The sequence below is a fragment of the Perognathus longimembris genome, unplaced genomic scaffold (genome assembly GCF_023159225.1).
Source record: "Perognathus longimembris pacificus isolate PPM17 unplaced genomic scaffold, ASM2315922v1 HiC_scaffold_5936, whole genome shotgun sequence".
NCBI classification, from domain to species: Eukaryota; Metazoa; Chordata; class Mammalia; order Rodentia; family Heteromyidae; genus Perognathus; species Perognathus longimembris.
This window is the reverse complement of record NW_025961418.1, coordinates 1-56,697: the sequence shown is the minus strand read 5'-3', so window position 1 is coordinate 56,697 and position 56,697 is coordinate 1. Positions and strand designations below refer to the sequence as shown.

General features: G+C 40.9%; 3 long non-coding RNA genes across 3 annotated transcripts; 2 read left to right on the top strand and 1 right to left on the bottom strand.

Moving 5' to 3' along the window:
- Positions 1-25,793: 25,793 nt before the first annotated feature.
- On the top strand, positions 25,794-27,121 carry LOC125345613. The gene is made up of 2 exons (XR_007209763.1): positions 25,794-25,828; positions 26,966-27,121. It is a non-coding gene; the product is annotated as an uncharacterized LOC125345613 (long non-coding RNA).
- Positions 27,122-28,826: 1,705 nt separating this feature from the next.
- LOC125345611 lies at positions 28,827-29,653 on the bottom strand. The gene is made up of 3 exons (XR_007209761.1): positions 29,583-29,653; positions 29,184-29,331; positions 28,827-29,015 (listed from the first exon to the last, which is right to left on the bottom strand). It is a non-coding gene; the product is annotated as an uncharacterized LOC125345611 (long non-coding RNA).
- On the top strand, positions 29,162-30,328 carry LOC125345612. The gene is made up of 2 exons (XR_007209762.1): positions 29,162-29,272; positions 29,522-30,328. It is a non-coding gene; the product is annotated as an uncharacterized LOC125345612 (long non-coding RNA).
- Positions 30,329-56,697: the final 26,369 nt, after the last annotated feature.

Here is a 56,697-nt window from a genome sequence, read left to right as displayed (position 1 = left end):
GGATCAAGGGCAGAGCCCAAGTATTGAGTTCAAACTACAGGAAAACCAAGAGACAAACTGAAGCAAATCTGCACTCGATGTAGACAGAATGTAAGATTTTTATCAGCTGCAAAATTTACAATGCATCTTTGTCTTATTTAGGTACATTTTCCTCAATCTGAATCTACTTTTCCATTTTAAATCTGGGACCTCAATGAAGTTCATAAAATGGAATGTAAAACTAAGTGAGAAACTAAAAGCAACTCACCTGAGATGCATCCATTCTGTGTTCCTCTTGGCAAAGAACAGAAGATTCTGGATCAAGGCTGTGAAAAAAGGCAATGAGGTAGTCAAAGGAACTATTGGGAATTTGCCCCATATTTTCCTGCTCTATGCTGCTTAGAAACTGCAACCTACTCTGCCAAACCATCTATAACCACCTGCGTGTGTATTTTGCCTTTATAAACCCCAGATTAGGGCTGGGACTGTGGCTTAGCGGTTGACTGCGCGCCTTGCATGCATGTCAGCACCACATAAACAGAAACAGCCAGAAATGGAGCTGGGGCTCCAGTGGTAGAGTGCTAGCCTTAAGCAAAAAGGAAGTCAGGGACAGTGCTCAGCCTTGGAACCCAAGCCCCAGGATTGGCAAAAAAAAAAAAAAAAAAAAAAAAAAGAAGAAAAAGAAAAAGAAAAAAGCCAAGAAACAGCTTGTGGACTGTTCAGGGTCACAGTGTTAGCTCCCCAGTCTGACCAGTGTTCCTTGCCGGTCAGCTTCTGCGCTTGTAAAAATGCTTGTTCGTATTCTGGACTCACTTTTGCTGGGACCCTGTAACATATTTGGGTGGGGGTTAGTCCCTCCGACCTTCTCCACATAACAGGGACAAAATGAGTAACCCTAGCTAAACCTTCAGGAAATGTGTTATCTTTCCAAATCAAACAACCTTTGGAAAGGTGCATTGCCTTAAGTTTACTCTTCTTATTTTTCTTCTAAGGCCAAAACACAGTTAGAAAGATTTTCTGAACTGACAGAAAAAAAAAGAGCTAGCATTACCCTTCCTAGGACATTTAGGATGAGTTTGAAAGATCACATTCTAGAAAAGATAGTGGGAAGAGGAGGATCATTAAACTAAAAATAAGACGGTTAGGGTATTATTACATGCATACTTGTAGTTGTGAATCTTACCTTTCCACTCCACACCAGAGCAACATGTCCCATTTAAAATCCAGGCTCTGGCTTATTTCTCAGTCCCCCTCATCTCTCTCCCTAAAGTTGGTCTAAACCTTCTTAACACGAAGTGATTGAGAGTGTTACAGGATCTAGAACCTGTGAATCTTGTGTAAAGTAGAACTGACTCTTGCTTAAGGCAAGGAAACCTAAATAGATAATTTCCTTACCATCCTTTTCACCCTCTACTTTTTGGGCTTGCCAGACTTCACATATCTCGTCCTTCAGCAGGGACATTGCTATCACAGGATGCCCTCCTTCCAACACCAATAGGCTTCATTCTATAAACACACGACCATCACACAGTACTCCAATATACCGTGTGGAATCGTCTCTAGAAAGAAACTGGGTGAAGACAAAGCTGTTTCTGCTATGAAGGCTAACAAGGCACGAGCAGACCAGAAAAACAACACAGGAGCAACCACCCAGAACCCGAAAACACAATTGCAATAGGACAAGCCCCAGGGCCCACGCACACTTCACCGTTTCACTACAACAGTCGCCAAGATAGCTTTCCTTCAGGCAAAGTGAAAGCCATCACCTGGGTATTCGGGAACCTCAGTGCGGGAGTGAGCGCGCACCTCCCTGCTCTCCCGCTCAGGACAACACCCAACCTGCGTGCAGAGCTCTGGCGGCCAGGTTCTGCCTCGGCAGGCGCGCGGGCTGAAGGCGGCGCCCACCCGGGAAGCCCAACTGGAGGAGGGCAGGGAGGGCAGACTCGGTTCCCAAGCCCGGACCGTGCTTCTTACCTGACATCAGCTAGAGATGCGGAGCCCCTCCTGTGGCCTCCACTCTCGGAATGCAAAACTGTAATTCCGAGCATTGTGAGGAGCAAGGCAGAGCGAAACAAACCGGAATTTACCAATAGTGGAAGTGGAAGTGCACGCGCCGAAGGGAAACAACAACAACAACAACAACAACAACAACAAACGCATTTCCGGCGGCTCTATGCTGAAAGAACTACATTTCCCACAATGCGCGGCGCCATCCTAGAGGAAGCGGACCTGTTTCCGGTGTTCGGCCAGTCACAGATCCTTGGTCTTTCGAGTTCGGTGGGAACCTGGATGCTTTGCTCTGCCTGCTGCAGGGTAAGGTGAGTTCCTTCCTGGAAACCCTGCTTTCGGACTATGCTTGGAAAATTACGTCAGTTGGCTTTTTAATTCTTCATTCTAATGAGGTAATTGAAGTAAGTGGCTTTTATTTTCGTGTTTTTTTTTTTTTTTAACAGATGGGTTCTGCTGAATATGTTATGTCTCTTTGGCCTTAAATTTTCGAACATGGCATCCCCCTTCAAACTTTAAAAAATTGTTCTCAGCCACTAAATTGATCACTGGAATTTTACTGCTCTAATGTATCCAGTGGAATAAAATAACATAATTCTTAGATATACAGCTCACTTCTGTGTAAGCTTATATTTCTAAAACCATTGTTTTTCCAGAAACCCTCAATTTCCATCTATGAAATCTTAAGAAGATTTTGCTTAATTATTTGTTTCTCAGACCTGAATTTTGTCTTTCCTTTAAGGGCTTCCTTCCTCCCTCCCTCCACCCTCCCTCTCTCCCCACCCCTCTTTCCCTTTCTCTCACCTTTCTTTTCTTTGCTGTTGATTTTGTGGCTTGAACTCAGAGCATGGCAGTGTCTGCAGTGCTCTACCTGCATTTCCTTTAGTATTTTCTTCACCTAACTAGGTTTCCATACAGGAATTTCTCCTAGCATGGCACATCACCTCCATTGCTCTTCAAGGAGATGGTAGTTTCTGGTGATCAAGATTAATGTGGTTGTAGGTATAGGAGTGCAGTTTAGGGTGGGTCTATGAGGATGTGAGGCTTGAAGCCTTGCCCCAAACCAGTCTGTTTTTGTATTTTTGTGCTGTATGTCCAACCTTGGCTTGAGTTCCTACATTTTCTCTAATCCTAAAAGTTCCTCTCAGTAACTCAAGGTTACATAGCTAAGGGACCTCAGACTTGTCTTCCCAGACCGTCATCTGTCAGAAAATGGAATAAATCCTTTGTCTCCTTTCCTCATATTGTGATTTTTGATGATCGTTTATGTATAATCTTATTGGGACAGATTGGGTGTCCTCGATATTCTGTCCTCCAGGGTATAGGTTCTCCATTCCTCTTTTTGTAGACTTCACCTGTGACTCATGAAAATGGAGCTCCTATGAGCATATTTGGATGTGTGGACTTTAACCTGAGCACCTATAACAATGTAAAGTACCAAAATATAATCTCATTCTGTTAAATTCCTCAGGGGCAAGGAGATATGGATCAGGTTAGAACTGGGGTACTTCCAACACTAGCTGTGTAGTATAATTTTCGCTTTCTTTTGTTCCAGTCCAGGGGATTGAATTTAAAACGTCCATACTGTCCCTGACCTTTTTATCTGTTTGTTTGTTTGTTCTTGTTCAAGGCTAGAGGTCTATCACTTAAAGGACACCTCCAGTTCTGGCATTTTGAGTAGTTTATTGCAGATTTAAATCTCATAGATTTTCCTGTTCAAGCTGCCTTTAATCCCTGATCTTCAGATCTCATTTTCCTGAGTGGCTATAATGTATATACTTTTTATATGTACATTATATACTCAGTCACCTTCACCATTTTCCATACCCCTACTATTGTCTCACATTCCAATAGCAACTGTATTTTTTTGTACTTTCAAGTCTTTGCCTATTCTCATATCTCGATTCTCTCACGACAGGTACCTTTTCCCCTGACTGTCATACTTACTGTCTCTTTGCATATCTGATAATTATTACTGAAAATAGAACATGTAAAGTTATGTAGTGTAGCAGCAGTGGATAGGACTAATTTATTTCTCTGGTTACTTAAATGACTGTTGTTGAAAATTCTGTTTTCCTACAGAGCTGTTGTTCCAAGAGTCCAACCTGAGCATGAACATAGACATTTCTGCTGTGCTGCTATTGCCTTTACCACCCTGAGAAGTTCCACTAATACTAGCTGATTGTTGTCTTATTTCTGAGGGGAAAACCAGAGCCTAGGAAGATGGGAGGTACCTATTCCTACTTTTGGTAGGCACACATCCCTACAATTATAGCTTGGGGGGGGGCGGTGAGATGTGTCTGTGCTTGTTTCCCACTGCTCTGTGAAATTTCTGTCTCTTGGAGAGGGAGAATATAAGTGGTTATTAATGTGCCAAAAATGATGTTCTTTTTACCAAAAAATTCTTGGAAAATCAAAGAAGCTTTGGAAAATCTCAGAAGTTCTTACAAAGTTTTAGTGTTTTCTTCATTTTCTGTATGCTCTTAGGCTATTTCCAGACTATAAATGGATAATGGAGTATGCGCCCTGTGATTTTATAGACCCCACTACCATTAAAAACATATTGCCCATGTTGATTCTTCACACCCCAACTGGGAAGTGTAGGTCTGAGTCACTCAAGGTATGCATCTGAAGAGAACATTCCTCATCATGGAACATCACAAGCCCTAGCAGGTGTATCGGGTGCTTATCTCTTGCTACTTTGAAATAAGCCCCCCAGCCTATTTTTAAAATTTGTTATTCTTCCCTCTAGAATAATTCCTGGTGTTTAGTAGGAGATTTATCCATATTGGTTGATTAAATGTTTGAAAAAAATATTGCTTCAGTGGAAAATTATGGGATCTAGTGGAAACAGAGAGGCAGAACAGCCATTGTGATCCTATGCTAGGACTATCCTAGACTTATACTAATTATTACAAATAAGGGAAGCCAGGGAGCCTATTTTTCTTGGCCAATTGGGCAGTTCAAGGTCAGTTTGCTGGCATCTGACAGGTGATATTTTCTGATTATGAGGGGGTGCCTTAAATGTTATGCCTTCCAGAGGGCACAATCATTATGTCCTTAAATGGCAGAAGGCAGAGGGATAAAAAAGACCCAACTTTCTCTCTCCCACTCTTTTTATAGCAGCATTAAACACTTGCCAAGTGGGACTATATCCCATTTTTAATACAATAGAGATTAACTTTCCATTCCATGTATTTTAAGTGAATATTCATACCAGAGCAGGCAAAATATTTTTTTTCAATTTTATTTTATTATAATGGTGATGTTCAGAGGGGTTACAGTTACATAAGTAAGGTAATGAGTACATATTTTGTCAAATATTATTACCCTCTCCAACATTTTCTCTGTCTCTTCCTTCCCATGACTCCCCTCCCCCCCCAATGTAAAGTATGTTTCCAACATAGAGTCTTCTTTATCTACCACAAGAGATTTGTGATCCCTAGTTACAGTGGTTCATGTTGGCCGGTCTAAAGGGATGAAATGTGAGTAGGATGCAGTGTGAATAATCTTCCCCTTTCTGTGAGTATTAAATCCTTTGTGCTTCTGGGATGTCACAGGATTCCCCCAAGTAACTGCTGTAAAGTCTGATTTCATTCTCAAATATACATAGTATTCTACTAGATGGGTAAAAATGCCACAGAGCAGTGGGGGACAGGCACAGAGGCAGCTCCTTCCCATAGCTGTAATTGCAGGGATGTCTGCCTTCCAAGAGTGGGGACAGCTATCTCTCATCTTCATAGGCTCCCATTTTCCTCTCACAAGCAAGACAACAATCAGCTAGTAGTTAGCAGAATATCTCAATGTGGTGAGGACAATAGAAGAAACAGCTTTTTGGGCAAACCCTGAAGAGCCGTGAGCATGCTCAGGCTTGACCCTTGGGACAGTTCTGAAGAAAAGCAGAATTCTCCACAATAATCTTTAAGTAAGCTGAGAAATAAATCCTGTCCATAGTCTCTACACTATGTCATTTTAAATGTTCTATTTTCATTAAAAATGATCAGATATGTGAAGAGACAGTAAGTGGCAGGAGAAAAGGTTCCTGTTGTAAGAGAATCCAGTTATCAGATTAAATAGATTTTGAAGTTCTAAAACAATAGTAATAATGAAAGGCAGAATATACCATTTCTATTGGAAGGTGAGACCAGTGGTAGAGGTTGGGAAAATGGTGAGAGTGACTAAGTGTAAAATGTATGTTTTTTGTTTGTTGTTTTTTTTTTTTTTTTTTTTTTTTTTTTGCCAGTCCTGGGCCTTGGACTCAGGGCCTGAGCACTGTCCCTGGCTTCTTCCCGCTCAAGGCTAGCACTCTGCCACTTGACCCACAGCGCCGCTTCTGGCCATTTTCTGTATATGTGGTGCTGGGGAATCGAACCTAAGGCCTTGTTTATCCGAGGCAGGCACTCTTGCCACTAGGCTATATCCCCAGCCCAAAATGTATGTTTAATAATTGTAAGCAGCCAGGCACCTGTAGCTCCTGCCTGTAATCCTACCTACTCAGAAAGCTGAGATCTGAGGATCGAGGTTCAAAGCCAGCCCAGGCAGGAAAGTCTGTGAGACGCCTATCTCCAATTAACCACCAGAAAAACCAGAAGTGACACTGTGGCTTAAGTGGTAGAGTGCTAGCATTGAGCTGAAAAGCTACGACTGTGCCCAGGCCCAGATTTCAAGACTCAGGACCGACAAAAAAGTGTAAATATACCCATACACTGGTAGCTCGTGCCTGTAATTCTAGCTTTTCCAGAGGCTGAGATTTGAGGATCAGGGATTAAAGCCAGCTTGGACAGGAAAATCAGTGACACTCTAATCTTTAATAAATTAATCAAATGATGGAAGTGGAGGTGTGGTTCAAGTAAGCAAGCCTTTAGGAAAATAAAAAGTGAAGGACAGTGCCACAATTGAAACAAAAGAAAGAGTATACATTTGTTATATACTCAGGATTTCACAGTGATATTTTCATAAATGTTTATAATATATTCTTTGTAGCATTACTGCCTGTCAACCTCCCTTCATCATATTGTAAAATAGTTTAAACAGGTTTCATTGTTTTATGCTCATACATGCAAATAATCAATTTTGACTGTATTCTCTTTCTGTAAAAGTACTATACAAACATTTATGAAAACAGAACAAGGAAATCTATGGATATTATTTTAAGAAGGAGAGGAGATGAGGCAAAATGGTTGAGTTCAATAAAGTAAATTGCATGCTTGTATTATAATGTCACCATAAAATTCCCCTGTACAACTAATATATATTAATAATAATATGTCTCTAAAAAAGAAGAACTGATAGCCAATATCCTGCATAAGGGTGAGACCACATGTACTTATATCCTAAGATTAGCAACAAGATAAATATGTCTACTCTTACAACTTTTAATGTGCATTTTACCGGAGTGGCTAGCAAGGTCAATTTCACAGCGTAAGCATACGTATCTATGTAGATAGGAATGAGTCTATCTTTATATGTAGCCAACACTATCTTTTTATTTTTGCCATCCTTGGGCTTGAACTCAGGGACTGTGTGTTGTCCCTGACCTTTTCAGTCAAGACTAGAGCTCTACCACATGAGCTACAGCTCTATTTCTGGCTTTTTGGTGGTTAATTAAGGATATGAGTTGCATATGCTTTCCTGTCTGTGGTGGCTTTGAACCTCAATCATCAGATGTCAGCTTCCTAAATAGCAAGGACTGCGGGCAACAGCCACTGTCCCTGAAAGTTGGCATTGTATTTTATTTAGAAAGTCACAAGGATTCACTAAACATAGTTATAACAGAGTTGTAATTAATCCAGTAATGGAGTTCATGAAGTAGCAGCATATAATATTTGTCTTTAAATAGTTGGACTTACACATGCCAGCAATGAACAACTTAAAATAATGTGGAATTAATTCTATTTGCACTAGTATGAAAAATAAAATACTTAGAAATCAACTTATCAGAAGTATAACCTTGAGCAATGAAAATTACACTACACAGCTAGTTTTCGAAGCACCCCAGTTTTAACTTGATCATTATCTTCTTGCCTCTGAGTAATTTACAGAAAGAAATTATTATTTTTTCCTTTATATTATTATAGGTGCTGTGAGGTTGAAGTCTCTGCATCCAAATAGGCCCTACAATCTCCATTTTCCTGAGAAATAGCACTAATCCACACAAAGGTATGGAGAAACCATACCCTGGAGGACTGAATATGAGGCATGAAAGTGTCCCACACAATCCTTCCCAATCATATTATATGTAAAGGATCATCAGAAATCACAATAAACCTTTAAGAGAGAAACATATGATCTCAGGAGAGAGGGAGACAAAACATTTATTGCACAGTCTAATAGATAAGGTCTGGGAAGATCCATCTGAAGTCCCTTAGACATGTAGCCTAGAGTTATGAGAGGAACATTTAGGATCAGAGAAGAGGTAGGAATTCAAAAGTTAGGGTGTGCAGCACAGAAAGGCAAAACCAGACTGGTTTCGCGCAAGTGATTAAGCTTCACAGCAACAAAGACTTGCCCTAAACTTCACTCCTCTACCCCAATCCACATTCACCCTGACCCCCCTAAACCAATACCTCCGTGAAGAGCAATGGAGGGGATGTACCATACTCTTAGAAACCTCTGTAAGGGAACTTTTCACTAGTTAGGTAAAAAATTTATTAAAGGGAAGGCAAGTAGAGCACAGCGAATGCTCACAGATAGTGCCCAAGCTCTGAATTCAAACCACAGGACCAACAGCAGAAAGAAAAGAAGAAAAACTTAAAGGAAAGGCAAAAGAAACAAGTCACCAAAAAAATGGCTTAAGATTTCCTAGATGAAGTTTTGGAGTTTTTCAGATTTTGAAAAATCTAAATTGACACGAGGATTATGCTGCATATCTACCTATCAATCCTGCTATTTTATTCTAGCGTATACATTAGAGTGGTGAAAAATGATCCAGGAATCCCATTTTGTGGCTGCGAATACGTTTTTAAAATGAGAAGGGAAATATTCAAAAATTTAAGGCAGAACAGCGACATAACTTACATTCAGCAGAATGTATCGGTTAATCAAAAATAAAAACCAAAACATTTAAAATTGATTGGTTAAGCCTGTACAGCTGCAGGGTTTTAGATACTGGAAACCACACCTGGGTGGGGGAGTTTTGGCAACTCTAAAACTTGTTTTATTTTTCTGCTGGTCACTCTTATGGGTGTTAAGTGTTTTTCTGAGAACTATCTGCACCAGGGTGTTTTCTGGTCTTTACTGGAAAGTGAGGGGTGGGGGGGGGGGGAGTAGGGCCTACAGTAAGGTCAGGTACAGAATGGGGTCTTAGTACAATATGGAGTTTCCTAGGTCCTTAGCTGCAAAGCGGTTTACAGAAGCAAAATTAGCAGTTAGTAACTACAAAATGGTGGTTACAATTTTTAGTTTCTCAGGAGAACACCATGCAGTATTCAGACAGGACAGAAAGTTTATTACCGAATTGCTGGCCAGTGGCTGAGATGCATGGCTAGAGAGAAGGGGTGACCCCCATCGGGCCCTGCCTTATCTAGGGCAGGAGGGTGTGACCCAGTGGATTAAAATGTGACCTCAGAAAAGGGGGAGGTAACAGCCTGTAGGTCTGCTGGTAACTGGATAGAGACTTAACGAGGTGGGGGCTTCTGCATGTAGCCCTCCCCTTATGGTATTGCACTTGCATTTTGGGGTTGTTTCTCCTAGAGTTATTGTCTGCTTTGCCCCTGCCTTGTTACCCTTCTTAGCGATCTTGGCTTCAGTTCACACGTTTGTTTGTGCACTTCCTTCTGTCTAGAGGCAGTCGTACATGGGATATTGAAGCAGTGAGTGGTGGTTGTGTGTTTTTAGGAATGAAGCCTAGCAATGTTTGAGGGAGGGCACCCTATGAATAGGAATGTCGCAGAGGAAGAAAAGCATGAGAAGGTGAAGATGTTTCTACTTTCTTGCCTTATGCAATAATTGGTTCTACTTTTCAGAGAACAATATTTATGTGGTACTCTTTCCTCCAACACTCTGTTAGAAGGTTCAGGCCAACTTTTAAAAGGGGATGTAGGGTGAGCTGGACTGAAGAATAAGCCATAGCCTAGTTATCACAGGGGACATGAGGCTGTGGTTTGGGGTACGGGGATAACTGTCACAACTGAAAATATCTTGAGGTGCCAGACTTTGAAGTCAGGCCTCATTTTACCACGTGATCCCCATTTTAGAATCGAACCCTGAGCCAATCAGATTTGTACCTGTGTCCTAATCTTGCTTGCTTGAACAACTGATTGTTGTAACCTTGTTCTTTGCCTTTATAGGCCCTGTGTAATCACAACTCAGGGCTCCCTCCTAACCTCCGCTGTGTCGGTGGGTAGGACGAGGCCCGAGTTGCAGCTCGCTTAAATAAAGCCTTGCCTTGCTTTTGCATTTCGGAGAGTCTTGGTGGCCTTCTTGGTGGTGGTCTTGCGACTTGGCACAACATTTGGGGTTTCGTCCAGGATGACCCCAGAGACCCCCGAGACCCCAGACTCCAAAGGTAAGAAAATAGGGCAGTTCATTCTGTGTGTCTGTGTCTGTGTGATTTGTAGTTTTGTTTTCTGTTTAGGCCAGCTGCTTGAACCTGAACCTGTAGGTAGTGAAGGACAAGCCGGAGTGGACATGCTCATATGGGCAGTCCTGAGGAACTTGGGGGACACCTCAAGCCCTCCACAGGGGGCTCAGGCTTCCCACTACCACCCTGAACCTGAAGGACTGGACCGAGAGGCCCTTCTAATGGGTGTCCGTCTAGTCCACTCTATATTTGGGGTTGTCTGGTCCGCTTCTACACAGGAACGGGAGAGAGAGAGCCTCAAGACTGTGTGGTCTGCCCCCTCACAGGGGCAGGAGAGATACAGTGAGACTGTGTGGTCTGCCTCCTCACAGGGGCAGGAGAGACACAGTCAAACCTGTAAGCCGCGGCTCCCTAAGTCTGTCTGTAAGTGTTGTTTGGTCTTTGTGCCTGTGATTATTTTTGTGTGTTTCTTTCTTGCGCTGTGCCTGACTGACAAACGGATGATGGGGAATGTTCCTTCCACTCTCCTGGACTTGACTTTAGCTCACTGGAAAGATGTACAGGTGACAGCCCACAAACAGTCAATCAGTGACAGTGTCCGCAAAAAAGAACTCTAGGGGGACTCCCACCCAGCCTACTTAAGCAGAAAATTATTTGGTGCGCTAAAAATGTTTTACTAAAACTATCAAGCCCTGGAAAATGAGGCTGGAGAATGCTAAAATCATTTGTTAAAAGTTTTTGTCTTGAAATGTACAGCCGATGCTTATTCAGCGTGCTTTAAGATCTTTTGAAAATGTACGTGTGTGTGCATGTCTGAATGTGAACATGTTCAAGACTGCAGTATGATGCAAACTAAGTTTAAGTTTAAAGTCAAAGGGTCATCAAGTTTGGGCATTCCCAAATGCTTTAAAGGATTTCTCAGGGTTCTTTAATTAAAATAAAAAAAATCAGAGCTAAGTGTCAGAAATTTGGATTTAATTCTTGCATTAAGGAAAAATTCAAAGGTGTTCATGCCATGCAGTAACTGGGACTGAAGAAAAAAAAAGAGGCTCTTTTGAAACAAGCAGCCCGTAGGAAAAGGGCAGCACCTGGTATCAGAATGCCTGTGAGCTTCAGTTTTTCTGATGCAGATAAAAGCTAAAATGTTGTGTTAGTGTTAAAAAGGCTTTGGAAATCAAGAATACATTTCTAGATAAGAAATTTGGAAGTAAAATTGTCCTAAATAATTATTGCAAAGTGAGAAAAGGAGAATTATGGCTACCAAAATGTTTAATTGCCATTCCAGCTTCTTTGTAGGTTTTTTGTAACAGTTTCCAGCAGGCCCACAGAGAAGCACAGGTGATTCCTACAAGTTTGTCGAGATCTAATTCTGACCCTTAATAAGTTCCAGGTAAGAGAGCATGCTTAAAAACTACTTCTGTGTGGACCACCTTGTTGCTTCTAATTGGAGTAAAGTGGCCTCTTATAAGACTCACTGATCTGAATCTGTGGTTCGAAGCCAGCCCGGGCAAAGAAAGGTCCCCGTGAGACTTGTCTCTAATCAGCCAGCAGAGTGCTGGGAATGGAGTTGTGTGGAGCTCAAAGTGGTAGGGTGCTAGCCTTGAGCTGGAGAGCTGGGGCTCAGGCCCTGAGTCCAAGTCCAATGGAAAATCACTCCTCCTGAGACAAAAGTGATGGAGCATCCAGAGGCAGTAAGCCACTGCTTGGATGGAAGAGATGGTGTCAGATCCTAGAGTCACTCCTATTTGGCCTTTCAAAAGTTAATCAAAGCCGGGAAGTCCTAGAAGAATAGTTCATAAGCGTGCCTTTCCAATGCCCACGTCTGTCTACTGGGCAGGAACTTGCCAGTCATCTGTGATAGTGGTTAATAAGGGGATGTTTGTCAAATGAGAGGATAGATTAAAATCTCAACCCCCCGCACTTACTCAAAGCTCTGACTGGCAGTAAGAATTTTAAGCTGATACATCTGTTTAGGAAAGAAAGCTTGTAGACCTGAGATTGTGTCCTTATTGAGATCTGTTAAAGGCCTGCAAAGGTAATGTAGGCATTTTTTTAGGTCATCAGAGATCAGTTCCCCAGCAAGTCAGGAAAAAGCTTTTACAAACTAGAATGTTAAAAGGCTACACTGCGGTAGCCCAAAAAGAAATGAAGAAGTATAGTTAAAAGTTAAAATGTTGAATGTAATTTCCAGTTTGGAGTAAAGTTTCTAATGGACATCTGATCCTGCAGTCCCTTGGTAAAGTAGACTAAGTTATAGGTTCCTGGCTAGGTAAGGTCGACGCCCCTGAGTCAGCCTGAAGAAGTTACAGAAGATGGATGGTCTTCACCCATCAACCCCCCTTTAAAACCGAGGGACCAGAGTTGTTTTTGGGAAGCTGAGGGCAGGATAAAGTAGAGGCATGCAAAACAGAGGTACAGAGACTGTACTTGTAAGAAATTGTGACAAGCCCTTTGGTTATTACTTTGGGCCCTATTGGCCCATGCCTTATCTCTATATCATCCCCTAGACATGCAAGCCATTGAAATGGACAGAATGGAGCCATGATTGGCTCCCAAGGTACCATAAAGAAAAAGGGGGAAATGAGGTGCCATACTTTGAAGTCAGGCCCCATTTTACTACGTGAACCCCATTTTAGAATCGAACCCTGAGCCAATCAGATTTGTACCTGTGTCCTAATCTTGCTTGCTTGAACAGCTGATTGTTGTAACCTTGTTCTTTGCCTTTATAAGCCCTGTGTAATCACAGCTCGGGGCTCCCTCCTAACCTCCGCTGTGTCGGTGGGTAGGTCGAGGCCCGAGTTGCAGCTCGCATAAATAAAGCCTTGCCTTGCTTTTGCATTTCGGAGTGTATGAGTCTCGGTGGCATTCTTGGTGGTGGTCTTGCGACTTGGCACAACAGTCTGTCTATGTACTAACCCCTACTCCTCTTGCTAATTTGTTCAGCTTCTTCCCATTATCCTTTCTAGTATATGATCTCTCAAACTTATCCTAAATGTCCCATCAATGGCTGTGCTGATCCTAGCTCTACCATTGGTTCTTCCCGGCAGTTCTAGAGGTGTTGCTCAGGTACCTTTGGTTTTATAAGAAAACTTACAAAGTAAAACTTAAGACAGGTGACCCAATGCAGCAGTGATACTTATAAGACAATATGTTGGAAATAAACTCTACAACTTGGGGTGGGGAGTTGGGAAGGTCTGGAAAGTGGGAGAAAAATGAGGGAGGAGGTAGTAAGTTTGACAAAAATGTAATTGCTACCTTAAATATGTAACTAACACCTCTGAACATCACTGTGACAATAAAATTAAATACAAAAAAACCTTAATATATCTGAAGAGGGGAATGGCAAGCTTGTTAGGGCCCCGCCAGTCAAGAACTTTAACCACCTGGGAATGCTTAACTCTAACTGCCCCTAGAATAACTCAAGCCCTGAGCCAATCAGATTTGTACCCATAATCTTGCTTGCTTGAACACCTGATTGCTGTAACTTTTTTTCTTGCCTTTATAAGCTCTGTGTAATCACAGCTCAAGGCTGCCTCCTAACCTCCGCTGTGTGGGTGGGTAGGACAAGGCCCGAGCTGCGGCCCTGCTTGAGTAAAGTCTTGCTTGCTTTTGCATTTTGGAATGTCTGAGTCTCGGTGGCCTTCTTGGTGGTCATTTCGCGACTTGGCATAACAGTATATTGCCCAAGGTTGTATGATTTCTTGCTGTTACATATCCAGAAGTTTTATACCAAGTTTCCTTTTTTGTCACAATTTGCTCAAAGAAGTATCATTTCACTTAGGAAATACTTCTTGGGAATTGAAGTCAATGAAGCCTAAACATTCCTTTAAAATATCTTATTACAGGTCTGGGAATTTGTTTCAGTGTAGAGTGCTTGCCTAATATGCATGAAGCCCTGGGTTCGATTGCTCAGCATCACAAAAAGAGAAAAAGCTGGAAGTTGCGCTGAGGTGCAAGTGGTAGTGTTGTATATGGGACACCCAGGTGGGCCTTGAACTCACAGTAGTTACTAACACTTGGGCATTTGGGCTATGAGTATTTTGTGTGTGTGTGTGTGTGTGTGTGTGTGTGTGTGTGTGTGTGTGTGTGTGCCAGTCCTGGGCCTTGGACTCAGGGCCTGAGCACTGTACTGTCCCTGGCTTCTTTTTGCTCAAAGCCAGCACTGTGCCACTGAGCCAAAGTGACTCTTCTGGCCACGTTCTATATATGTTGTGCTGGGGAATTGAGCTCAGGGCTTCATGTGTACAAGGCAAGCACTCTTGCCACTAGGCCATATTCCCAGCCCCTTGGCTAGGAGTCATTATTTAGTTATGTACAGCATCTTCTTGCCACTGCCTGGATGGTGCCACACCCTGCCAGGGCCCCATAGTATTGGGCTTTTACAGGTAAATAATCACAGGTACTGCATGCAGGTGTCATGGTGCAAGAATCACATTTACCACATGCAGGTGGTCTGGAAAGTTGGGCAAAGGAAGCTGACAGACATACAGAAGCAGAATTGCTCTTAGACATTACTATTCTAGTAAACTCCATAAACAAAGCAATCGGCAATACAATTCTTGGTTCTGGGTGTAATAGGTCTTGATTAGCCTTAAAACGTTGAAGTGGTCTTCCTCATTCCTCTCTTGTGCCAAGGTCAAGCATCTCCACGTCCAGCTGTTTTGTGCTCCTGTTATTTGGCTTGTGTTTGTCCTTCCCCAGCCCCATTACTTTGTTTAAGCCTGCTGTTTCTAGAGATTCAAAGAAAGGGCTTCCTCAACACCTTTCACTTGTAGGGTGCTAGCCTTGGGCAAAAAGAAGCCTGGGACAGTGCTCAGGCCCTGAGTCCCAGCCCCAGGACTGGCAAAAATAAATAAATAAATAAAACAAAAATGTAGATACATGTTTGTTAGGGCTTCTTTTAAATAGGTGGCAGGTAAAGGAGAATGCCACTGGTGTAGAGGAAGGAGAGGCCTATGGCGGACTTGATGCTTGGCTGGAGAGTAGGAGCACCTCCACCTGACCCAGCCTTATCTAGGGCAGGGGCAGGGGTGTGTGGCCAAGTGGATTAGGATGAGACCTCAAGAGAGTGGGAAATAACTGCCTCTTGGTTACCCAGGTAACCCAGGTAATAGGGTGGAGACTTCACCATGTGAGGGCATCTGTATGAAATACTCCCAGGAGGACATTACAATGTTGATACTATTTTTATTTTATTTTATTACCAGTCATGGGCCTTGGACTCAGGGCCTGAGCACTGTCCCTGGCTTCTTTTTGCTCAAGGCTAGCACTCTGCCACTGAGCCACAGTGTCACTTCTGGCCATTTCTATATATGTGGTGCTGGAGAATTGAACCCAGGGCTTCATGTATACAAGGCAAGCACTCTTGCCACTAGGCCATATTCCCAGCCCCTGATGCTATTTTTATTCCCTGCACTTTCTATGCCCTTTGTGATGTTAAGATGTTGCTAACATGGAGGATATTCTCCAATATATGTTCTTGACAATTTGTAATTTCTCCACTAGCATAATGAGCCTATTTTATATCACTTAAAATGAGAGATACTGCCTAAACATGTATTCCAAAACAATCAATAAAATCATTTAAATACAATTCAATGCCCATTTTTCTGTGCTAGTCCTGGATCTTGAGCTCAAGGCATGGGCACTCACCAAGAGCTGCTTTCCCTCAAGGCTCTACCATTTAAGCCACATCTCCAATCTCCACTTGCAGCTATCTGGGTAATTTCCTGGAGATCAGAATCTCCCAGACTTTCCTGTCCCAGCTGACTCCCATCTGCCAACCTCAGAGCTCAGACTTCTTTATCTACTGGTCCGAATGCAGTTCCCTTTTCTGGTAAGGCTTTCTATGTTTCTGGGAGCAGTGATTTCAAGGAGAGACTCGCCTTCCCTCCTGTAGCTGGGACAGAAAGTTCCCCATTCATCCCTGCACTGGGGCCTGGGACCTAGGGCCCAGCACCTGTAAAAGCTCTCTTCCTCCAGGGTGGCTCAGTGCATTGTGGGGGGATTGTAGTCTCCAGTGAGGGCGAATCTTTTGAGCCTGTGGGTTTTCCGGGGGAGGGCTGAATAGGGGAGGGTCTCTGTGTTGTCTCCTAAGCCTCCCTGCCTACTGCTAATGTTTCCAGTCTGCAGATTCTGATTTCTTTCCGTTTGTCTGGCTGCTGGCCATGCTCTGGAGTACAGATTTGTATTCCTTTAGTCGGAGCCCGGGGCAGGGGCCCAGCTTCTCTTCACTTGGGCACTGTGACCTGAAGGGATCCCAGGGAGGGAAGGTGTCAGGTAAGAAGGTCAGGCCGGGCTTCAGACCTGAGTCTGCCCTCTTGTGCTCCTCCAGTTGGGCTTCCCCAGTGGGCGCTGCCAGAGGCAGAACCTGACCACCTGAGCTCTGCAGGAAGGTTGGGTGTTGTCCAGAGCAGGAGGACCAGGAGGTGCACAGGCACACTCCCCCACTGAGGTTCCACCCACCACACAGGTGACTGGGTTCACTTTGCCCTGCTGGACAGCGAGCATGGCCACAGTAGTAGTGAAACCATGAAGTGCATATGGGCCCTGGGGCTAGTTATGTTGCAGTTGTGTTTTCCAGTTCTGGGTGGTTTTTCTGGTCTGCTCATGCCTTGTTAGCTTTCATATCACTCCTGGTTTTAGTCCACCCATGTTTGTACACAACCTTGTTTCTAGAAACTCTTTTGCATGGGATATTGGAATACTGTGCGAGGGTCATGTAGTTACTGAATGAAGACTACCAGTGTTTAAAGGAGGGCATTTTATGAATAGCAATCTCCCTCCTAAAGAACAGAACCTTGTCAACTTCAGACAAACCCTGAAGATGATGGCAGAAAAGCACAGGAAGGGGAAGATGTTTTTTAGTTTTCCTTGCCTTAAGCAATAATTGGTTCCACTGTCCTGAGCACGAGACTTCATGTGGTACTCTTTCCTTCAACACTCTTAGTCACTTGGTGCTGTTGGAACGTTTAGACCCACTTTTAGGAGGGCGATGAACTGTACTGAGGAATAAGGCAGAGCCTAGTTATTGCAGAGGAAATGAGGCTGTGGTTTGGGGTGGAGGTATAACTGTTGGTTGTAACTGAAAGGATGTCTGTACTAAGACCCTAATCCTATTCTCATTAATTTATTCATTCTCTTCCCATTGTTGGTTTCTAGTATGAGATCTCTCAAACTTATCCTATCTCTAAATGTCTCATCTATGGGTGTGCTGATGCTACTAGCTCTAACACCTTGGTTCTTCCTCGCAGTTCAGGAGGTCTTGGGTCAGGAATCTTTGGCCTTCCAAGAAAAATTGCAAAAGAAAACTTAAGGTACCATATCTTACTTAAGGTTGTATGAGTTGTAGATGTTGCATATATTGAAATGTTAGCTAGTATTACTGTCCAGAATCTGTCCAGCCATCCCAGGGGACCATGAGGAGATATTCACAGATAGGAGAAGAAGGTTTATAAGGAGGTTTATTAATGGGGCCCTATCTCCCATGGGAGAGGGAGCAATACACTGGCTGCACCTTAATTCATGTGGTTGCATATATATCTGGGGCTAAAGGGGCAGTAGGTAGGACTGAGTGGTGGGTGGAGTGGTCCATTATACCTCTGGGGCAGGGAGTCCAGGTATGGGTAGTGCTTGGGGCTAGTGGGAGGGGCTGTGGACCTGAGGTAAGGGAAATGCTAAGTTACTCATTTTGTCAGTCTGCTCAAGTATTATTTCACTTGGCAAATTCCTTTTGGGAATTGAAGTCAATGAAGCATAAACATTGCTTTAAAACATCTTTCTAGAAACTGATCCTATGTTTATCCTCATCACTTCCTATTGATTTTGTGACTTTAAAATGTAGCTAACAGTGCTGGGGATATGGCCTAGTGGCAAGAGTGCTTGCCTCCTATACATGAAGCTCTGGGTTCGATTCCCCAGCACCACATATATAGAAAGTGGCCAGAAGTAGCACTGTGGCTCAAGTGGCAGAGTGCTAACCTTGAGCAAAAGAAGCTAGGAACCAGTGCTCAGGCCCTGATTCCGAGGCCCAGTACTGGCAAAAATAAAAAAAATAAAATAAACTGTACTAGAAGAAGGAGGAGGAGAAGGAAAAGGAGAACAAGAAGAAAAAGAAGAACTAGAACAAGAACAGCAAGAATCAGAAGAACAAGAACCACAAGAACTATCTCTGTATCTTATCTGAGTACATTGGAAACCCTGTATACTGGTATTAGAACTAGGAAACTGAAAGGGAATACCAAAATTGAGAGACACATGGTAAAAATAAAATGTAGCTAACATAAATATTCTCCTTCTTATTTATCTGTACTTGATAAATTACAAATTCTGCACTACAATTATGAGCCTAGTCTACATTACTTAAAATGAGAAAGCCTGCCTACACTGTGTGTGAGGACCCAGAAATCCACGCTGTGAGACCCCAAAAGGATTGAGATGATGGAATGCCTCCTCCAAGAATGCTGAGAGTTTCCTGAAAAGGTCAATCAGTACAGGCTTTATGGAAACTCAGACTCTATCCTGAGTCTGAGATAATTCCATCCTAAACTCTGTGGGAGCCTGAGACTTAGGTTTATGCAAATTGTGAGCTGTTTACTATTTAGTTCTTCCTCCTAGAATAAGAAGGTCACCTGCCACTATATAGAGAACATTGTCACTGGTAAGTTTGTACCTTCCTTGCACAAAAGCAAGAAAAATCTTGGTTAATGGAACCTGGGGATCTGAAGCTAGAGGAAGGCTATAGGTTTCCTGGTACCCCAGACCTCAGTTCCACAGTCACATCTGTGTTATTGTGTTGCTCCTGTTCACAGCGGATTAGGGAGCTTGAGGAGGGTTGCAACTCTGGTGTTCCAGAACAGTTGATGAAATAGATTTTTTTTGGTCAGTTCTGGGACTTGGACTTCTGCCGAGCCAGTCAGCAGCAAAGGGGGAATCCTGATTGAGGGGGCGAGGATTAAAGAAAAAGAAAGATAGATAAGAGAAAAAAGAAGACAAGAGAAAAAAGATGGTGTGCCGGAGGTCTGCATCTCGAGATTGTAACTCAAGACTGCAGCGAGGTATCATGAAGGACGTTGTAGAATTAGCATGTACAGGAAACTCAGTAGGCAATGAAGTCACTCGTATATTATATACTTGACTATTATCAGGAATGCAAATTCTATGATTTATGGATGGCATTACAGTACAGCCTGGAATATAACTGTTGGAGTCAGTTGTAAAACATAAAGGGGTTCCAATGCCAGAAGCTGCAAAGTTTCCCATTTTAACGTGTTGAACAAAAGGATCTGTGGCTGTACTATATGCTGATCTGTTGACACCGGCGAACACCTTAGCTTCTTCCAAAGTCTCAGGGTGCACAATCGGTGGATCTGGCACATAAGCCCAGTGGGTCAGTGCTTGTACCATTCTGATGAGCTTCCACAATCCGAACTCAATGCTCATGTAGCCAGCAGGCATCATTTTCACCCTGTGAAAAAACACAGACATGTCCTCGACCCCATGTCAATACTGGATCGGGCCCGTGCCAAGCACCTGTTAAAGGATCTTTCCACTTAACTTGCTCTCTCTTTTCCCAGAACCACTGTGCTGCAGAGAGGCCATTACAGTCCAAATTTTAAAAAAATTATTACAAATAAAGCATGAGAAAGATTATTAACAGGAGAGAAGGAGTATAACTCCCCCTATTTTAATTTAGAAATTTGGTGTTTTAACAAACCGTTGGCCCAATCAACAATTCCTTGGCCTTGAGGATTATAGGGAATTCTTGTAGAGTGAACAATTTGGTAAGATTTGCAAAAAGTTTGAAAAGCTTGACAAACATATCCTGGACCATTATCAGTTTTAATATGTTTAGGAAGTCCCATAGTAGCAAAGGAGCATAAGGCACGGGAGATACAATGTTTGCTAGCTTCCCCAATAAGAGGAGTAGCCATAATAAAATTAGAGTAGGTGTCTATGGTAACATGGACAAAGCGGAGCCGTCCAAAAGAGGGAATGTGGGTAACATCCATTTGCCAAACATGGTTGGCCACTAAGCCTCAGGGGTTAATGCTATTGGAGGGCACAGGTAGGAAGGTAGTACAATTGGGACACGTTTTTACAATTTGATGAGCCACCTCACGTGTGATATGAAATTGCTAACGTAAGGCACGACTGTTTTGATGGTGGGCAGCATGTGATTGCTTTGCTAAGTCAATTTGAGAGAAAAATTTGAGTAGCCTCGTCCGTAATAGCATTTCCCTCACTTAATGGTAAGAAGAGGCAAAGTGAAGTAATTTGTTGGAGGGACAATGATGTGAAATTATGTCCATAAAATTGTCCCAAGCAATGGCCCAGGAATCACAATGAATATAAAGCCATTCTTGCTGTTGTAAAGTATAGGGTATGTAAATAACCTGTGGATCTCATCCAAGATACTTACAAGATTCCACACGGCACATATGGAACTAAAGTGGCTACCAATTTATAATAGGGAGTTAACACTTTTGAAGGAGTAGCAGGCAAGGAAAGCCATAAAAGAGGTCCCTTCTGCCGGAGGACCGCTGTTGGAGAATGAGGTGTAGTTAAAATATATGCTTCTCAAGGGGCTGAGTAATCAATATAATTTACATGTTGGGAAGAAATGGCATAATTTACTATGCTTAAGGCTTTGGCTGCTTCATTTGTAATTTGTCTGGGAGATGTGGGGTCAGGGTCCCCCTTTAATAGATCAAATAAAGGTTTTATTTCAGCTGTGGATAATTTAAGATAAGGGTGAAGCCACTGAATATCTCCCAGAAAATTTTGAAAACCATGTAAAGTACAAAAAGAGAAGTTTCAATCTGTAACTTTTGACTAGTAAAATAATAAGGACCTCAAATATGACCAACAAATACTTTCCAGAGTTCTGCTGTAACTCTTAGAGAACAGCAGACTGGATGAGGTCCATGTGGCATTAAATAAAATCATATTATTAACCTTACCTTACTGGCACGTGAAAGAGAAAACAAATGAATAACAATGAAAGTGTCAGCTTCGGTGGATCTGAAGTGGCTGTGTCTTCCATCCCAAATTAGCAGGACAGCAGGAGAGATGGCTTGCATCTGGATAAGACTGTAGTAGCATCTCAGATTTCCCTGGATAGGCTGTCACACCTCCTGCTTGTTGCCTGTAAATTTCTACACAGACTGGTTAAAGGCATTTTTAAACAGATTTTAGAAGGCTTGGGCCTTAAACCATCTTCCTAGTCAGAAAATCCACACAGATTGAGGACCAACCAAGTCTGCTCGCTGTAGCATTCAGGACAGTTTGTGAGTCATGGAGGGAGAAGGCACCAGTGCTACCCCAATGCAACACTGTGGTCGCCAAACACAACTCTAATTCTTTTAACTTTGGAATAAGTCTGGGTTGCAACTCTGTCATGATAGGCCTGCTATAAACCCAATTCTAATCTTGGGGCAGGCAGAGCCAGGGTAGTAGCCTTAGACAGCCTGAGACTGTCAAAATCTTCACAGGACTCCTAGATTGCCTGAGCAAACCAGGCAGTTTGGGAGCCAACTGTGGAAGCAGCTTCCTGTAGTCACAGACTGCCATGGTCCACTCAACCTGTATGTTAATTTTGGGTCAGGAATATTTAGGTTAACAGTCACATTTGGGGCTGGGGATATAGCCTAGTGGCAAGAGTGCCTGCCTCCGATACACGAGGCCCTAGGTTCGATTCCCCAGCACCACATATACAGAAAATGGCCAGAAGTGGCGCTGTGGCTCAAGTGGGAGAGTGCTAGCCTTGAGCGGGAAGAAGCCAGGGACAGTGCTCAGGCCCGGAGTCCAAGGCCCAGGACCGGCCAAAAAAAAAAAAGTCACATTTGTGCAGTTGTTCCAAAATGACTCTGGTCCCTTGATCTTAAAGAGTTTATGAGAGCATGGGGAAAAAAAGAAAAATGGAGAAGCAAAATCTTAGTCTATATCATAGGATTGTCAGGATTAGATACACACTTGACTAGAGTCTTTTGGAGTTTTTCTTAGACACATTTGCTTGCACCCAAACATGATCAGTTTGGGTTTAAAACCTGTTTTTTTGTTTTGTTTTTAAGTTTTACCAACACATAGACATACACAGACAGACATACAGATAATGTGCACAAGCTTTGGGGCGCACTTAGAATTCTTTAATTTGCCATGTAAGTTTTCTGGAATTCCAGTGGCAAATGATATTATTTTGCCTATATTCTAGAACCACATGGTTAGATAGTAAACCAAAAAAAATTTTTCCAGTAACCAAAATTTTCACATTTTGAGAAACCAGTTCAGCTCCCATGGAGAGCTGACATGAACACAGACAGCAAGTTCAAAGCAAGACACTTTCATCATCTAGCATTTGAATTGCAAGGCACCTTTGAAATGCAAGGCCACAGGACTCCCAAGTCCCTTCCCAGCCTCCAGGAATTTGGCATGCCTGTCACTTGGGGGATGGGCAGGCTTTCACTCCAACCAATCCTAGTGTCGACCATGTGCTCAACACTAGAGAAAACTTATGATTTAGCCAAACAAGCAGAATTTAACTGAGTCTCCAAACTTAACATCAATAACAAGAATAGAAAACCTTTCTTTGAGTCTTTGAAAGCAGATGTTAAACAAATATTGGTACCTTTGGAAGCTAGCACCAGCCCATCCTATGTTACAGGCAGGCATCAAGAGTTTAGAGGGAGGGGCTGGGGATATGGCCTAGTAGCAAGAGTGCCTGCCTCATATACATGAGGCCCTGGGTTCTATTCCCCAGCACCACATATACAGAAAATGGCCAGAAGTGGTGCTGTGGCTCAAGTGGCAGAGTGCTAGCCTTGAGTAAAAAGAAGCCAGGGACAGTGCTCAGGCCCTGAGTCCAAGCCCCAAAACTGGCAAAAAAAAAAAAAAAAAGAAAAGAGTTTAGAGGGAGGCAGAAAAAGAGACAGAGAGAACTTCATCTGCCTGAGCGCTCATAGAAGTTAGGTAAGTCCTGAAAAATATTCCAAATATGTAAGATTGGGCTCAAACTTGAGCAGCTTTCCTGAAGCAATTTAGACTGTCCCACACTTGATGAGCGACCAGCAGAGGTGAACTACAGATCAGTTGACTCCAAACACCCACAATTGCTGATCCCCTTGACCTAGCCCAGTGGCTTTATGGAAAATCCAAGCTCCAGGCTAATAGTCACTCACCCTGGTTGGGGTTTCAAATCTGTCATTATCGTGGTGGATGGAAGTAGAGTGCTCAGTCAGGAGAAGTTACCTCGGTGGTATTAGCATTTCCCTAGCCTCAGGTCCCTCCCCTCTTTGAGCAGCCTGCACCTAAAAGAGCTGTAAGTCTGCCAGGACTGTCGTCAGGGGCTCACCAGTATCTACCTTTAAAGGAGTTTGTTTTTCTGGGTGAAGCTGTGACAATAGAGCTATAACTGATTTCAACACATTCTCAACATGGGTCAATCTATCTTTAGTAGGCTCATTGCATAATTTTTCCTCAGAGTCTGAGCCATCTGAGTCTTCCTTAATATCTAACCCAGTGGGTTCAGATCTTATTTATTTTCTCAGCTCTTCCAGGGCAGCAGCATGTGCTTCTGGGGCTGGGCAACGCTCATCGGATCCCTGTTCAGTTTTTCTCATTGACTGATTGAATTTAATCTGTTCATGTCTAGTATCTAAACAATCTCTGACTGGTTTCCAAAGAGTAAAAGCATCCAGTGGGGTTTGTTCAGGGCCTTTTGTGTCATAATGTCCCTGAACCCTTTTCCCTACTTTTTGCCGAACTTCTAAGTTAATGGTTCCTTCCTCTGGGAACCAGCGGCATATTTCCTCGATGAAGTGAAAGAAACGTTCCAACTGACTTTGCCCCACTTTCACTCCCCGGGCCTGAAGCGTCCCTTTCAGGACTTTCATGTACAGCATGCAACTGTTACTTTGTCCCATTGTATTTTACTCTTGACTATATTTTTCTGCACTCTCTCCCACTCTCTTTCCCAAGTGATCAGACGTCCTTGCCTTCCTCCCAGGTTTTCAGGACCCTGTTCGGGCACCACTTCTGCTGAGCCAGCCGGCAGCAAAGAGGAAATCCTGATTGAAAGGGAGAGGATTAAAGAAAAAGAAAGATAGATAAGAGAAAAAAAGAAGATGAGACAAAAGTTGGGGTGCCGGAGGTCTGCATCTCGAGATTGTAACTCAAGACTGCAGCGAGGTATCAAGAAGGACGATGTAGAATTAGCATGTACAGGAAACCCAGTAGGCAATGAAGTCACTCATATATTATATACTTGACTATTATTAGGAATGCAAATTCTATGATTTATGAATAGCATTACAGTACAGCCTGGAATACAACTGTTGGAGTCAGTTGTAAAACATAAAGGGGTTCCAATGCCAGAAGCTGCAAAGTCTCCCATTTTAAGGCTATAGGTTTCCTGGTACCCCAGACCTCAGTTCCACAGTCACATCTGTGTTATTGTGTTGCTCCTGGTCACAGCGGATTAGGGAGCTTGAGGAAGGTTGCAACTCTGGTGTTCCAGAACAGTTGATAAAATAGATTTTTTTTTTGCCAGTTCAGGGACTTGTACTCAAGGCCTAAGCACTGTCCCTGGCTTCTTTTTCTCATGGCTAGCACTCTACCTCTAATTTTTATTCAGAAGTTAGAACTGATGAAATAGGTATAAATCCTCACTCCCAACCATTCCTGCATACAGGTAAGAAACCTTATGAGTGTAACAAATGTGGAAAATCCTTCACTCATAAGTCATCACTCATGACACATATGAAAATTCACACCTGAGAGAAACCTTTAAATGTAACCGATGTGAGAAATCCTTCACCCAGAAGTCTCACTCAGCATGCATAAGAGAATGCATACAGGTGAGAAACATTATGAATGAAACAAATGTGGAAAGTCCTTTGTCCAGTACTTGGATCTTAGCACACATAAGAGAATTCACACAGGAGAAAAACCTTATTAATATAACAAATGTGGAAAGTCTTTCACCTGGAAGGCAGACCTTACTGTTCATCAGAGAACACACACAGGTGAGAAACCACATGAATGTAACATGTGGAAAGTCCTTCACTCAGGAGTCAACCTTTCTCAGTCATAAGAGAATTTAAATATGTGTGAAACCTTATAAAGGTAACACATGTGGAAAGTATTTCACCTGGAAGACACAACTCAGTTTGCATCAGAGAACCTACATAGGTGAGAAATGTTATGAAACTGATGTGCCCTGTTTTTTCTTAAAAGGGCACTGTATTCTTAAACCTAAGTTGATTGTAAGGATGGAGCAAGGAACAGGACCATGGAATGGAAAATCCCCAGACAAGAATTTCACATGTAAGTGAGTGCATCTTGCACAGTGATGTTGGAGCCAGAGCCCAATTGGTATGTCCACATTGAGCTGTACTGAGCAATGTTGTTCCTAATTCTCCTGAATTGTGTGTGTGTGTGTTTGTGTGTGTGTGTGTGTGTGTGTCAAAGAACTAGGTGATTCTTTGTCAGAAAGACATGTGAATCAAGAATCCAGGGGCTGGGGATATAGCCTAGTGGCAAGAGTGCCTGCCTCGGATACACGAGGCCCTAGGTTCGATTCCCCAGCACCACATATACAGAAAATGGCCAGAAGCGGCGCTGTGGCTCAAGTGGCAGAGTGCTAGCCTTGAGCGGGAAGAAGCCAGGGACAGTGCTCAGGCCCTGAGTCCAAGCCCAGGACTGGCCAAAAAAAAAAAAAAAAAAAAAAAAGAATCCATGTGGAGATGTACTGAGTTTTGTGTGGGAGTAGAGTTAAAGGTAGCAATTCCCCTTTGTCTTTGTGCAAATCATCCTTTAAAAGGGGGGTGGGCAATGTGCAGGAGATTCCATTTTCTGAGGTAGTAAAAAGGATGCCGGTTCAATTTTCAGGTAAGGACAAAAGCTTGTCAATGGTGATGGGCAGAGTCTGGGATTCAGAGTTAAAGCTTTTAATCTAGAGAAGAGTAATTCTTAGTGAGAAGTTAGAACTGAAGAAATAGGTATAAATCCTCAATCCTAACCATTCCTGCTAAGGTAAAAGGCAAAAGGACCTATAAAACACTCTTATGGTCAATGAATCTAGAAAATGTTCTTATTTTTACAAGGTAACTAACAGTATGAAACTGTAACCTCTCTGTACATCAGTTTGGTAATAAAAATTTTAAAAAAAGAGAGAAAATGTTCTTATTCTTAACTTACTAGTTGAGACGCAAAGCTGCACAAAATATTATTTCAAGAAAATAAAAGAAAACTAACCCTCTATAACCTAACAAAACAATATTAAAAACTGTTACTTTACATTGTAAAATATCAGTAGTGCATGAGGAAAAATGGACATATTTCTCATACATTAATTCCTAATATTGATATTTTAAAATCTATAATAATTAAGATATGAGGAAATGTTCTATCTTTATATTAAGAAATGTTTTTATCTCATTCATGTTTTTTTTATCATTTTAGATGTCCAAAAAATGGATGACATGATTAAGACATGTCAAGAAAGTAAAATGAATGTGTATGTGAAGTAGCAGTCACTAATAGCAACACAGTGGATGAAAGAGTTAGATTATTAACAACTTTTAATTTGAGCTCAAAACATATGCCAGAGCTGATTAGGAATAATGGAAACTACTTAGGAATGAGGACTGAGGAGTTCATTGACTGTGAGAACATGCTATACTACAGTGAGCCTGGTGAGATGCATGCTGCATATAAGCCTGGTGCCTCTCATGTAATTGAACAATCCCTCAGATGTTCCAAGCATTTCCATCAACATTATGAGAGTCCAAATGAACAGCAGTATTTTGAGTATGATTGGAAAGGGATAGTATTAAACTCAGAGACCATACTCTTTAGACATAATTGCATTTGTGTGGAAGAGCTCTCCTATAACAATAATGAATATAGAGAAGGCTATGATAATTCTGCTCTCATTGACCAAGAAATGCTTCTAAGAGTGGGGTGGGGGGAAACACCGGGGTGTACTAAATGTGAGAAACCATTATATGTACTTAAGACCCATAGTTACTACACATGAGAAAATGCACACCATAGTGAAACCGTGTACATGCTATGAATGTAAGAAATATTTCAGTAAGTGTTGAACCTGGGTAACTGCAGTCGAAATCAGGACACGGGGGATGCAAGGCGAGTGAACCAATGCATACTTTATTTCAAGAGGGCCAGGGTTTATATAGGGTTAGAAACCAATATTACAATTACAGGGTAAAAGATCAATACAGCATGACATTTGTCTCAAATACAGAAGTGGAGGAAATTTCCTACTGTGAGGGCAGGAACTTGATACAAATGCCTTTCTAATTACAGGAGGTAGTGACTACAAAGATTATTGATATCAAAACAAGGAACTGTATACAACGGAGGTAGAACTATAATTATCTCCTAGCTACTATCTCCTTAAGGCTAGATAACATCAATCTTGACTTCTCCAAATACTTGTGAAGTAACAGTGAGGAGACTTTCCTGTTTACAGTGAGAATCTAGTGAGGAGACTTTCCTGTTTATAGTGAGAATCTAGTGAGGAGACTTTCCTGTTTACAGAGAGAATCTAACACTAAAGGCAGCTGGTCTAGCAAGTCTCCTAAGGGAGACTTGCTAAGTAGGGGGAAAAAGGAGATTCTCACAACAACTGGTGGCTTCCTTTGGCCCACAAACACCAGAAACTCCTTTCTGGGAATGTGTTCCCAAGGGCCTATTAGTGTGCTAATGAGGCATCAGAGTAACCGTGCCGGGGCTAAATTTTTCCACTGGTTGGAGACTTTAATTCTCCAACAAGTAAGGAAATACACCTTACAAAACATCAGAGCCAATATCGAGTGGAGAAGCCTGATGAGTATAGCAAATTGCAACACCTATCGATCAGATGTCAGATATGGCTTTCCAACCTCAAACTCACAAAGGAGAGAAACCCTATGAATATGATGAATATAAGAAATCTTTCACCAAAAAGTCAGCTCTCTGCATGCATGAGAGTACTCTAATAGGCAAAGCAATTTTATGAAGGTAACAAATATGGAAAGTCTTTTACTTGGAAAGGAAGCCTTACTGTTCATCAGAGAACACACACAGATAGTAAACCTAATGACTGTAACGAATGTGGACAGTCCTTCATTAGTGAGTCAACTTTCAGAAGGTATCAGAGAACACACACAGGAGATAAATCTTAAGAGTGTAACAAATGTAGGAGGTCATTCAAGCAGAACTCACTCCTCAGCAGGCATAAGAGAATTTACACAGGAGAGAAACATTATAAATGTAATAGAAGTCAAGCCTCACTGTTCATCAGATAATACAAAGGTGTGAAACCTTATAACTGTAACCAACGTGAAAAATTTTTCACCCAGAAGTCATTACTCATCATTCATATGAGAATGCATACAGGTAAGAAACCTTATGAATGTAACAAATGTGCAAAGTACTTTGTCTACAACTCAGATCTCAGCACACATAAGAGAATTCAAACAGGAGAAAAACCTTATGAATGTAACATCTGTGGAAAGTCCTTCACTCAACAGTCAGCTCTTCTCAGGCATAAGAGAATACACACTGGTGAGAAACCTTATGAATGTAACCAATGTGGCAAATCTTTCAAGCAGAAGTCATACCTCCACAGTCATAAGAGAATTCACATAGGTGAGAAACCTTATACATGTAATACATGTGGAAAGTCTTTCACCTGGAAGACACAATTCAGTTTGTATCAGAGAACCCACATAGGTGAGAAATGTTATGTAACTGATGTGCAGTGTCTTTCAAGCAGAAATCACACCTCAGTATGTATCAGAGAACACACTCAGGAGAGAAACCTCAAGAATGTGACAGATGTGGGTCCTTGACCCAGAAAGCATCCATCAGTTTGCATCATAGAGTATATAAAGGAGAGAAACCTTGAAAATGTAACAAATGTGGAAAGTCTTTCACCCAGAAGGCATGGCTCAGTGTTCATCATAGAATACATACAGGAGAGAAGCCTTATGAATGTACCAAATGTGGAAGGTCTTTCAAGCAGAAGTCATACCTCAGTTTGCATCAGAGAACACACACACAGGAGATAAACCTTGTGAATGCAGCAGATATGGAAATTGTTTCAGGCAGAAGTGAACCCTCAATATGCATCAGAGAACATACACAGGAGAGAGACCACATGAATGTAGAAAATGTGGAAAATCTTTCATCCGGAAGGCACACCTCAGTGTTCAGAGCATACACAGGAGAGAATTCTAATGAGTGTAACAAGTATGGGAAGCCCTCCAACCAATAGTCACATCTCACTATACATCAGAGAACTAGAAAACTATCAGAGAAAACTAATGAATGTAACTATCATGTTTTAATAAGTCACTCTTCAGTGTGCATCATACAACATACAGAGGAGAAGAACTTTATGAGTATAATAAATGTTAGAAAACATTTCTCAACAGGTATCAGAGACCTGAACACATGACAGAATCTCTAAATTTAAAGAATAGAGGAAGTTTATCAAGCTGTCAACTTTCAGCAAGCATTAGAACATTCAAACGCAAAAGAAACCCAATGGAAGAAAATCCTCTGTCAGAAATTAATTACACAGAAAGTAAATTATACAGAGAAATCCTACATGACAGAGGTAACCTAGGTGTCATTTACACCTGGCTACTCACTGAGCCAACATTTCTTGCCCTGTCATTGTGTTGAATGGGGATGATATACCTGAATATTATCCAAAGGATTTGGACAAAAGGGATGGGCATTACTTCCAGGCTTGACAAATGGAAAGTGAAGTCGTTGATTTGTATCTTTTATAATAAAGAATGGCTTGTCAAAGTAATTTTATATCCTCTTCTCAGAAGTACAATCTCCAGCCCTTTACATCTGGAGTCAAAATGTCCAAGTTGATTTAGGGAGGAGTGGAGGAGGAGGGGAGGCTGGGAGAAAGACTGTCAGGATTTGAGCCAAGCAAATAAGAACATGAATTTATTCACTGCTTCCCTTAAGTCTCTCATTTTATGTATGAACCATATGTCTTTTAACACAAATAACTTAGAATTTCCAGTTCACTTTTGGAATGTGGAACATCTAAGAAAAGATACTATTCTTTGTTCATTACAAAATACACATGGCAGTGAAATCTGTCCTGGCATCTTTTCTTCCCAAGTTTATGGTACAGAGAACATGGATAGGAAACACGTTTGGGGATATATTTTCTTTGTGTGTATAGTCCTACAGCTTGAAATTGAGGTTATACACTGTCCATAAGCTTTCTTTGCTCAAGGCTAATGCTCTGCTACTCAAGCCACAGCTCCACTTTTTGGGAGGGTGGGGTTCTGCTGGTTGAATAAAGACAAGAGTCTGAAGCATTTTTCCTGTCTAACAGGCTTCAGTCCACACTCATGAATCAGCATTTTGGTTAGCCATGATTACGGACTGAGGCCCTGTTGCCTAACTCAGAACTTAACATTTTCTAGGGCTTGAACTCAGGCTGTGGGCATTCTCCTTGAGCTTTATCCTCTCAAGACTAGTGCACTACCACTTGAGCTACAGCTCCAATTCTGGCATTTGGGGTGGTTAGTTGGAGATAATAGTCTCATGCACTTGCCTGACATAGCTGGCTTTGAACTGTGACCCTCAAATCTCAGTCTCTTTAGTAGCTAGGATTACAGGTGTGAGCCTGATTGAAAACATATTTTGTATAGCAAAATCTATAATGAAGAGAAACTAATCCAGACTGGTAATATGGACAAGTAGAAGGATTCATGTTTTTGAGCATGTACAATTGAAACTAAAACAGGGGTTCTCTGCTGATGGATTGGTTCCCAGTATGTATTTGGCATTCTTGGTGCAGTTTGAGTGATGATAACTAGGAAAGAGAAGCATATGAACTGTTGGTTTTGAGTGTATTGTATATAAATTATGTCTTACTGGTTTTTTTCTTAATGTACTAGCATAGCTGATAGTACATTTTTTAGTTTAAATACAATGACTTTATGAGGATTTTCCTCATTACAAGCTGCCATGGCTTTATTTTAGTTTGGTAAGTATGTGAGAAATTGCTTCTTGGATGGTATTGCCTAATCTTGCACATGCCAAGCATTGGGCTTAAACATGGTTATTCAGCTATAGTTTCAGCATCTGCCAACCCTTCATTCCCTGTAGATAGTTTCACCAGAACAATTGTGACATGCTTGTGTTAAAAATAGTTCTGGCAGTACTATAAACAATTAGGAACGTGGAAAGAATGAGGAACAAAAATTAGTTCAAAGACATACAGAAAATCAAACCAAGTACCAGTAATTCATGCCTATAATTCTAGCTACTTGGGAGACTAAGGATCTGGAAAATTATGAGTTATAACCACCTTGGAAAGGCCACCTTTGAAGTCTCCATCTTCAAAATAATCACCCAAATTTCCCTCTTACTCCAACATAGTTACAATCATGTTTTATGTATCTATATATGTAAATATATACACAACTATGAAGTATACAATATATGGTTATATCATATACAATATTCTATATGCATCTAGATACATGTATTCTAGATACATATGTGATATCTATCTACATATGTTTATAAGACAAAAATTATATACAATTTATCTGTTTATATATGCATCTGTAGATAAATGAAAAGGAGAGAGAAAGGTCTTCATTTAAATGCTTGTGCCATATAGTTGGCCTCCTTTCACTGCCCTTCACCATGACTAGTCTCAACCTATCATCTCAGTAGTTTGTACTGGGGGCATCCAAATGCAGTGCTACACCTGGAAAACTGCATCCCTTAGACAATAGCCTCTTGCAGCTTGTCGACCAGGACAAAGGGAAAATTCTCCACAATTGTAGTTATTACTTTCGCACCACGGCCCTCTTATTATCTTTCCTCTTCCATCAGCATCTGCAGCTTTGCACCACTAACTTGTAAGGCAGAAAAAAAAATACAGTAACATCTAGGGGCTCAGAAGTCTGACTTCTGTAAGTTGGTTCAAGGGGGGAGTGGGGGCTTCTCTTCCTTTTCCCTGTAGTCCGGAAACTCTTCCGTCTTCTACCAGCTCTAACTCAAAGTTCATTATTCGCAGATAGATATACTATGCTCATTCACTGAAGCCTATCTGATAAATTAAGTGGGAAGAAAATCCATCATTCATTCCATATTTCTTATCCAGATAGTTTAACTGGGACTCCCAAAAAGCAAGTGGAGGAATTTCTTTATAGAATTATTCTAACTGCTTTGGTATCAATATATCACTTAAAATGTTATAAACCAGACACCCTGAAACCCACGACAATGAAGTCACCAGCACTCATTTGTGCTAGGAGTCTTTTATTTAGCATCTGTTCACTGTTGGGGGTGAGAAAAAATAAAGAAGGAATTGGATGAATTTAAAATGAAATTGCAATTGTACTAACATAGGAAAAAAATTGTAAACATCCCCAGGAATGTTTCGCCTTTGCCTCAGGAAAACACTTGTTTGATAACTAACAAGCTGTTTTTTTTTTTTTTTTTCTGTAACTCTGCTTCTGCTCCCTCCTGATTAATATAGCCAACGTGCCCTCCAGCCTCCTGCCAACTCTAAGGCAATCCCTAGGCAGAAAACCTGTAGCAGAAAGGTTACACATGAAAGTAACTTCTGAATCAGTCATTGGCTAAAACAAAAGGCCTGAGGGCTCAATCTTGTATCGACCTCCCCCTTCTTCCTGTTCCAGCTGTAATGCTTAAAAGTCAATGCTGACCCCCACCCAAGGCCATCCATCCCCTGGGATCCCAGCCTCAGGGGCCGACCTAAGTGTCAGCGCATTCTGGCCCTGCTCAATATTTTTTGCTCTCTCTCTCAGATCTGACTGGTCTCATTGATCATTGACTTCGGGACACCACAAAATTCGCCACCACCGGGATGGTGAAGAACAGGACTGGGCTTCCATAGAGCTGGATTTTAGACAAAACACACATGTACCATATGCATGTGGCCACTTACTACACACAGGTGGTCCGGAAAGTTAGGCAAAGCAAGCAAGCAGACATACAGGACCAGAATTGGCAGTAGATGATTACAAACAGCAAGCCAAATACTCTCTCTTCATTCAATTCTTAGTTCTGGAAGTGACTGCTATTTACCTATTTAACTTCTTAACCTTAAATCGTTCAATTTCTGGAACGTTCCCTAAACTAAAACATGAAAATTGAGTGGCCTTCCCCAATACTTTCTTTTCTAAAGGTCAAGCAGCTATAGGTCAAGCTGCTTTAAGCTCCTGTCATTCTGCTTAAGTTTGACCTTCCCCAGGCTCACTACCTGCTTTTTCTAGAGACTCAAAAAAGAGAGGGTGTTCCCCTCCATCTTTCACTTGGTTTCCACAGTACCATTTCCGTATCAGAAGGCATCAGTTGTAAGCTGTCAGCTGGATGACACTGAAACACCCAAAAGGCCCAAGCATCTATGTGCTCTTGGGATCTAGGCTAGCACTGCTGAAACCCTTAAGCAACCCAACTTACCTTAGGGTGCACACGGCAATGTGGGAAATGTTGTTTCCTTCATGGCACCAATCCTGTGCCAGTGCCTAACTGGGCTCCTTGTGAGATTGCGCCTGTCCACCCACTGAGGTTTTTCCCGTCTGTAAATTCCCGTTCCTCTGTCTTTTTCCAGCTTTGGGGAAGTGCTGTGAAGTATGCATTCGCATTCCCAAGTTTGGAGCCACAGAGGGCCTAGCCTGTGTTCAGTGGGCCATGGGACTGTGACCTGAAGGGATCCCGAAGAGGGAAAGTGTCAGGTAAAAAGCGTGGGCCAGGCTCCGGACCCAAGTCTCCCCTCCCCACGCTCCTCCAGTTGGGTTTCCAGAGTGGGCGCCGCGATCAGACCATGCGCCCTCAGGGGCAGAACCTGGCCACTGGAGCTCTGCATGCAGGGTGGTTGTTTTCCAGAGGGGGAGAGCCGGGGGTGTGTGCGCACACACTCCCCCACTGAGGTTCTGTCAGGCACCCGGGTGATTTCATTCGCTTTGCACTGCGGGACGGAGAGCATGGCAACAGTGGTAGTGAAACTGTGAAGTGCGCGCAGGCCCTGGGGTTTGTCATATTGCAGTTGTGTTTTCAGGGTCTGGGTGGTTGCTCCTGTAATATGGAGGTCAGATCTGGCTAGTGAAAGAAGGCAGAAGCTGACTCCATCTTCACTATCTCCCCGGCACTGGTCTGGTCAGAAGCCCGGGGAAGATTCCCACTCCTTGTAAACAATATCCCCTGTCCTCCGTCCCCCTTCAGCTGGCCAGTTCTTGATAGGCATGCCTCGATTCCTACAGGAAGTGAAGTCCCATCCCCAGATAATGGGAGGTCCTGAACGCCAAGAGACTGTGGAACGCACATGGCCTATAGGTTTCCGAACCCATCTGTCAAGTGTTTGGAACTGGGAGCTTCCTGTGACCCTGCCCCCTGACCTGAGACTATTTAGGAGCAGACTAGCTAGGGTGCCATTACGCCATGCCACATGTTCGAGTCTTGTTCGTCCCCATGGCGTCCCAATTCACCTCTCCATCAGAGCTGAATTGCTTTGTTGGTACATGGAAATCCTCCTGAAGTAAGTCTCTGTGCCACTGTCCTGTTCTGTGTTATATGTTTTTCTGAAACCGAGGACTAGTCCATCCAGGACTTCCCCCAATAAATACATCTTTTTACTTGACACTGTCTCTGAGTGGTGGACTCTTGGAGGGATGGGGGATCGCCCCCTCCCTGGGACACCATTACACTCCTAGAGTTTTTCTGATCTGCTCAGGGCTTATTAGCCTTCATAGCCTGGTTTCAGTTCACCCACATTTGTACACAACCTTGTTTCTAGAGACTGTTTTACATGTACATTGCAGTCCAGTGCAAGGATCATGTAGTTATACAATGAAGCCTATCAGTGTTTAAAGGAGGGCATGTTGTCATAGGAATCTCCTTCCTGAAAGAAGAGACCATATGAAGTCTGACAACTCTTAAAATGCAGAGAAAAGCACAGGAAGGAGATCTATTTAGGTTTCTTTGCCTTAAGCAATAATCGGTTCCATTCTCCACAACACAAGATTCACGCGGTACTGGTTCCTGTAACACTCTCAGACACTTGGTGCTTGAAGGTTTAGAACAACTTTTAGGGCAAGAGATCAGGTGAACTGAATAATAAGCCAGAGTCGGGTTATCAGAGGGGAAATGTGGCTGTGGTTTGGGGGTGGAGGGATAAGATTACATTCACAAGTGAAGGTGTCTATATACTAATACGGTAGCTGTATTTTCATTAATCTTTCAGTCTCCTTTTCCAAATATTATTTCTGTTATATCTCAAACTTATCCTAAATGTCCCATGTATGCTGATGCTGATGCTAGCTCTAACTTGTTAGTTCTCCCTGCCAGTTCAGAAAGTGTTGTAAGGGTTTTTTGGCCTTAGAAGGAAAACAACAAAAGTAAAATTAAGGCAGTATGCCTTTCCCAAGTATTGTATGGTTTGAAGATATAACATTTCCTGAACGTTTAGCTAGGCTTACTCATTTTCTCACAATCTGCTCCAAGTGCTATTGTTTATTCACTTAGCAAATTGATTTTGGGAATGGAAGTCAATGAAGAAAAACATTACTTTAAAATGTCTTGTTTGAAACAAGTCTCCTCTTCTCCTCCTCTCCTCCTCTCCTTCTCTTCTCCTCTCCTCCTCTGATTCTATTTTTATACTCAGAATTCCCTATAGGATTGTGAGTTTATAATATTGCTAATGTTAATGTTCTATATTTTGTTCCTCTCCTGTTGACAAATGACATATTCTGTCTTACAGCATAACCCTATTTTACATTAATTAAAACAGTAGGGACTGCCTCTACTTTGCTTCGAAACTATTAATAACATATAATTTAAATGCAGTACAATACCCTTTTAATGTGTGCTAGTATTGGTTCATTAGTTAAAGGTGTGGGCACTGACCATGCATGAGCTTCTTTTGCTAAAGGCTAACGTTGTACTACTTCAGCCATAGCTCCACTTCAAGCTAGTTTTGTGTTTTATTGTAGACAAAAGCTTCCCAGACTTTGCTGGCCCAGCTAGATTCAATTTGTGGTCCTCCAATCTCAGATTCAGAGTAACTAGGAATACAGATAAGAGTAACCAGATTCCTGCTGCAATACTCTCCAATTTCTAATACAATAATCTGAAATAGAACAGTAAATATTTTGGCACACATGTTCAGTCATTGATGTGTATGAAAATAGTCCAAATATAAAAACAAAAAGAAAATAGCCCATCCCAAATCAATAATACCACTGTTCTCAAGCCTTGTGATTATGGACTCTTAGCCTGTAATGAATTAATTTTTTTTAAAGTAAGAAAGCATTCTTATGACGTAGCAAAATTCAACAATAATGTGCGAATGTTAGTTTTCAAAAATCCCTGTGGTTTTTACGAGCACAAATATACTCCCAAATGTCAACAGAGTAGATTTTCGTTTTTTTTAATACTTCACTGTAAAAGTTTACATTATTTTACCTTATTTTATTATAAAATTTCATTAAAAACTGCATAATACCACTTTGTATGTAATGAACCAATTCATACTGGCCAAGTACACAGCCCTATGATTTATTTTAAATGTTATGGATCTCTATTTTGGGGTGTACTCAGGTTGGTGTTTTGTGTTGCTATTGTTTCAGTAAGGTGTGGCTCTAATCATCGTGTTGCTTGATTATGGATGGTTGGTTTAGGATTGTGTCACTGCTACGAACATTATTTTCTGCTGCTCTTTTATAAGGACTTGAATCTCCAGCAGGAAAGCCAAGGTTCTTCATATGACTGTCTTTAGGAAGATGAACACTGAGGCCTTTTAAAACATGTGCTGACACCATCTGTACTTTTTACCAATTCTGTTTGTAATTAACATAGAAATGAATTGCTTTTATAATATCTATTGACCAAGTAATGAATTGCAATGCTGTACTGGAAAACAAATTTTCTTGCCCATAAAGAAGGATTTATTCTTTTGTAGCCCATGTATGAGATTTTGAGCAGGAAAATCTGGGGAAAATTTGCAATAATTCATACTGAGTACTTCATTTTCCTTTTCTCCCAGTCTTGTTTCCAGAATCTTCTGTTCATTCTAAACAGCAACACAGAATGGATGGATCTCTGGTGAGTTGCTTTTTGTTTCTGACTTTATTTTGTTTTCTTGATTTTGTTTCTGCCAAACCTAGGACTTGGACTCAGGGCGTGAGCCCTGTCTCTGGCTTTATTTTTCTTAAGGCCAGCACTCTACCACTCCACAGCACCTCTTCTGGTTGTTTCTGTGTATGTAGTCCTGTGAATCAAACTCAGGTCTTCATGCATGCTAGGCAAGCACTCTACCACTAAGCCACATCCCAATCCTGTTTCTAGATTGTTTGATATGAAAAAAAAAGTAGTCACACTGTTAAGTGATTCAGCCCAGGGTACTTGAAGTACTGTTCATATAGTTCTTGTTTTATTTGTTTTGTTTTGTTGCCAGTCCTGGAGCGTGGACTCAGCACTGTCTCTGACTTCTTTTTGCTCAAAGGTGGTACTCCACCTCTTAAGCCACAGCTCCACTTCTGGCTTTTTTCTATATATGTGATACTGAGGAATCGAACCCAGGGCTTCATGTATACTGAAAAGCCAAAATTACTCCATTTTCAGGCAGCCCCCATTTTGTTGGTTGTTTAAACTATGAGTAGACTTGTTTGTACTGAAACTGTTGAGCTGTAAATTCCTTAAACAAAGCTATCTTCAAGCCAGCCAGGCCCCACTCTGTGCCTGTAACCTTGGGCCTGCACAAACTCCGGGAAATGACCATGCAAGCCCAAGATAAACGGCCACTGTGAGCAAACCCAGACCACCAATTACTCCATCTAGTAGGACAGCTCATCATAACCCAAACAGCCAGGAAAATCTCTGACAACCCTGGAATGCCCGTAGCCCAGAGCCAATCAGATCTGTAAACACCTGGTTGCTGTAACTTTGTGGGTTTTGCCTTTATAATCCCTGTGAGATTTCAGATAGGGGTCCTCCTCCCTATCTTCGCTGCATCGGTGAATGGGAAGAGACCAAAGCCAAAGCTTGCCTGAAAAAAAGCCTTGCTTTTGCATTTCGGAACGTCTGGCTCTCTATGGTCTTCTTGGAGGTCGTCTCCTGACTTTGGGTATTACAATACGAGACGAGCACTTTACCACTAGGCCATATTCCCAGCCCCATGTTCATATAGTTCTTGTTAGTGTTCACTTCCCATATAAATGCGGTAGACTTAAGAGTTGTGTATTCTTCAAAAGCACAATAGATAAATCCTATGACTGCTTCGTGGTGTTGGTTTACTGGAAACTTCTGCTATATTTCATTCTGTCATCTTTCTACATAACAATCCTGTCTGGCTGCATTAAACATTCTTAATTATCTCATTTATTGATAGTACATATTGCTTTATTTTGGGCTCCCATATCTTCCATCCATCTATAACATTTCTCTTCTTCCACGTGTGAAGCAGTAGAATCCTTGAATATGCCGCTCCTGTTCCTCTCTATCCCAGTATCCAGAGCCATCATTCTTTCTGTGTCTGAGTTTGCTAATCCTTGGAAACTCAAGAAGAGACTTCATGCCATTTATGTTCCTTTTTACTTGGTGTATTTTATTTAATGGATTGCATTCAAGGTTCATCCCTACTATACTATATAGTATAATTTTAAACGCATTTATCTATTGTTTTATGTGTTCTTACCTTTGTTGGTGAGCAATTGTGATGTGTTTCTCCAAATAGTTGTTTCAGTCCATACTTTACATCTTTTGTGTAGAAATGTAGAAAAAGAAGTGCTGGGTCATATGCCAGTATGCTTCCGTGTTTAATTCACTTTATTATTGTCTATATCATCTTTGATTGTTTTACATTCCTGGCAGATGCGCACCAAAGGTCACATTATTTTTACATACTTCCCAGATCATATTAGATTTAAGGATTGTGGCTTGTTGTGTGTATTTTTTTTTTAACAACGTGCATACTGACATATATAATGTAATTACTTCATTGTGATTTTGTGAGTAGTTGTGAAGTAATTCTACCGGTTCATATATTCCTTTGAAAAGCATGTTATATATTAGCTCGTAACTACACTGGTAGTTTGACGGTTATGTTAATAGGGAAGTAACCATATATTTATGAATAGAACAAAGGCCATCCTTACGCTGAAGCGTGACTCTTCAGAAGTGAAACCTGCAGGAAAATTGTTACTTGATATGTAGTAAACTTTTTCAAAACAAACTATACATACTCCTGCAGGCATCTACTTATACTTAGTATTGTCATGTCAGATTAGTAGCACCTGAAAATTTTTATCTTGTCGCTGTTGCTAGCAAAGAGAAATATTTTGATGAAGTAGGGAAATTCTGTATTAGTTATTGTGTTCTTAGTTATCTAGTTAATATAGAGCCAAGTATTTCTTCTATGATATTTCTTTTTTCTTCTCTATAGATAATGGAGCAAGCTGCAAATATTTTGTGTAAGAGAAAAGCACACATGTAGAAGAATAAAATTCCAGACTTGATGTCATGACTCAGAGATAATTACTTGTTGGAAATGAGCCATTATAGGAGCCAGTGTCCTTTGAAGATAAAGTTATGGACTTCAGTTGGGAGGAGTGGCAGGACCTGGACATTGCTCAGAGGACCCTGTATAGGGATGTACTGCTGGAAAGCAACTTGTACAGAAAATTGAGGTATAATAATACAGAAAATGGGAAGTATCACTTCTTTTCAAGAAAACCCTCCCCTTGATTATATTACTTCAGAGGCAATTTATTGTCATTCTTGAAGAAGTCCAGGTAGTACCAGTTAGGCAAAAGTTCTAAAACATATTCTACTACCAGGAGAGTATCTTCTGAAACGGTGGCCATTGTTATAGATGGATATATCATCTAGAGTAGAATGTATGTTACTACTGAAAATAAGATCTGGAAATCACTAATTTAAAGTGGGCATTTAAAATGCACTCGATTAAAAATCTAATCTATTTAAAATCCAGAGCTGTAACTTGGCAATATAGTTTAGACCTGTAATCCCAGCTACTGAAATCTAAGCTATCCCATTTAGAAAATTCCCCAAGAGACTCCTTTTCTTCAATTAATCATAAAAATATCTAGGAGGCACACTGTTATTGAAAGAGGTAGAACCCTAGCCTTGAACAAAAGAGGTCAGGGGCTTACAATCCAAAGCTTGTACTTATAGGAAAAATCAACCATGGAGCTAATGAGAAATGAAAAACCAGATTTTGGAGTTACTTCTATACCAGAATGTCTGAGATCATTACTGGAAAGATGTCCCAGCATGAGCAATAGTTCTCCACTGTTTCTTTTCTTTTCTTTTCTTTGCCAGTATTGGAGCTTTATTTCAAGGGCCTAACCACTGTCCCTGCCTTTCTTTCACCACAGTACTACTTCTGGCCTTTTCCATGTATATGGAACTGAGGAATCTAACCCAGGGCATCATGTATAGGAAGAAATAATTCTACAGTTACACCATATTTGCAGCCCTCCACTGTTTCTTTTTAACAGGGCCCTGTGTTTATATACCTAAGGTGATTCTCAACCTGGAGGAAGGTGCAGAACCATGAGTGGGAGAGGCCCGGGACAAGCATTTCACAGGTTAGTGAATGAATCCTACAGAGTGCTCTTGGAGACAGAGCACAGGTGGTAAGTTCGTGTTGAGCTGTACTGAGCAATAATGTTCCTTGTTCCCATGTGTCTTGTGTTTGGTAGAGAACTATGGGATTCTTTGTCTTAAGAGCAGGGATTCAAGAATTCATATGGGAACACACTCAATTCTGTGTGGGCATAGCATTAAAGTTAGCAAATCTCTTTCTCTTCCTGATACTCATTCTTACACTATACAAAGACAATGAGAAATGTACAAGTTATGTCATTTCTGGGATATAAGATTATGCAGGTTTCATGAAATCAAGAGGACACCATGGCTACTGTCCTCTAAGGAGGAAAATAGCTTATCTGTGGTTGTGGGATTTAGTGCCAAAGCTTTTAGTATGGCAAGAATTATTACCTGAGTGTTGATTAGGAATATCCTTTATCATAAATGGTTCTAAGTTCAGGACTGTCAGGAAAGGAATTTTGATGAAGCTTTTTGTAATATGGTGAGAAAAGGATTTTAAAACTCCCACGTATGCCTATAGTAATTCTTAGGGAGAAACTGGACCTGAAGAAATATATGCATAAGTCCTTAGTTCTGGGAACTATTCCTGGGAATGAGGAATGAGGAGTCCATTGCATATCAGAATATGGTTCTCCAATGTGAGCCTGAAGAGCTGCATGCTGGATCCAGGCCTGGTATAGCTCATGTAGTTGAAAATCCGTTAGCCATATACAGCCTTTTATTAAACATTCTGAGAGTCCAATTGAGCAGCAGGATTTCGAGGATGAAGAGACCATATTCTTTAGAAATAATTGTGTTTGTTGCGAGAACTTTCTTACAACCATAATGAATATATACAAGGCAATGCTAAGTCCGCTTTCATTGGAGAAAAAATACTACAGTTAGTGAGGAAAACACCCGAATGCACTGTATGGGAGAAAACATTCTGCTTCAGACCTACAGTCAGTAGATGTCAGAAAGAATACACTGGAAACCATCCCTGTTCATGGTTTGAATCTGAGAAATCTTTCAGTAAGGAAATAGACCTTACTAACCATCAGAACAAATATCCAGAGGAGAAGTCTGATAAGCATAAGAAAGGTGGAAAGAAAACTTATGAATGTACCAAATGTGGAAAGTCCTTCAAACACAGGTCAGCTCTAAAAACACATAATAGAATACACACAGGTGAGAAACCTTATGAATGTAATAAATGTAAAAAACCCTTCAATGACAGGTCAACTCTAGAAAAACATAATAGAATTCACACAGGTGAAAAACATCATCAATGTAACAAATGTGGAAAGTCATTCACCTACAGCTCAAATCTAAATGCACATACTAGAATTCATACAGGTGAGAAATCATTTGAATGTAACCAATGTGGGAAGTCTTTCACCTGGAAAGCACACCTACGTGTTCATCAAAGAATTCATAAAGGAGAGAAACCTTCTGAATGTAACACATGTGGAAAGTCTTTTGCCAAGAAAGCATACACTAGTGTTCATGAGAGAACACATATAGGAGAGACACCTTATGAATGTAACTAATGTGGAAAGTCCTTCACCCAGCAGTCAGAAGCATAAGAGAAATCACACCGATGAGAAACTATGAATGTAACAAATGTAGAAAATCTTTCACACAGAAGTCCACTCTCAATGTGCACAATGAACACACCCAGAAGAAAAGTCATGAATATGACAAATGTGGAAAATCTTCCAACCAGAAGTGAAAGCGCAATATGCACCACAGAACTGTCTCTTCCTTTTTGTACAATGTTCTCTGAGTATAACATGCTGTCAGGAATTTCTTTACTTTGGTGTAAGTGAATGTGGTTGAGATTGAAATGTTCATTAAATGCTTTGTTTTGTATTGGACTAGATGTGGTTTTGGATGACTAACCTCAAATGACCGTTCTCTTTTTTATATTTAATGACTGGTGATGAGTCACTTATGACTGATTCACTCTTAGCCCATTCTGGTGTTCTGCTGAGTGAATAAGAGTAAAACACCACTTTAGGTAATGTGAAGAGCATGCATTTTCTCACTGCTCTGGTGGCTGAAGTGAAGTTCTCAGGAGGATGAATATCTGTCACCACTACTATCATTTCCTGTAGTTCCTTTTAGTTAACTGTGCCAAAACACAAGTAAGATGTGTTTTTCTAAAATTTAGTTCTGGCAGAAATATAAAAATTAGAAAGTGGGAGAAAATGAGGAACAAGAAGTAGTTAAGAGATGCTTACAGAAATCCAAGCGATGATAAAGACAAGTAGTAAGAGTCAGAACTGTAGTATACATTTGGTAGAGTAAAACAGGGAAAAATTATCATCAAGGTTTTCTGATTGCATAGGTAGGTACCTACCTGGATTCTTTCTGTGGAGTGTAAGGAAAAATGTTAGCTTCTCGATATTTCATCTTAAATTGATTAATTATTATGAACAAGATTCTTTTGAGGGTAAGCAGTCGTCAAAAGGGGTTACAATTCCTTTAGTCAGGATATGAGAACAATGCTTCTTGACAATATTACACCTTTCTTTCTCTCCCATGTTATCCTTTCCCATTCCTATGCAAGAATTTCATATATTCTTTTTACATAATGTATATTGTATACATAATAGGTTTGCCTTTATGTTTGCTTCCTATCTCTTGTGTTTCCCTCCCAGGAAAAAAAATACATGTTTCCAAATCATAGTGGTAGTGTTTACTTCATTCTGAGGTTTATCCAGGTATTATAGTTCTTGTATTATATCTGCTATGGACATTGGGAGACAACTAAAGAAAGGATTCCCAAAGTTCATCGTGCATTAAGACCCTGAGGATTTATTACATTCAAAATTCTGCTCTGTAGACATCAATGTTTTTAAGTATCAAGTCCTGAGTAAGGAGGATCATCACTAATTTGATTTCTTTAAATGTGGATTTCTGACAAACTCCATTAGAATGCTGATGATTCTGCCTCATAAGTAACAGTAACTTGCACAGAAATCAAGCACCTTCTCATCTAGAATTCATTTCTGCTGAGATATATTCAGAAAAGTATTTATACCCTAGAGAGACTTAAGCTGAACATTCCAAGAGTGAAGTATGCTAGTGTGATACTGGTGGCTTACCCCTTGTAACCTGTACTATTCATTAGGGTGAGACCTGATGAGCACACTTCAAAGCTAATGTTGGCAGGAAGTTTGGGACTTTTACTTCTCTAAACTACTAAAAATTCAAATGTAGAGCAAAAACGAAGAAAGTGTACCCGACCAGTATTCAAACCCTAGTATTATGGTACTTTCACAAAATGATCAAGATGATGGTGACATCAACAACAACAATACTGTCAATGATAATAAAAAAAAGTCTGGACTGTATTAAATATATGGAAAAGAAAACCAGAAATACTAAAGTGAACTATATATGAAAACTTGTTGTGGGGGCTTGAACAAGATCCATGTCAGGGTTCTTGTATTCACCAAGTAGTTCTAAAAGCATCTTAAAGCTACCCAGGCACTGTGTCATTCCTGTGATCCTAGTTACTCAGGAGGCTGAGATCTGGGGATTGCATTTCCAAAGTAGCCTGGGCAGTTAAGTTTTGTAAGACTCAAATGTCCAATTAAGCAGCAAGAATTTGGAGGTGGATCTGTGGCTTTATTGTAAAGCAAAGAGACGACTTGATGATTCTTCAAGGTGTGAGTGGAGCATTTGAGGGAGGGAGGCAAAAGAATCTCTGCATTATATGTTACCAGGTTCTATTTTCAAAACTATCTACTGGATATTATGACTGCATTAACGAGACATTTAGTACCTTTGAATGTACTCTACTTGCTTTTGGCTTAATTCTCTGCTAAAATTCTCTTTGTAAGGTCCAACCCAGAAGGGCTCCATGCAGAGGCCCCCTACCTGTTTAAGTCTGGGCCCAGTATCTGCATTAGCTAGGCAACTGGTACATCTGGAGGCACTTACCTCCCCCTTCTCTGAGCTCACATCCAATCCATTTGCACAAACCTCCCACTTTTCCCTTTATAATCAGGGTCAATTCGAGTCACCTTTCTCTTTCCTTTTGTCCCTTGCTTTCTGTTGCTCTCTTTATCCTTTTCTCTTCTTCCTTCCCTTCTGTCTCTCCATACCTCCAACTTATGCATGTGGGCCAGCAGTTTTCTCTCACCACACCCCTCCCCCCTCTCCCAATGAACTTTCTTCCTAAACTATGTGGCTGGTTCCTTACAGGGAACCTTTCACTTGTATAAATTTCAGTCACTCATTTAGTGAGTGAATTAAAACTTCATTATGACCACGTTCTAGATTCTTGAGCTACACTGCTTCTGCTGTTGATCACAACTGCTAGGGAGGCAAACATACAGTGGTACAAAGTGGTGTACTCAGGGCCCTGTGAAATACCTACTGCAATCAAGACGGTGGTGTCACCTTATAAGTCAGTAAGAATCTTCTGTGAAGAATTATGGTGGCCACTAGACATTTTTTTTTTTTTGCCAGTCCTGGACCTTGGACTCAGGGCCTGAGTATTGTCCCTGGATTCTTTTTTCTCAAGCCTACCACTCTGCCACTTGAGCCACAGCACCACTTCTGGCCATTATCTATACTGCCCCACCCTCCACCATGTGCCCCTGGGAAGAATGCCAGCCCAGGCATTATGGGGAGGTGCTGAGGGTCCAGCAGCATTAGGACCAGGAGGACTAAATTTCTCAAGGTTCCTCACAGTCCACTGTATTGGAAACTTTAAGTGTGATGTTCAGTTGAACATGTGGGGTCTGTTATTGTGGCGAGTGGTAGAAGAATGTGGATGCATTGGTATAGGATATGTAAAAGACCAGGGCTGGGCCCAGGTCCTTGGGTCTCCTCTGGGCTTGAGCAGGGCCCACTTGGTCTGCCCTACCTCCTCCCAATTTTTCTTTCCTATTTCTCTCTTATAGAATCCTACCATGGGTCAGCTTTAGCTTGATGCTGGGCAAGGATGTGTGGTGAGGGGCAGCAGATGACTGAGGTAGAACAAGTGTCAGCACTCAGACAACTTGGGATTGAGTGCATGGGGCATCTTGCATCCAGCATCCTGCCTCTCAAGCAAAGGCAGAAGGCCAGAATAAACCATGAGACAATTAGAGGAGAAAATCCATGTGTTGGCAGGAAGAAAAAAGACCTGCATTGCCATTAGTTGTTGTGACCTATATAGGTGAAACTAGGCATAAAGTAGACAAATTCAATATAATAAAATGTGTGTACATGTATATATCTGTTTTAAAGTGTACACATATACAGGTATATTTTGCTTTGGCAAGATCAAATTATCTTGACAATCAGGAATTACAGATCTTCTTTACAAGCTCACATAACAGGATTTATAATGATTAATGGATTTTTAAATTTTTGACATGGTCCATTAGTGTGGAAAACTGTTCATAGTCAGTAGTTCATTGGTGGTTTATGCCTGGAGTCCTAGGTTCTGTGCAGTCTGAGAATTGTGGACTTTATCTGTACTTAACTAGCCCAAACTTAGAAGTACAGGTTGTTTCCATTGGTAGAGCAGGAGGCGTGAGGTGTTACCATCTGTAATCCTAGTAGTTCAGGAGGCTGAGATCAGAGAACCTAATTTGTAGTTTCCTAACCAACACTCAGGAGTTGAGGGCAACTGAAATAGTGCACCACCAGTCCTTAGGGGCTCACACCTATAACCCTACCTGCTTAGGAGACTGAGACCTGAGAACCTTATCTCCAGTTAACCAGCAACCCCTCAGGAGTTGGCTGAAGTAGTAATATACCAGTCTTGAGGGGCTCACAGGTTTAATCCTAGCTGCTCAGGAGGCTGAGTTCAGAGCTTCATCATTCAAAGACGGGCTATGTAGGAAAGTCTATGGGAAATTTAACCATAACACAGATGGAAGGAAGTGCTATGGCTAAATGTAGGGAGCATTGTCCTTGAGTAAATAAGCTCAATGGCAGGACCTAGACTATGAATTCAAGACCCAGAACTGACACAAGAGAAAGATAGTAAGGGCTTTCTTTCAGATTTATTTTTTTTAAAGCTACTGTTATTGATGAGAGAACTAGCAGTTTTTTCTTTCTGTTTGTAGATTCACAATACCCTTCACTATTTTATTTTTTACTGACTTTTAGTGCTCTACTATTCCAGGCACACCTGTACTTCTGACTTTGCTTAATGAATTGTAGATTTGAATTTTACAAAAGTGTCCTTCCAGAATTGGCCTCAAAGGGGGATTTTCAGATCTCAGATTTCTTAGTATCTAGGATACCAGGCAAGAGCCATTAGCTAATGGCTAAATACTGAATTTTGAAAGTTCTATTTTTTTTAAATAGTAGAGTCTGTGTTTACATTTGTCTATGTAAATGAGTGAAAGTCACTTGACATTGTGAGATTGGTAGCCAGCCTCAGCATCTCTTGCAATAGTGGGCATGAATTATCCTTTCCTTGTATTTTGACTATCTCCAAATCTGAGCAAAATCCAAGTAAATTCTACTTCTTAAGACTGAATGAAAAACATGCCAAGATTCAGAACTTAGGAGTAAGGAAATGTGAGGCACAATTAACACAGTAATTGGAAGTATGTATGTGCAAAGAAAAACATGGAGCAGATGTAGCCTAAATTTCCTCCCTGACACTTTCTGTGAAAACCACACAGGCATTTCTTTGGTGTTGAGCTGCCTTTTGAATCCGAGCTTGACTCTTGGCCAAAGAAATTTGTGTACAGAGAAAACAGAAGACATTCTGGGAAGCCAGGTTGGAAATTGAGTTTAAACAAATTTCCTGAGTTCATAGTTTCAGGTAGTTTGCAAATACATAGGAATTATTGACTATGCAGATTTGTTTTACCAAATATACATCTGATCTCAGGCCTGAGAAAAACACAATATTCAGGAAGGATGGCAAGGATCTGGGTGAGACAATGAGAACCGATTCTATCTCCAGAGACTATCAATCTGAGTTTCACTTTGAAAGTGTTTAAGTATGTACTGAGAAAACTTATGTTTTGAATAGAATGTTTATGATTAAAAAGTCATTCCGTAATTTAAATATCTAAGCTTAATTTCTTCACTAATCTATAAAAGTATACCATTACACAGATTTATGGTTTTCTATGATATTTGTGTGTGTTTGTTTTTCCAAATATATGTATGGAATTGCATATATATGAGGTATGCACATATGTATCTGTGAGCGCAGATAATCGGTAGTTAGATAGGCAGGTAGATCATTTAATTATGTTTTTATAAAGATAGTGTAATGTTTAAGTAAGGATAAGAGTTTTTTTGTCAAACAGGAATCATTTCTATATAGTTATGATATTCAATTTTCTCTGTTTTGTGATTTAAAAATACAAAAAAAAGTGAAATCTTTACATATAATGGGTGGAGACTTTAGAAAGGTGGGGATATCTGCATGGAGCCCTCCAGGAGTGGACCTTACAAAAAATCATGGCTGAAAAATTGATGCAAAGGGCAATCTCTTTTGTTGATGAATGAAATTGGTAAATATTATTGGAAGCATGACTTAGTCTTATGGACCAAAATTTCAAATATGTCAATGTTTTCAAATATGTCATTGTGGAACTGAATCTCTCTGGAACAGGAAAGCTAAACCCATCTGCATGTCTACACACATTGCAGACATTGATAAATTTACATATGACACACAAGAGATCAATATGCATTTAATACAGAAACTGTTGAAATTAGACAGGTAAAATACGCATGAAGTACATATGCTAAATACATATTTTGGACAGTTACAGTAATTGAAAGGGTGAAAGGCCATTCCTAGCAAGAGCGATGTTTGCTTCCTCTATGGGAATTCCAAAGGAACTCTAACCTCTATGACTGATTCTGCAGGACTATTAATTACACTTTTAACATCAGTGTTCAATGAAAGCTCAATTAATTAGGGAGTTAACAAAAACTCTTCTTATAATCATTCGTATTTTAAGTTTTTTAAGATTGGATAATAGTTAAATGCTCAGTCAAAATATATTAAAATAAATTAAATCAAAGTTTCTTTATGTGTGATCCTAATTCTAATTACGTAGTAGTGGAGGAACAAAGATTGGCAATGATTTTTCTGTATAACAACTTTTTAAGGTATTTTACTATTTTATCCAGTCCACACAGATAATAATTAGTCTGAAAAATCTAGTGAATGACACAGGTAGCTTTTCTGTCATGAAAATTATGGTCTGACACTGGTAGCAAAGTACCCTGAATAGCTAAAATTATCCCACCATTTAAGCTCACATATTGCCTTAAGTCCTGACATCTAATTAAGCAATCATTTCTCAAAATGTAATATGTAGGGTCAGTTTCAAATGGGCATCATTTTAGGAGGTTTAAGAAATCTCACATAGTACAAGTACAACAGGGAAAGGTCTTTATATAAAAATATGGACCATTTGGACCTGCCCAGTGGAAGAACTTGCACATCCTGGGCCGTGAATTTATCATCCAGGACTGTATCACAAAAGACAATGGGCCAGGTATTTATTCCTCACTTTTCTATTCCTTGTCTATTGTCAAGCCCAGTTTGGAGATGGTTACTTTATTAATCTTGCATCAAAAATTGAAGATGCTCTCTAGAGTATAAGAGGGAAAATGAATGTACTGAACCAACTCAGGCAAGAGGAAAAAGGACTCCAAACCCTCTGGTCCTTGACTACCTTCATGCCAAACAAAAATTTGTCAAGGCTGAGCTGAGCGTGCTGGAGGAGTTATGCTTCTGCCTCCTGTCAAGCACGCTAATAAAATCATTGTTATGTATTTTTATATTTAGAAAATAAACGTAATCAAACACTAGTACACACTGCCTGGAATTACATGATAAACAGTTTATGGTCCAACGTTTTTGTTCCTTTCCAACCAGAGATCATCGTGTGTGTGTGTGTGTGTGTGTGTGTGTGTGTGTGTGTGTGTGTGTGTGTGTACCTTTGCATGCCAATTGGTTTCTTCTTTTTTGGAATGATCAAAGATGAAATTCAGAAAAATCTACATACAGACACTCTGGCTCTAAACAATGTAATAATCACAATATGAATTACTAGGACAAGAAATATAGAAGAGACCAGTAGTCTTAAAGCCCAGTCAAAAGCAAAAGGACAGGAATAAGATGGGACCCCGGCTCTGTCCACCTTGGAAACTAGTCACCAGACTCCAAGCCATTGTCACCTAGAAAAGGAATAGAGGAAGAGAAGTCCCCAACTTCCATCAGTGTGAAGGTGGACAAAAACCAACCTAAAACAGACCACGGCTTCCAAAACCCATGTAAGAAGTGGTATAAGAAAAGGCAGCACTTCTCCTGGAGGAGGCACATTCCATCTTTTACCCCTAATGTCAATGCCCCTTGCCAGCAGGAAGTAGCCAGAGAGTTGGTGTCCTTTATCATAATTATTAAAATGCTGGAATGTAAGGTTCATCTACCCAGGAAGGCCATGCCGACACCTCCCCCTCCTACCTAAGTCGCTGTCCAGTACCTGATTACCTAGGTGACAGGTACACCTGGAAGAAGTTACCTCCCCCCTTTCCAAGGTCACATCCTCCGAATCCACATGGGCACAATTTCCTGTCCCTGCACTAGATAAGGCAGGGCCCAGTGGTGGTTCAGCCCTTTTCAGGCCATGTGTGATCTCTGCCACAGGTCAGCAGTTTTGAATAAACATTTCTCTCCTACCTGAAAAAAAAAGGCAAAAGAGAAGTGAGTCACGGTCTAGATCACACAGTCCCAGAAGACATGACAAGGGTGCTGTCAGTTGGGAACGTGCACCTCGAAGTCCTGAACCTTTCCTATAGGTACAGTGAGCACTTTCAAAGACACCACAATCAGGCTTCCCCCCACATTAGGCAAGGCATACCGCAGATGCATTGAAATATTCAAATAGACACAGCCATAAGAGAAAAACATGCATTCTCCACCTCAGAGCACATTTGGTGATCATTCAGATGCTGCAAAGAAGCACAGAAAGGAAACGGACCATCACAGGGACAGGTGGCAGTGATCTTCTCCTTCCTCTGCTCCCATAAAGGCAAGCACTATAACAGCAGCAGCTCAGGACATGGCAGACAGGGGCACTGACTAGCCTCGTATCTTTACTACCTACAGCCATGTGTATGCACTCACTCAAAAGTAATTCTGATTTGATTTCTTCAAAGTGGGATTCCAGAAATTCTTGGGACATTTTCTGCTAAAAAGAGCTATATTAAACTTTTTGACAAATTAAAATAATTCAAGTGCCTAACTGAAAGCCATGGCCAGCTTCCATTGTAATTTATTACAGTTGTGTGTTGTTTGTTGCAATAAGAACTGGAGAATGAACTCTATAAAATGTCTTCTCATGCCTTGTTTGCCGTCCTAGCAGACCAGCTTTGTCTTCATCCAGGTTTCTTTCTAGAGACTATTCCCCATGGAATACTGGAGTACTGTGTGATGGTCGTGTGCTTATTGAGTGAAGCCTATCAGCATTCGAAGGAAGGTGTGCTGTGATAGGAAAGTCCCTCCTGAAGCAAGAGATCTTTTGAAGTCTGGCAAGCCCAAAAGGCAGAAGAAGAAAAGCATAGGAAGGGAAACATCTATTTAGGTTTCTTGCCTTAGGCAATAATGAGTTCAACTTCACTGACCATGACATTCACAAGGTACTAGTTTCTGTAACACTCTCAATCACTTGGTGCTAGAAGTTTTAGATTAACTTTTAGGGGGAGAGATGAGGTGCATTGAGGAAGAAGTCACAGCCTGATTATCAAATGGGACTTGTGCCTGTGATTTGGGGGAGGAACGATAAGATTCACATCTAAAAGTATGAATGTAATAATACCCTAACTGTATTCTCATTAATTTAGCCAGCCTCTTCTTCTCACTATCATTTGTAGTTTGTGATCTTTCAAACTTATCCTAAATGCCCTAGAAATGGATGTACTCATGCTAGCTCTAACTTGTTGGTTTTTCAGAAAGTCTTTGTAACTGTCTTTTGGCCTTAGAAAAAAACAAGAAGAGTAAACTTAACACAGGGTACCTTTCCCGAGGTTGTTTGATTTATTAGATACCAAATTAAATGAACATTTAGCTAGGGCTACTCATTTTCTTACTGTCTGCCCAAAGAAGTATTATTCATGTAGGAATTTGGATTTGTGAATTGAAGTCAGTGAAGCATAAGCATTGCTTTGGAATGCCTTATTTGATACTTGCTGATTGTATTTTTATCCTCAGCCCTTCCTATGGTATTGTGAATTTAAAATGTTCCTAACATTCTACACTTTAGTTTGTCTGTTCTTCACAAGTGACAAATTCTGCACTATAGCAATGAGCCTGTATTACCTTAATTATAAAGCAAGACAGTGCCTACAACGTGTTCCGAAACAATTGATAAAATATAATTTAAATATGATACAAGGCCTTTTATGTGTGCTAGTGTTCGTTCTTTGGCTGAAGGTCTGGGTACTGAACATGTATGTGCTTCTATTGATCCAGACTAATGTTGTACTACTTCAGCCATAGCTCCACTTCAAGGTATTTTTGTGTGTGGCAATTGGAGATAAAAGGCTCCCAGACTTTGGCAGGCTAACTGGCTTCAATTTGTAAACGTCAGATATCAGACTTCAGAGTAGCTAGGAATAGGGCCAGGTGTCACCAGAGCCAGGTACAATGGTCTCCCATTTATAATACAATAATCTACAATAGAAAACTTTAAATTTTTAAGCAGAACTGTTTAGTCTGCCCAGATTTTGGGTCCCCCAAAACCACCAAATAGCCGATTCCGGTGCAAATGCACAAGAGTCTCTATTGCAAGCCTGGACTCTCAACCAACATTGACACAGCGGATCTGAATTGAGAGCCCCGGCCCTCAGACAGGCAGGGTTTTTATTGTGATTAAAACAGGGGCAGGGTAGCTCCAACTTGGCAGACACTTGATTGGATGGCATTTAGCAAGCTTATCTTGTCCTATTTCTATTGGCTATCTTCCCTTTCAGATATCTATTTTGGCTTTGATAAGGAGAACTGGTCTTGGTATCAAGAACTGACAGCTGGTGGTCATGTAGCACTGATGCAGGGACTTAAAGCAGGGCTAGAGCAAGTCACAAGTGGGTTATGCAAGCCATTTACAGAAGCAGAATTATGCGGTCAGGATGACCTAGTGCCAACTATATTTAACAATTACTACCATATTTTTCCATTACCACTAAGCAAGCTTGAGTGGGCTAGAACAATCCAGTACTCGATCATAAGTAAACCAACCCAACAGTTACCATGGCATTTCTACTACTATTGTGGTTATTTCTATAGTCTATGACTATGATCATTTTTACTGTCTCTTACCATAGTTACTACCTAGGTACAGAGAGGAATAAAGGCTCCCTATATTTTTAAATGTCAAGCTACAAGAAACTAGTCTCACGGGTTGGGGGTGCAGCCCTCTAGCATGGAGTCATCACCAGGATTTAGAAGCTGTTATAATTTTAACACTTAAACTTTTTTAAAAAAAGTTTTTATTATCAAACTGATGTACAGAGAGGTTACAGTTTCATATGTTAGGCATTGGATACATTTCTTGTGCTGTTTGTTACCTTGTCCCTCATACTCCCTCCCCCCTTCCCCTTACCCTTTCCCCCCCTGAGGTGTTCAGTTCACTTACACCAAACAGTTTTGCAAGTATTGCTTTTGTAGTTGTTTCTCTTTTTTTACCCTGTGTCTCTCAATTTTGGTATTCCCTTTCAATTTCCTAGTTCTAATACCAGTATACACGGTTTCCAATATACTCAGATAAGAGTACAGAGATAGTGTAGATACAATCACAGGAAGGTGATACAAGAACATGATCAATAGTAGAAGCTTCAGATACACATGGGATGTTGAAAGTAGTTACAACTGTGATATAACAATCGTTTCCATAACATGGAGTTCATTTCACTTAGCATCATCTTATGTCATCATAAGGGTATAGCTATTGGGCTCTTGTGATCCTCTGTTGTGACTTGCCTAAACCTGTGCTAATTATTCTCAATAAGGGAGACCATAGAGTCCATGTTTCTTTAGGTCTGGCTCACTTCACTTAGTATAATTTTTTTCCAAGTCCTTCCATTTCCTTACAAATGGGGCAATGTCATTCTTTATGATAGAGGCATAAAATTCCATTGTGTATATGTACCACATTTTCCTGATCCATTCGTCTACGGAGGGGCATCTGGGTTGGTTCCAGATTCTCGCTATGACAAATTGCGCTGCAATGAACATTGTTGTGCTCGTGGCTTTACTGTGATTTTGTTTCTGTTTTTTTTTTTGATAGATACCCAAAAGTGGGGTTGCTGGGTCATAGGGGAGTTCTACATTTAGCCTTCTGAGGAATCTCCATACTGCGTGCCAGAGTGGCTGAATCAGTTTACATTCCCTCACCAACAATGAAGTAGGGTTCCCTTTTGGCCACATCCCCTCCAACAATTGTTATTGTTAGTTTTCTTGATATATGACATTCTTACTGGGGTGAGATGGAATCTCAATGTTGTTTTGATTTGCATTTCTTTTATGGCGAGTGATGTAGAGCACTTTTTCATATGTCTCTTGGCCATTCTCATTTCCTCATTAAACTTATATTTAGTCACTCAGGTTCTCAGGTTAGCCCTTAGGAATCACTAATGAGTAAGAAGATAGTCCAAATCCCAAGAGAGAAGGAAAATATCCCACCATGAAATCAATAATACCATTGTTCTCAAGCATTGATTATGGACACATAGCCTACAATGAATTTATTTCAGTTTGTTTTCTTTCCAGTCCTGAGCTTGAACTCTGGGATCTAGGCACTGTCCTTCAGCTTCTTTTGCTCAAGGCCAGCATCCTACCACTTGATCAACAGCACCACTCTGGCTTTTTCCATTCATGAGGAATCAAACCCAGGGATTCATGCGTACCAGGCAAGCACTTGACACTGAGCCATAGTCCCATCCACTTAAATTTGTTTAAGTAAGAAAATATTCTTGTGATATATCAAAACCCAACAATAATGTGCAATATTGTTTTGAAGTGATTCATATTATCTTTCTTAGCAAAATATCCTCAATAAAGGTTACAGAGAAGATTTTCACTTTTTTTTACATTACTGTAGAAATTCACATTAGTGTATTTTGAGTTTCCATCTTCCATACTTGTGTTAAAAACTGGAATACTAGCATTCCCTCTGTTATCAACCAACATATTCTATTGGCAAGAGCACACAGCCATTTCATTTGTTTTAAGTTTTATGGAGCTTCATTTTCAGGTGTATTCAGCTTGGTATTTTGTGTTGATATTGTTTCAGTAACATGAGGTTTTAATCATTTGGTTGCTTGAGTGAGGATGGTTGGTTCAGATTTGTGTCCCACCTATGACTATTACATTGTGCCACCTCTTTATTAGGCCATGTATGCCCAGCAGATATGCCAAGTTTCTTCATATTACTGTGTTTAGGAAGATGAGCACTAAGGCCTTTTCAAAACTGTTCTGACACTGTAGTTTTCACCAATTCAGAATGTAGTAAATATAGACATTAATTGCTTTTAAAATATCTATCTACTAACTAATAGACTTGGGTTTGTGTTTATTGGACAGTTTAATGCTCTAATTGAAACCTAAAAGATTCTTCTCCCTTAAAATCTTTATTCTTTTCCAGCCCATGTATAATATTTCAGCAGGAAATTCTGGGTGCAAATTCCCAATAGTTCCTTTCCTGACTACCTCATTTTCCATTTTTCCCAGCCTTGCTTCCAGAATCTTCCCTTCATTGTCAACAGCGACACAGAATGGATGGATCTCAGGTGAGTTGCTTTTGGTTTCTCACTTAGTTTTACATTCCATTTTATGAACTTAATTGTGTCTGAGATTTAAAATGGAAAAGTAGATTCTGCTTCATAAAAACATACCTAAATAAGACAAAGTTGGATTGTATATTATGTAGCGGATAAAATCTTGCATTCTATCTAGATTTGCTTCTATTGGTGTCTTGGATTTTTTCCCTTTGTTTGATTTTCAGCCTTGAAGTCAATGGCTGGGATCTGTCCCTGAGCCTCTCTGGCCTCAAGACTATCACTTGAGCCACCACACCACCTCTGCTTTTTCCTGTTTATGTGGTGCTGTGGGATGGAACCCAGGGATTCATGCATGCTAAGCAAGCACTGTACAGATGAGCTATATTCCCGGCCCTGCAGGTTGATTGGGCTTTTTTTCTTTATGTGACAAAAACGTGGTCACACTTGTTATGTGATTCAATCACTCCCAGGAAGTCACTTCTTGGGATAAGTGAGGGTTTTCTGGCAACTTATCAGAAACTGCATCCTCCTTAATAGTATTAAACTGTTTTAATGAAGCTTTATTGGAGTGACTGAAATTGTGTGGTCACAAACACCTTCAAATGTTCTATAGGACTTAGTAAGCCATAGGTTCTTAAAGTACTCTTGGTACATATTTCTTGTTAGTGCCAATTTCCCAAAGGAAAAGCAGTAGACTTTACAGTTGTGTTTATTCAAAAGCTCATTAGTTAAACGCATGACTGCTTTGTGGTGTTTCTTTTACTTGAACCTCTCACCTGAACCATGAACCT